We start from the raw sequence: 50,559 nt of genomic DNA on the forward strand, positions 1-50,559 counted from the left end.
CTGACATTCGTGCTGCCTCTCGCTTCAACGCGAACCAAGCGGCGAGAACACAGCGCACTCGAAGCTATCGATCACAGTGCAGCTAGACGCTGCGCCCATCGTAGTTCGCTTTCCAAGATGGGGCCTACGCTCAGCCGCTCCTTACGTAGCCGCCGCCGGAGTATAACCCCTCCCCTTCATGCCTTTCGCGCGAAAACGGGGAGGGGGGCGTTCTACTCTAGCGTTCCTGTGTATGCTCCCTCGGGGAGCATTATACAGGGACACTATTCTACTCTGACCAGAAAGTCAAGTTAAAGTGATAAAGCAATGCTCTATATAGAAAGTCTAAGGCGTCAATATAATCGCGAACAGAGCTTTAATAACCGAGAAATTGAGGTAAATGCATGACACGATTTGAGACCCCCCAGCGACATTCCGGTACTAGCCCGATGACGAAAGCACTCCTCATCATAATTTACACCCATAATTTATGTCACTAGTACTCAACTACTCGTATTAAAAAGATCATTTCATTAGATTATAAGACGGAAGAAAATGCTACTTGTCTACTTCTATTCGATTCTAAGAAAAAATAACATTCTGACGTTACCCTTGAGTAGTATCGGTGATCGAAAGGTTTCGTTTTCGCTCGACTCTGCGCGCTTGACTTTGCGCCGCGCGCGCTTGGAGTGTCAGTTGTTTCTTTATCGTGTCGTGCTGCGGTTTTCCTGCTGGCTCACGAAACTTGCATTTGAAACAAGCAGCGAGAATGCCACGTCCATGTGATGTCGTGGGATGCGCGAACGGTCTGCGGAACTTGGCCAAGGGCAGTTGCAGCGGCGAATCCAACATTACTCATCACTGTGTGCCAACGAGTGAACCTCTCCGTTCGAAGTGGTTAAGTGCCGTACCTCTGCCACAGCGCGCTGGCAAAGAGCCGAAAAATCACGTAGTGTGCTCGCTGCACTTTCGTCCAGAGCATTAGGAGTTCAACGGCGCCGACTTACTGAAGTCGAGTGGAGTGCCTTTCAAAGCAGGCGGCCGTCGTAGTAGTATTACGTAAAGCCCCTCCATCCGCGCGCCACCGCCGCTGGTCGGCGGTGGCGCGTGGATGTAGGGGCTTTAGTATTACGCAACGACGCCGGCAGCGTGAGCCCTCAACAGCAGGTCACGTTCATCAGTGCTTAAATCGCTGAACTCGAGCCCAGCATCGCGAGCTAATGTGTCGTTGTCAGGGCCATCCATTGCAACGAGCGTTGAAGTTGGCGTCATAAAATAAAGAACCAGCTTATCGTCGTGCGCTTTCCCTTCCGCTAGCCACCATAGTTTCGCTTTCGCGCTGCTGTCGGCTCTGTCTTGGCTCTTTCTGGCCGCGCGTTTGCGTTTTGTGCAGAAAAGCCGTAGCGCCGTCTGCGGGAGCCGTTTTACTTAAAGCCCACGCGCCACCGCCGCTTTCGGCGGAAACGTGTATGGAGAGCCACCATAGAGGGGCTTTACTCACCGACGGCGCAACGTCACTATGAGACCATGACGTCAATACTCCTCGCAGGGAGGGCGGGTGATTTGAACTGCGCTAGAGGTACGCGGACGCTTCAGAACGCATTTTCTCTTAAAATAAGTCTCTCCTTCTCACGAATCAAGCGTTTCGAGGTTTCTGGGATAGTATTTCAACAGTCCACGTTGACCTAATATTAACCTTTAGTGTCCCTTTAAAGGCCGATCCACACGACGGACCAAGTCTGCGCGCCGATGGGTCACGTGATGCGACGTCACGTCCCGCCGCGGTCCGGTCCGGCGCAGAGCATCCACACGGCGGACCGCCATAGCAGACGGCAGAGCAGACCAACCAGCTACACTCTCGGCCAGAATGTTATCATTGTTATCATTCCGGCTCCAGTCCCACATAGACGGGAACTGCTCAACGAGGGATACAAAATTTAAAAAAAAAAACCTCCTCGTCACTCCAAGAGGACACGGTGTTTAAAAAATATATCTGCTGCACGCACGTGTAGTGGGAACGGCGTACATGAAGCAACTGGCTTGACTGGCGTTTGCTGAGCCGAAAACTAGATTGGATGAGGCTGAAGACACTCTGTTGCCGGACAACATTCGTTGGCTACGCCAAAATCGCTGCGGTTTGCATGCGGTCCGCCGCCAAAACTGAAGCGGGCAAAGCCTCGGCGATTTGTTGGACCACGAGGGCCGCGGTCTTGCGCGGGCCTACGGCGGTACGCACCAACTGGTGACGTCCTATCACGTGATCCGCGGACCGCGGTCCAAAAGAGCAATTTGGTCCGTCGTGTGGATCGGCCTTAAACAGCATGTCAGCGAGGTGTTTACTGCCGAAGAAGGCAGCTGGTGCAGGAATGATTACGGCGAAAGATTGAGGGAATTCTGTCGAGCCCTGCCCCAAGTATGAGATAACGCCGTCGTACAGCACCTCTGCGAGCCAGCGACACTCGAAGAGCTTCGAGCAGTAGTAAAAAACATGGAGGCCTATTCTGCGCCCGGCCCAAACGGCATCCCAATCCAGTTTTACGTGCGATTTTTCGATTCTGTCAAAGAAGCTCTTTTGTCCATGGTTAATAAGTTCATATCCGATGGCATTCGGCCAGATTCTTTCCGCGATTGCCGGGTCGTCTTCTTCCCCAAGTAAGGGGGCCAGCCTTCCCAACCACGGTCGTGGCGGCCGATTACACTGTTAAACGCGGACTACGAGATAGTATCGTCAATGTTAGCGAATAGAATGAGTATTGCTCGGTTGCTCTTCCAGACATAATCAGCCAAACGCAGATATGTAGCGTACAAGACCGATCATTTTCATCTCTAGCATTGGCAAGGGATGTTTTTACCTTAGCTTCTAGGACACAAATTCGAGGCTGCTTCGTTTCGCTGGACCAAGCGAAATTCTTTCAACCGTGTTGAGTATCGGAACCTGTTTGGCGTGCTGAAAGCATTCGGTTTTCTGGCCGAATTTTTTAGGTAAGATCGCCCTCTGAAACTCGGGTTTTGCGCATCAACGGTTGCCTAAGCGATTCTTTCCCGGTCACACGCGGCCTCAGGCAAGGGTGTTCACTGAGCCCTCACCTGTTTGTTCTTTGTCTTGACCCTTTGTTGCGCCGCATTTCACTTTGCCTTGAGAGGCCAAGGAGAAATAAAGGTGTCTTCATATGCAGACGACGTGTCCCTCTTTTTAAGACACGAAGAAAGCTACTATGCCTTCTTACGGTTCTTTAACATTACTCTGAATTATCCGGAGCACTTCTGAATAAAGACAAAAGCAAGGCAATGGCCTTTGGTAGCTTTACATCCGCCCTTGACGAAGAAGTTGAGTGGGTAGCAGGGATCAAAGTCCAGGGAGTAGTTTTCCTCAGGTCTGGCGACGTGGCGCAGGAACCTGCGCAAGGCAGGAAAGAAGCTGTCAGGGGCATCAAAGTTCTCGTTGACGCTAGCCGAGCGCAGCTACACAAAATCCAGCTCAGCTTTTTACTACGTCTCATGCATAGCGCACTCACCACGCAAGGCTTCACAGAGTTCACTCTGTGGTTCTTTCCTCTGGGAGGACAAAACAGAATTAGTGGCACGTCTGCTCCTTCGGCTTCCAACGAGCCTGGGTGGACTTAGCATCCCGTGTATCAGGACAATGAGCTCCGTCCTCGCAGTGCGAGGTATTTACGACATCGTGAACAATCCTGAATATCCAGGCAGGAAACTTGTCGACTATTTCCTATAGGAACATCCAGGAAGCTCTTCTTATCAGGAATAAGAACAGGACCTACGGCGAAACAGCCACCGCCATTTTATAAATATGTATGCAGCAGCCTTCAATCCATTAGATAAACTTTACCAGATGTAGAGGTAGCTGACACACCTTCAACGGAGGCGTGCGAATTAGTAGCAATAGAACATTTGACACAGGAAGAGCTACAGTGTTGCAGGAGCGTCAGCTGGCGCAGGTTAACCGCACCGGCCGTGCCTGCCGAGTGCGCGACATCGGGTGGAGACGAGGTTGGCGCATTTTGCCTACGCGGAGCCGCACTGCAGCATGGGGAATATCTTCCAAAATAACCGCTGCCCTGAGTGCAGACAGAAAGAAGCGTTACAGCATGCCCTCTTTGATTGTACTGTTGCAAAAACGTTTTGGTTCTTACTATGGCGCATGTTCGATTCATGTACGCATTCATGTTCTGGGATCCATGTACGCATGGATCCCAGAACGCAACCGCGAAGGCTTTTCGAAGTTGTGTTGTGTGGTGTTGTGTGTTGTGTGGGAAGTTGTGTTGTATCGCCACACGTGTTGTGGCGACAGAGGTGCTGCGGCACTACAGGGGCGGCCAAAGAGAGCCATGTACCCATTACTACGCCGCTTACGCAAACACATGTACGAACAGGCTTGCGTGGACCTCATCAACCTAAATGCGGACCATGTTCCTGCGGAAATGGTCGACACGCTTCATCTTCGCAATGGGCGCATTACTGCGCCGCTGTTACCTTACTGACACTTTAATTCCCGGCAGGTGTTATTACCTTACTGACACTTTAATTCCCGGGAGGTAATAACACCTGCCAGACTGGTATGTAACCTGCTGTTTCATCATAATGTGCCCTAGCTGTTGATGTTATGTGACATTGTTATGTTTTTTCTGTAGATCAAATCAAGTGCAGATGTAGTTTTTTTATTAAGTTTGTTGAAATAAACTTCCCTTCGACGCCGGATTTTCTGCGACACGGGGCCCTTAACGCGATTGAATTCAGCTAACCTGGTGGCCCAACATGTGATCGCACGTCAAAGTTCGCGGTTGGTTTTAGTGTTCCCGCTCTGCAGGCAGGGCCACGGCGGGGCAGCTAAATAAGCGTTCAGCGAATAAAAACTACTGGCATAGCAACTGCATGGGAACCAAACGTGTCAACAAATCTCGATTCTCGCTCTGCGATCTCGACGCAAGAGGTTACGTGTTGGGCAGCCACTGAGCAAATATGGGCTTCACGAAGCGTCCGCTTGCGAACGCTCGCTACGTGACTAGGTGACTGTTTGGGCATGTTGGTAGGACATGAATGCAGCTGTTTGCACACAAGACGAGGACAAAGAAGAGGCTGAGACACCCGTTGTAAGTCTGCGCTCGTGTGTCTCAGCCTCTCTGTCCTCGTCCTGTGCCCAAAAAGCTGCATTCATGCGCTACGTGACGCAGTGTTCTCTCCTAAATTTTTCCTTCCTCCATGCTTGGAAGTACTGGGCTCGCAGCGTTAAAGAAAGGAAATGCGGGCAAGACGGATGACGCGATTATCGTTGTGGGACAAGATACGACCCAAAGGGTGTAAACGTTTTACAGCGATGCTGTTTATGCGGACCCTGTGCCGTCGTTGTCGAAGTTCGCTAAAACTATCATCATCAGCTATGGCTCGAGCGTCATCTTCTTACACAGCTGGCTTGTTGGCGCCCCTCGGCGCTACCGCGCGAAGGCGCTCGTGCCACTCCTCCCACGTTCGTAGTCTTCCACAGCTGGCTCCGTTGCCGCTCGTCATTCCAGCGTAGAATTTCACTCCTGTCGTCGTTAGGGGTGGCCGCGTTTATGGGGTATGAGCCATTGCTTAACGGGGTCTGAGCTATTCATTGTCTTACGCGACGGACAGATCTAATTTTGGAGAATAGCAAGCGGCAATGCCGGGCGGATGCTCCACCGAGCAAACTCGAGACATCGTATGCAAGCGACAACGGCGGACTGCGGGCATACCGTCACTGACGTCCTTCTCTCCGTCGCAGCCGAAAGTGTGTGTAACCTCATTAAGAAACACAAAGACGTCAGTCATCAAAACGATTACAGCGCCTGCATCTCTAGTGGTGGGCCTTGCACCAAACATATATGGAGCTTTCGAGTAGTACGTGCTTCCATGCCAGCTACAACTATGGGAAGACCACGAGTAGTGCGTACTCCTGAGGAAGAAGCTGCCGACCGCAAGAGCGACACTGAGATGAAAGAATGGTGAAACAAAATATTTACAATAGAGACTGCTTGCGAAGTTTGACTTGCATGGTGTAACACTCGGTGTTACCATGCTGTCCCCTTTAAGACCATCTGCAAGGACTGGAAGGGTCGGTGATTTCACGAGGATGACGTAGGCCCACGTCGGGGCGCGTGAGCGCCCAACTGCAGGCATAAATAAAGTTTCTCCAATCCAATCCAATTAAGAGTGTACGGCTCCACATAGCAGATTTAACATTTTCGTGTTTACGTTTATACCTGAAACACCCGTTGGGCAACTCAAGACCGTTCGGGCAGAACGAAGTACTGCAACGAGCAGTACTTCATATTATGGCGAAGGCGACGTTCTTAGACATACGTTGGGCGAAGGTGAGGCCGTGCTCCTTGGTGGAGCTTTAGGTGGATCAGTGAAGGCTTTCCGTGATGAATTGAGAGCCGGTATTTCGGATTGTTATAAAAGCCCAACTCGAGGAATAAAAGATCCCCAGGTGTCCTTAGCTATCGCCTAATAGGCGCGAAGGCGAAAGCCTATATGTACTGTGTTCCATACATAGCAGTCAACGCTGTGGAGGCTAGAGAGACTTTTTGCAGTGGCTTCGTTTGCATTTGGATATAGTTCGATGTTTTCTACCACAATTGTGGGCCACTGTTGTTTATATAGGCTGAGTATTGTATTGAGTCTTTCAAGAGTTTCGCGCTTACGAGGTCTCCGTCGTCTTCATCTTCTTGACGCTGGCGACTTGAGACTTCTCTTCAACAAGGGTGGGCTCCTATTCCAAGGCTCCACTGAGTCGTGCTGCATCGCTCGCGTGCTGCACTAGGGCCCTTTGGGCCGTGAGCTCGCTGCTGGTGAGCCGACTCTCCCATTGCTCCGCACTCGGGTGTTCGTGTTTGCGGAATGCTTTGTTGCGTTCGCACTCCCAGGTGATGTGGTAGAGTGTAGGTGTGGCACCGCACCAAGGGCAGGTGGTCCTGTATTGTGTCGGAAACATCTTATTGAGCACTTGTAAGTTGGGGAAGGAGTTTGTTTGTAGTCTGCGCCAGCTGGTCGCTTCCTCCTTTGTGAGGGCTCTGTGTGGTGGCGGATATCTAATTCTAGTTCCTCTATGTAAGTTCAGGGTCTCTGCGTATCCCCCCTCGCAAGCCTGTAGGTGGGTCTCCGGGGCATTCGACCGCCCTGCTCGGAACGATTCGCCTCGAGCTAGGCTGCCTGCCCTTTCGTTCCCCCCTATGCCTACGTGACCCGGGATCCAGATTAGGTTGTGCCTGGGCTTTTCCGTCTCGGCGGAGGTGGCTCCGCTGAGTATTCTGAGGGCAGTTTTGCTGATTCTGCCCCTCGTGTAGTTCCTGCACACCTCTTTTGAGTCCGTCAGTATGTTGAGAGATCGGCCTGTTCTATAACCTTCCGCCTCCGCCAGCGCTACGGCAATCTTCTCGGCCTCCGCTGTGCCAGCGACCTTTGCCGTGGCATACGTGATCGGGTTTCCTCGTCGCGGCCACGCGTTCTCTTCCGTGTGGATATTCGGCGGCATCCGTGTATACTGTATTGTCTAGCTGGGCTAGCGTTCTCTCAACGTATTCGGTCCTAGCTTTTCGCCTGTTTTCGTGTAGGTTGGGATCCATATTTTTTGGCAGTGGTCCCACATTAATGGTTTTCATGAGGTGGTCCGGTACGTCCGCGTATCTGTCTGTCAGTCCACTCGTATCCCGACCAAACCTCCTCAGGAGCGCTCGAACCGTAGGGGTGCCTCTGAGTCTCGCGGTTTGCGTACCCAGCAGAGCCTCGGCAAGCTCACTGAAGGTGTTGCTGATGCCCAGCTGAAGCAACTTCTCATTCGACGTGTTTCTGGGTAGACGCAGAGCTGTCTTGCGCGCCTTCCTGAGGATGGTGTCTGCTTGCTCTCTTTCTGCCTTGGTCGTCACGTGGTACGGCAGGCAGTACGTACGTGACTCGGCTGACAATTAGGCTGTTGACTAGTGTATTCTTCTTTCATTCCGTATCTCTTTTGGGAGACCCTATTGATCATGCGGCCCACCTGTTCCGCCGCCTTGCTCAGCAGGCAATTGGTGCGGCTGCACTTCCGGCTGCCTTGTAGCCACTTGCCCAGGATCCTAATCATGTTCTTCTGCGGGATGTTGTGTCTCTCGAGGGTCACCTCCAGTGTCGCTTGCGTTGGGTGCTTGCCGACCCTGAGGAGCTCCGACTTCTCCGTGGAGCATCGCAGTCCCCTTTCTCTGGTGTAGTTTTCCACGCAGGTCGCCGCTTCCTGCAGTTTCTCTTGCTTCTCTCCGAGCGATCCTTGGGTGACCCAGATCGTGACGTCGTCGGCGTATATCGCGTGCTGGATGCCTCGGATCTCCTTAAGTTTTCTTGCCAGGCCAATCATTGCCACGTTGAAGAGGACGGGCGATATGACGGATCCTTGGGGTGTGCCCATGCACGGCGTGGGGAAGACGTACGTTGCTTCTCAGTTCGCCCAGCCCCACCGTCGCCGTTCTGTTGCTCAGGAAGTCCCTGACGTAATCGTGCACTCTCTTCCCGCAGTTGGTGTTGTTGATGCCCCCCATGATGGACGCGTGGCTCACGTTGTCGATGGCCCCCTTCATGTCGAGGGCCATGACGACGTTTTCGCCCGTTTTCGGCATCGTCTCGAGCACTTCCTCCTTGAGTTGGAGCAGCACGTCTTGCGTTGAGAGGTTGGCTCTGAAACCGTATATGCTGTCCGGGTACCATCGCTCGTTTTCCAAGTGCGACTGGATTCTCTTCGCGATCACTTTCTCGTACAGCTTGCCCAGGCACGACGTTAGGGATATCGGTCTGAGATTTTCTATTTGGAGTTTCTTCCCTGGCTTCTGAATCATTACGACGACGGCGTGTTTCCACTCCGCCGGAACTCTTCCTTCTTGCCAGAGCTTGTTGAGGTAGGCCGTCAGTTGGTCGATGGCCTCGTCGCCGACATTTCTGATTAGCGAGTTCCGGATTTTGTCCGCCCCCGCCGCCGTGTTCTTGGTGGCCGATCTTATCGCCTCGACGTCCTCTTCTCTCATGATGGGTCGGTCCGTGGTAGGGTTTTCTTCGCCGCGGTATTCTTCCTTGTAGCTCTCGACCTGGTCTTTGCCGTAGCATTTGACCCGGACTTCCTCAAGGAGTTGTTCGTCCGTGCCTTCGTACTGGTGGACTAGCCTCTGTATCGAATTGCTGCCTTCGGATTTGTTTTTGCTCGGGTCCATGAGGGCCTTGAGGATCTGCCACGTTCTGGCCGTACTGAGGGTGCCGTTTAGCGAATTGCTAAATCGCTGCCACCCCTGTCTGGCCAGCTGCGTCGCGTACTCCTCCGTTTGCTTGGTGATGTCCGCAATTTTCTTTTTTAGCTTTCTGTTGAGTTTCTTTCTGTTCCACCTCTTGGTGAGCCCGCGTCTCGCCTCCCATAGCCTGAGGAGCCGCTTGTCCACCTCCGGCGTCTGTTCCGTCCTGTCTACTTCCTTCGTGTATAGGTCTTGGATTCGCCTGAGTTGTTGGCTCCACTCTTCCGCTGAAACGATGCTGCCTTCGAGCTGCTTGCAGTGCGCTCTAAAGGCGTCCCAGTCCGTCAGCCGAGCCGTGCCAATCTTCCTACGGACGTTGTCCGCCACCGTGCTGATCCTTATTATGTGATGGTCGCTCCCAAGGTTCTCGAGCAGGTTTTCCCACTCTGCTTGTTTGGCGCCCCTGATAAAGGTTAGATCGGGACTCGTGTCAGGACTGACGCTATTCCCCTGCCTGGTCGGTTGGTTCTCGTCGGTTAGCAGCTCGCACCTAGACGTTCTCTGCCGCCGTGCAGATGCAGCGCCCCTTTTTTCCTCGTTAGTATAGCCCCATCTCGGACTCTTGGCGTTAAAGTCGCCCGCAATGGTTAGAGTATTCTGCCCCGCTAACTTTTTCGCCTCCGCAAAGAGCCTAAGCGTCGTCTTAGGTCATTTTTCTTTTTCTTTTCGGGTTTTTTATTTGCAACACGTCGCGAGGAGCGTCACGTGCATGCTCGCGCGAGCGAACGCTGTTGGCGCCCAGCGAAGCATGGATGGAACGTTTCGTGGCTAGAGTTCTGTTGTTCAGTGAACTGTAGCTCATACATTCCGTTCAACCGACAGCGAGTTTTGTTCGTATAGTAGCAGGCGCCCTGCATCAGCACTATAGCTGCTTACGCAAGAACGTAAATATATGATCGCTGTCGAGTAAGAGAAAAGTAATATCTGTTCCAAACGATGGCGAGCAGTTCTGAAGAAGCTGAAGGTGCTTCACAGGAGGACCAAGCGAAACAGGTTTGCTATTTACTTGTACTTGCAACGATAAACGTGCTACGTGTTGTAAGTTGACTCTCCGGTTCTACTTTCAGGTGAAAGCCTGGCTTCGTAAGATGCTCAAAAAAGACCTAAATTTCAGTATGGACGAGAAAACGTTCATCGCTTTGCGCAAGCTAATGACTCTACAAGAAGCTGCAGAGGCGGACGCACGCGACCAAATCAAAGTTTTGGAAGCAAGGTCCAAGTTTTTCGTCGACAAAGGTAGCGCATTGTTTGAATGTTCTAGTTCACTAGTGCCAATAGTTGTAGAAGCCGTATTCTGGCTCAATTACTTTTTCGCGGACGTGTCTGGTCCGACGCTTCACTGACGAGCATCTCTACTGAAAGTGAGATATGGGAAGGTTCTGACTGGTGTGTTGTATAAGTTGCGTGCCGTCTTTTTCGTTGCGAAGATAGATTGTATTTTTTCCAAGTATTGCTCCAGGAGGGCACATGTAACCGGCAAACGGAGGCCCCAGGAGAGCACCTAAGATTTATTATAATAAAGGAGGCGGCGCAGTATCTCCAGGGCAAGAAAGGGGTGGCGGGGGAATCAAAGGTGGAAGCAGGGCGGCCCGTGGTAGGGGCCGCGGAGGCCGAAGCGTGCCCGGGGGTGTTGGCATAAAAAATTTGCCGATCTTATACACCCTTGGCACGCGCAGCACTCGGCGAACCCCAACCCGCGGACCAGTCCGGGTTCTAGCTTTGATGTCCCCGTTTCCGCTTTGGTGTCCTGGAGGCGCCGCCAATAATTCGGAATAATGACACGTTGTTACAACTAGTAAAAAACACGATTGAATAAGTATAATTACGTCCAGCCGCGAACTAGTGGCGCTAAGTTCAGCAGTACCGCGTCCCGCGACTTCTGCAACACCAGTCAGAAAGTTTGCCAGTGAGATCACTTCAGTGATTTGTATAAACACACCTGGCCCTAACACCTCCTTTTCATAGAAGGCAAACACTTACCTCCCCCCCCCCCCCACACACACACACATATATATATATATATATATATATATATATATATATATATATATATATATATATATATATATATATATATATATATATATATATATATATATATATATATATATATATATATATATATAAAGAAAAAACGAGCGAGACCCCCACCCCCTTTCTCCTGCACTGAAGGTATTGCTAAATGCCAGATGAGTGGGAAAAGACATAAGGACAAAATTTTGTAGAATCAACTGCGCTTGATATCAATCTAATCTGAAGAACAGCTAAGTAGATATTATATTTTGTGGTGTGTATATTTATAAGTGACATTGAATATTTCTAATGGCTAGATATAAGATTGAAAGCAAACCGAAACCTAGTAGCATATATGCTGTGACATTACGTGACAAAAGCAGTCAGTGGCCAACTGGCTGTAAGAAGAAGTAAGAAGTATGGGTGGTAGCCTAAATTTGAAAAATGTGAAGTGTTAGCACACTTCACATTATCGACAAGGAAACTGCATATTTATCTTCTAACCCATGACCGCATGCATTTACCGCAGGGTAAGGATGACCAACCCCTGCCCCTTTTTGTACTTTTGATGACTCACTTTAGCATATTTAAATGCTTTTTTGTTGCTATAATAGATCAGTCGATAGACAGTGCAACATGTCATTTTTCATGTGCCTTCACACTCTAAAATAGTTTACACCCTCTGGGGTGTATATCTGCCACACTACAATAATCGTCATCTGCCTTACTTGCGTTTCCTTTCTTGAAAACGCCGAGCCCACTACTTTCCTGTTGGCAATGCTATGTCATGCTCATAACACGCATGTCGTTCGTTACTGGGAAGTGCCGGGCTCGCAGCATTAAAGAAAGGAAATGAGGACAAGACAGATGATGTTTATTGTTGTGTGGCAAGACACGACTCAAAGGGTGTAAACTTTTCTTAGAGCGCAGCTGTGTTTGTGCCTTTAGCGCTGTTCCCACCTGAAAATGAATAAAGAACTAGCCAATTGGTTTCACATGAATTAATCCCACATAGCCATTTCTATCGCAATATATATATTGGGATAGTGTATACAGCCTCTTACTCAAATGAAGAGGTTTGGTAAACACACAGTGCAGTCCACAATGATGATAATCACACACACTGGCACTTCAAAGGAAAGACATACCACTGACCGCAATGTACAGATAAGGAAGAAGTTCATCTGTCTCTTCCTCTCTCTCTCTCTCTCTCTCTCTCTCTCTCTCTCTCTCTATATATATATATATATATATATATATATATATATATATATATATATATATATATATATATATATATATATATATATATATATATATAAGAAGCCAACAAACACTGACACCAAGGACAACATAGGGGAAATTACTTGTGCTTAATAAATGAAATAAAGAAATGATAAATTAATGGAAATTAAAGTGGATGAAAAAACAACTTGCCGCAGGTGGGAACCGAACCCACAACCTTCGCATTTCGCGTGCGATGCTCTACCAATTGAGCTACCGCGGCGCTGTTTCCCCATCCACTTTCTTGGGTATTTATGTGTCCTAGTAGAACCCTGGTAGTGTTAGCCAGCGCCACCACTCACAGACCTTGGCGGCGGACGTGGAACGTCTTTTTTGCCGCAGGCGTCACGAGAACGTGATCTTTTAGGGTGAAGGCAACTGGTCAATAAACCCACATATGCTACCTGAAGGCATCAATGTTGCCGGATTCGAGACCCTTGTTATGTAATGAACGAGAAGAAAGTTCGGGCCCCTCGGTTAACCCCCTTTCTTCTCGTTTATATGTCGTGGTGACAAAATAAGGTTCTGACGCAATCAAGCAAAGCAATTCCTATTGGTGAGCCAAGAAAATAAGGTTTCTTACAGAACAAACTATTGATACAGTAGATCCTTACTTTAACAAAGTCATCAGGACAGGAACTGTACTTTGTTATAAGGAGTGCTTTGTTAAAAGTGAAAAGGCTTTAAAAACCCAAAATAAGGTGGGACTTGCGTTTCAACAGCGCAGGGACGTAACAAATTTTATTGAAATAAACCACAGTCAATAGTGCCAACGTCACAATGGTGAAATTTTTCCAACATGCGTGAGCAGCTGCGTCATCTGTCTGTTATCATGACGTGATATTGTTAGTCCCAAAGACCTGCCACCATGTGGTGGAAGATCACAGCTCTTTGCCCCTCCAATTTCATACGAAGAAACACAAAAGCTCATAAAGTCTCCTGCATCGAGCAATCTTGTGCCGATTTCTCATTTCGCATTAAGCATTGCCCAGTGCTGCTCCACTTCAAATGATACTGTCTAAAATTGCATGCACTCCGATTGGTAATAAAGCAACATTTTGAATAACACAAATTTCGTTATATTGAGGGCCTACTATTTTATGGTAGAAAGAGCGAGCCTCAAGTTGGATTTAATTGGATTGTGGGATTCTGCAAAAGGGCACTCTGATTTATTATAATGGACGATGCTTGCACTACAGCTGAACGCTTAGAAGCTAGTCTCCGAGCTGGAAACATCGCACCAGAACAACTGCCCGAAGAAGCATGCAGCACCCTTAAGGAACTGGCACAAGCAGGGACACTTCTAGACTGTCATCATTTGGACACAGACAGGTGAGAAAGTTACGCTATTCCCTGTGGCAATGACACTGCAATGGATTATGGTAATTAGGGTTTTTTCCAGGTAAACCTTCAATAATGTACAATTGGTAGACTTAGACAGCCAGCCAACAAGGGGCAGTACTTTATTGATCTGAATGCACTGCTCTAAGGAAGTTGCAGCCATTTAAAGCTTGATCAAAAAAAGAAAAAGCAACGCGGATGTATAGCACACCTAATCAATAGTTACTATCACAAGTGAACACACAAGCTGTTCAACTTCTACACTGGAGATGCCTTATCTGAATGCCAATCCCTCACTTTTTATACCACAGATTTGAACAAAAGCTTCTAAGGCTTTGTCAAGAACGTGATGAACTGCAGGTCCAGCAGTCTGACCTGCAAGCCAGTGTGGAAAACATTGACCGTCTCACCCATGCGATGGAGCAGCACCTGTAAGTGCTAAAAACTTGCTTTAACTTAGGCAGTGGCTCGAACATCATTTCAATAAAGGTGTTACTTACTGTTGCTCATCCATGCTACAAAGGTCAGAGGTGGTTAACAAAAACCAAGACAAAGCAGCTGATAAGGAATGGAAACCGAGTGATTGGAAAACACTCGAGGAAAGATACAGGTCAAAACTGACCACGATGAAGGTAAGACACGCTTTATGTAATTGAAAATCATCCAGTCCCGATTATACGTGTTTTAAAGCTGCCTTTACCTGGACAAGTCACATCCGCACTGCAAAATCCTGCAATTGTACATGCTCAGTGACTTATTCATTGTTGACCCTTTCAGGAACATCAAGGCAGCAACAAAAAACTCACAGTGTTTTCCAACATCCTCGCCATCTCCAAGGTACACACTGTCTCTTGTTTCACTGTCAACTCTGTTGTTGGATTCTTGGCAGTGGATGTTTTCATTTGACACAAGTACAACTGGCCTAGATTTCAAAAATTTCAAGAAAGCTCTTTGAAGCATTCTTTGTAATACAAGCCATGCATTATTTAAAAGCGTATTAAAGGCAGACACTAACCCAAGCTGAAGTGGTGGATTAATGGCTCTGAAGTGTCAGGATGATTCACTTTTACTGAGGACAGAACTTCTGTAAGCACGAAGGTGACGCAAACGTTGGATAATACTTGCACCAGCACTGTGGAAACATGGGTCGAGCCTCCTTGTTCTTGATGATGTTTCTAATTGATGCATAGTGATCTACCACTGACAATTAGAGTTATTGTATATGTTCCCCAAAGGGAGCATCTAACAGTACTTATATTAATTATATATTTGAGATTTGGTTTATTTCACCACATCAGTACACTTGTACCACAACAGAATGTATGTACCATTTATGGTGGCAGGGTAAAAGCTGCATACTTGCAGCTTGACTAGCCCCACCAGCCCCTTGGCACAAAGCAGCAAACTGCGGTACATAAAAGTGAGTCGCATGCGAAATTTGGAATCACAATTTAAAACCATAACATATAAATACTCAAGATGTCATAATTATATCAGAAAGAAGCATTCAAAGGCACCATATTGAAAATTGAATTTTTAGACATTGCACGTAAATTGTAATCTGTTAGATTGAATTTATTTAGTACATTAGGTAGGCAATACTGTAGTAGCTGTGATCCATAGTTTGTATGCGGCCATGGAGTGTGCCAGTGAACAGTGTGTCTTCACAGAGGGATTTAGAGTTAAGTTTGCTAATGTACATGTGTGGTGGCTGTTATGGATAAGTTCTGATTTAAATGTCGTTAAGAGATATTATTCGTAGAAAGTCTCAATTTTTAAAATCTTAATCTTGCAAATGGTTCGGACTTATGCACATTTCATGGTATACCTGCAGTGCAATGTATGGTGTTCTTTTGTAATATTATTAAGTTATGTAATGATTTCTTGGTTCCCGTACCCCAAATTAGATGACAGTAGTGCAGATGTGCAATACATAGAGCATTATATATAATAAGTTTTTGCTGTTCTGGTAATATGCGATGAGATTTTCTTAGGATTCCTACTACTTTACAAAGTTTATTTCTTATGTAATTGGCGTGGTGCTCCCAGGACATGTATTCATGAAATACAACTCCCAATGTCTTTGCAAAGGAAGATAATTCTATTTTAACATTTCTTAAGTATAAAGAATTGAGCATAGGGCATGTTGTAGATTTGGCTCGGAAAAGAACAGCTTTTGTCTTGGAACAGTTTATTTGTAAAGAGTTTTTTACCGTCCAAGCGTACAGTCTCCTTAGTGTGTCATTTGCCAATGCTATGATATTATCAACATTAATTCCAGAAAAGAAGAAACTGGTGTCATCTGCATAAATAACATATTCTATTGAACTGTACTCTTACGATATCGTTTATAAAAGTGATAAACGTATACTGCCGTGCGGTATGCCATGTCTAATTTTTGCTAGTGCGGACAGTTCTTTATTTATCGATACACACTGGTGCAAATTGGTCAAGTAACTCTGAATTGAATTTACCACGACACGCGAATGCCATAGCATTTTAATTTTTGCAGTAATGTTACATGGTTTATAGTATCGAAAGCCTTGGAAAAATCTATGAAAACACCTAACGTTAATCTTTTCACTTCTATATTTTTTAATAATAATTACTTTTGATGAAGCAATGCACATTGGGTTGAGAGGCCAGGTCTGTAATCGAACTGCGATGGTGTTATAATCAGATGTTCATCAAAAAATCTCGACAGTCTAATAAAGATAATTTTTGTCTAGTCCCTTTGAGAACACTGGCAATATTGAAATCGGCCTTTAATTACCCAGATTATTTTTCTCTCGCCCCTTATATATTACAGTTACTTTGGCGGTGTTCATACATTGAGGAAAAGTACCCTTACTTAAAGCAAGATTGAATATGTGTGTTATATGCTGGCTAGGGAGGTCAATAACAAAAATAATGGGTTGTAGTTTTAAACCATTGATGTCCTCACTTTTAATTACTTTAAAGCATCTAAATACGTTAATTACTTTATTAATTACTTATGTTATGTTAATTACCTTATGTTAATTACCTTCATTTAATTTCATTACATTTCATTACATACAATGCTCATACAGATTTCATTTTATACAATGACTTGAGTGGTGTTATTTCCGGCTAACATAATCTAATTATTGCACAACAGCTCTTCTACAGGGGTTATAAATGCCGGAAATGCCGGACCAATTAGCGTAACAGTTTTTTTTTCTGCAGGAACTCGAGGTTGTTGAACTGAGGATAAACGAGGCTGAAAACGAGCTTCCCTCAAGTGAATTACCAGCGGTTAGTCCAAAGTCTTTCATTACGTTATTGTTTTACTGATTTGAGATGTCAGTCAACTTACCCTCATCCAACAATCCAGCTATGACAGCCTCCTGATTAGCTCATTTGGTAGAGTGACACCCTGGGAAAGGTGGTCCTGCACTGTGCTTGCTCTATTCTAATGTGCAATTATTTTCTTTTGGAAAAATTCAGTACAATATAACATACATATTGGAATCAATTCCAAAACCAAAACAACATCTTCCCTTCCTTTAGCGAGAACAAATTGCTATTTCTCCCTGTGCAAATCAGATGCACATTACAATCAAGGGTAGATTAGAATAGAGTAAATACAGTAATTTATTAAGTCGCACTTTCGTATTGAGGAACTCACATGTGCCTTTGTTGCTTTGCATTACCTTTGGATGAAGCCACATTTAGGTTTTGTGAAATTTGATCTACATTCTTCCTCATCTACATGCACTACAATTATACTCTGAAAATCATGGGTGCTTATTGATGCCATACATTCGTGTGTTACTGTTAAACTGTAATACGTAGAGAGTAACATTCTGTGAACATAAGTGAAACCTGCACTAAGAATTTCTAAGCAAAAATGTAATGTTCGAATGTTAGATCAGAGGCAGGAGTTAAAATTTAAAATGTTGCCACCTGAAGCTCAATGGTATGGGCACAACAGCACATCAAAATGACTTAAAATCGTATGCTAAATTATCAGTTCTATATCATTTCCTTTTCGTTTACTCCTCTATGTATTCATGCAAACCATAGTTTGACTTGCTGCTTCTGTTCCAGAAAACGAGGCCACAGCAGATTTGCAATATGTATCGTATCCTTCACAGATTAGGATGCAAGACTACCTTGCAGTTTTCAATCATTTGTTTGATCTGTTTTTGACCCAAAGCTAAACCGAAACTGATCGCATAAGTAACACTGGTCCGAAGTCTGTGGCCTCCATGCAACGAGGAGGCCTGAGATTTTTACAGCTTTCTCAAAAAACTTATTGTTCACGGTACTATTGTTGCAGCTATGTAGTGACGGCGTTAGCATACAGATTTGCGTAAGTCAAACTGACCTATAGCTGTAGAACATAGACGCGAATTTTAGGATGGCTTTATATATATATATATATATATATATATATATATATATATATATATATATATATATATATATATATATATATATATATATATATATATATATATATATATATATATAATGGCAAATACAATGATCATATATATACACACACACACATACATACATACAAACCTCGATATATCAAATAGCGTGGCGATCGCGAAGTAGTTCGATGTAGCTAGAATTCGATATATAAAATCACATAAAAACGCGGCAAAAGCTTCTACAAGTCAATCAATGAACGGCGATCGGGGATCGTTGTTCGGCTGCGCCGGCTTCATCAGGCAAGAGCGCGTGGTCGATTGCGCCGCACGCAATTGGTGTAGGCCGCGCCTATTTCGTCACGGTCTAGGCCAATCGCGCGCTCCGAACAACGATCCCCGATCGTGCCCCAATCGTTTCGCAGTAAATGCTGACTTGAAGCTTCATACAAAATATTTACTTGGCTGAAAGTACTGCAGCAGTGTAGCCTGCATTAGCATCAATTTGTGTTTCTTAAAGTGCGATAATTATGCGAGTAAATATGGTACTGGTTATAACATACCACTAGCAATACAGTCAGATACAGTTGAACGCGGATATACCGAACCACATATAGAACGAACAGCTGTAAAATCACCTTGAAAATCTTTGTATATACAGTCGAACCTCGATATATTAAACAGCGTGGTGATCGCAAAATAGTTCAATATAGCCAGAATTCTATATATAAAATCACGTAAAAAATGTCTAAACCATCTGAAAGCGATGGGCTGATGCCCCCTATTGTGCCGCAATAGTGGCATAGACGGGCCAAAACAGCTACAGCCCCAGTTGAACTCGGGAACGGGGCAACATCAGCGCTTGCGGGATCAACCATGGCAGCGACTTCGTTTGGCCGCTACTTCTGCTGCGATCTCCACGTCCGTCAATCGAAGCATTTTGAAACACTGTCAATAACAAAATATTAAGTGGCGTCTGCCAAGGCGTCCATGAGTGAGCCCAGTGATCGCGCACTGTCGCGCGTCATTGTGTATGCAAACCTCTCGCGAGGCGCACCAGGCGCACAGCGCGGCACCTAGGAGGAGTCAGTGCGGCAAATGCAATGCGTCGTTGATGTTGTTGAACTAGCCAAGCCGCCTCGTATGTACGCCGCTACGTTCAAATGGCACCCTCGGCGCGATCGATGCGTGCAGTGCGCAGGGAATGCCCATCGCGCACCGCTATCTTCGACGGTGTTGCGGGAAAGCTCATCGCCTGTCAACAGAGCGCACGTGGTCTAGGTTGGCGGGGATACGTATATGTCCATTTTACGTCTGACCCCGTTCGAAATAAAACATTTTAAATGCATGCGATTTTCCAGGTGATATAGAGAGTGTTCGATATTATAAAGGGACATTTTCCCTTATGAATTACTTCTCTCCACCTTGCAGGTGTCCGCAGAAGTATTACGCCAGTGTTCGATATACGCAATAATTCGATATATCGAGGTTTGAATATATATATATATATATATATATATATATATATATATATATATATATATATATATATATATATATATATATATATATATATATGAGATGTGCTCATAAAGTCATTGGCTTTGAAAGAAAGCAGTGGTAGTCATCTTGCTGAACTGACGTTTACATTTGTGCAGGATGAGGAGGCAATTAAGAACGCCCTTGATTCTTTGAAAAAGACACATGAGGAATTGGAGAAGGCCTTCACAAAGAAGTTAGAAAAAGTTAGAGCCGTAAGTAAAAATGTGGTTCTCTCATGTTATTCCTTCCTGTATCGCTGGCCGGAAAAAAAAACACTGTTGTCACGTAACCTTATTGTTTATAAGAACTATTTGGCATTGTCTGGTGCCTTTACTTACAAACCAATCGTTACATATAAAATTATTCATGAATAAGGGCCAAGAAAATTACTGCTATTGTTCTGTTTACTGCTATACATCACGTATGCGTAGGACCGCAGGACATATATGAAGAGCTTGTAAAATCTGACTGTATAATGTAGATATTGTGAGGATTTTTGTAAGTGTACTAAACTGCAGAAGTTTTGGTAACCTTTTACTGTTCCCTCTCCTCCTCAGTTTTTTATTTCTTATTTTCAGAACAACAATAGAGTTTGCAATGCTACAATGATATCTATTTCCAAAACTGATAAAATGCAGACATGCGTGAACAAAGATGAAACTGGAAATGAGTACTTACATGGAAAGCATGGAAGCAAAATATAATTTCACACTTGCATAAAACCATCGTAGTAAAACTACGCTTGCAAAAATCAATGCCACTGCACTGTAGTGTTGAAGCATAACCATGATCCCATAACAGTAAATCTGTGAAATGCTAAATACACAACACATGGAATGAGGATAGTGACAGTGCAGTGACATGTTTTGGGCAATAGGCCACTAATCTATGGCTGAGGCATTTGAGAAAAATGTCCTAGGATGATGAGCATTGAAGGATGAGCGTGCCACTCCAGTTTCTTGAGTTTGACAACTGCAGAGTTGTGCTACCAACTCCTGGCAGAGTGACAACCCTTTTCAAAGAGCTTGCAGAATAGGTAGTGAAGCAAAAGTGCATTCGTGCATGGCTTGAAGCCCGTCCACTCATTTCTGCATGTCGGTAAAGTTGAGGCACTGCTTTGAAACCCAACAGTAATACTAACAAACCGTTTGCTAAGAGACGTTATGCTAGTGTATACTGCTTATCTGCTGTCTATACAATAATTATATACAATTATTGTCCAGACCTGTACCAATGAACCAATCGTAGACCTGTACCAATCGTATAATTTCCTTATCAGTAGCAGCCTGCAAACCGCACCTATACAAACAAGATATGCACCTGGTGCATGGTTAGCCTTTGTGATGGAAGTCTCGGAGCGCCATGGGTGCTGCCTAATCTTGGAGGCCACGCGTTACTTCCGGAAAGTGGTAATGTTGGCAGTTTTTTTTTCCTTCAGTTTCACCATCAAAAATAGTTTTACTAGCTTCTTGTGACGCTTCTGCTCATATTTGAGCAAGAGACTCCTCTATATTAAGACTATCTTAAACTAGGCTTTTTATGCAGTCCAAAATTTCCTTGCATTTGGCTTTTAAACGTCAGCCTGTTTTGAGTGTAGTCATGGACTGATGCGATTCTTTCTCATGCACTTGACATTTGGTGTATCAACATATCAACAGAATACACGAAGTCAATACACGAGGTATATATATGCATGGCAAATAGTATGTACAGTATATTTGATTTAGCAGAGATATGAGCCTCTATAGATGCATACTGCAATCAATGTGTGAAGCAAACATATTTGAAAAATAAAATGTGCCTCATGCTTTCCTTGTAATTTTCCATACCTAAAGTGCAATAACTCCAATAGCTTTGGAAAGTAGGCAGTACATATAGTATTGGTATCAGGCACGTACCCAGGATTTTTTTTCGGGGGGGGGCCCACCGCCTCCATCATCATCATCATTATCATCATCATCATCACCCCACCACCACCATCATCATCATCAGCCTGTTTTATGTCCACTGCAGGACGAAGGCCTCTCCCTGCGATCTCCAATTACCCCTGTCCTGCGCCAACCGATTCCAACTAGCACCCGGGAATTTCCTAATTTCATCGCTCCACCTAGTGTTTTGTCGTCCTCGATTGCGTTTCCCTTCTCTTGGTACCCATTCTGTAACCCTAATAGTCCAACGGTTATCTAACCGGCGCATTACATGACCTGCCCACGGTTATCTAACCGGCGCATTACATGACCTGCCCAGCTACATTTTTTCCTCTTCATGTCAACTAGAATGTCGTCTATACCCGTTCGCTCTCTGATCCAAACCACTCTCTTTCCCTCTTACGTTATGCCTAGCAATCTTCGTTCAATCGCTCTCTGCGTGGTCCTTAACTTGCTCTCAAGTCTCTGCCCCATATGCACTGGCAAAATGCACTGGGAAATGCACTGGCAAATGCATTGGCATTGGACATATTGCAGTGACAAAATGCACTGATTGCACACCTTACTTTTCAATAATAATGGTAAGCTTCCAGTCAGGAGCTGGCAATGTCTGCCGTATGCAATCCAACCTATCTTTATTCTTCTGTGAATTTCCTTCTCATGATCAGGGTTCCCTGTGATTAATTGACCTAGGTAAACGTACTCCTTCCCAGTCTCTAGTGGCCGACTGGCGATCCTGATCTCTTGTTCCTTTGCCCGGCTAGTTATCATTATCTTCATCTTCTGCATAATAATATTCAACCCCACTCTTACACTCCCTCTGTTAAGGTCCCCAATCATTAGTTGTAACTCGTCTGCATTGTTGTTGAATAGAACAATGTCATCGGCAAACCGAAGGTTGCTGAGATATTTGCCGTCGATCTTTACTCCTAAGCCTTCCCAGTTTAATAGCTTGAATTCTTCTAAGCATGCAGAAAATAGCTTTGAAGAAATTGTGTCTCCCTGTCTGACCCCTTTCTCTATAGGTATCTCCCTGCTTTTCTTGTGTAGAATTAAGGTAGCTGTAGAACCTCTGCAGAAATTCTTACGCGAAGGATGAGTCAGTAAGACGAGAAACTATTTACAGATTACATTTACAACAACGGTTGCAGCGCTGACCGGTTATATTCACAGCGTGAGCCCAGTTCGTTCTTCCTCCTATTTTCTTGAGTGATGGCGCCTACGCGCCTCGTTCAAACAAACAAATACCTCACGCATGTAGCAATATTTTCCAAGCTTTTTACGTAAGCGTTCTGTACTCCTTGATTACGTAGTGCCTCTACGATTGCTGGTATCTCTACTGAATCAAATGCCTTTTCGTAATCTATATAAGCCACATAGAGAGGCTTATTGTACTCTGCAGATTTTGCGATAACCTGATTGATGGCATGGATGTGATCCACTGTAAAGTATATCTTCCTCAAACCAGCCTGTTCCCTTGGTTGACAAAATCCAGTGTTAACCTTATTCTGTTGGAGATTATTTTGGTAAATATTTTATATAATACTGGGAGCAAGCTAATGGTCCCATAATTGTTCAATTCTTTAACTTCTCGTTTTTTTGTGGATTAGTATAATGTCTGCATTCTTCCAGTTTTCTGGGACCCTTGCAGTGGATAGACACTTCGTATAAAGAGCCGCCAGTTTTCCAAGCATTATGTCTCCTCCATCTTTGATTAAATCGACTGTTATTCCACCTTATCCTCCCGCTCTTCATCGTTTCATGTCTTGCATGGCCCTTCTGACCTCATCGCTAGTTATAGGAGAGTTTCTGTATTCTGTTCATTACTGTTTCTAAGTGAACTATCGTGGCTCCTCTGGGTACTGTATACAGGTCAGCTTAGAATTTTTCCGCTGCTTTTACTATATCTTCGAGATTGCTGATGATATCCTTCTTATCTTTTAGTGCATACATCATGGTTTGTCCTATGCCAGGTTTCTTTTTTACTGATTTCAGGCTGCGTTCATTTTTTATGGCTTCTTCAGTCTTTCTCATGTTATAGTTTCGAATATCAGTTATTTTCGCCTTGTTGATCAGTTTTGACAGTTCCGCGAATTGCGGAACGCTGTGCGGCCGCCAATCCCATACAACCGCGTAGAGCGCAGGACTCTGCGATTCTAGACGTACTGCGCTCGCTGCGAAAGGTTAGAAAAACACCCACATAAGCACAGCAGAGAAGTAGCTACGTGAGGCGGTTCGACCGATAACTGTACAAGCGTCATCCAAAACAAGTAATTGTTCTCCACTTCCGGTGGCGTTTTCTAGTTCCTTTTTAAATAAAAAGATGTTGATCCATAAATATTCTCATAAACAACGGTTAACTTTTTTATTATTCGCTTTTGCTTGCAGTTTGGTTGTTGCCTTGGCTCTCTCCCTTAGTAGATCGCTTAATTTCTCAACTCCTTGCGATTTTTTGTTTCCAGTTGCCAATTTTGCACGAAAAGTGCTATACAGTTAGGGAAAAACAGACGAGGTAACGGGCGACAGTCATCTTGCTTATGCGTTTAAGGGTTATTGCAGGGTTTCATGATGGACGCTCTTTCACATTATTTTATTTCCCACCTTATCTAACCCACATCACGTGTATATGGTTGCGGGCGTCTGACAGCCTCGCGGCGAGCCGTAACTCAAAGAAATGATGAAGCAAAGGGAAAAGTTAAACGCAATTGGCGTTTTCTCCGGCCACAACTCGTTCCACGAGAGTACAGACCAGCTCAGTAGCAGCCGCATCCATTTCCTGGTCCCAGGATCAGCCTAAACAAAGAAGGTTGAACTAACAAAGGCAACAGCTATGCGCGTGACGGTTGAATAGATGGCGACCACTGAACGCATGTCGAGTTAATCGCACGGGTGCGAAATCTACGAGAAAACTGTCTTTCACATTACAAGAGATGCCGATAACTACCGCCATCTAAAAGGAGTGAAAAAGGCAGCATAATGCTGACCGATGAACAGCTGCGTAGTCTCAACATTGATCTGGCGGCGCTTTAGAAATGTGTGAGGAGTGGTGGCGTGGGTGGGGAGGGGGGGGGGGGGCGTATGCCACTTGATTTCGGGGGGGGGGGGGGGCCCGGGCCCCCCCGGGCCCCCCCCTGGGTACGTGCCTGATTGGTATTGTGACAACAGTATTGCCTGAGACCATGAGTGCATCCTGAGTGGGGAGCAAACATGTTAGCTCATTAAATGGGGCAGACATGTTTAACTGGCTTGACTGTTATACCAGGATACAGAGTGGTTTACAAGCAGAACCTCACTCAATGAGTAGTTGAAAAAAAAAGAAAAACAATATTTCTCAAGAAAACAAAGATATGATCCATAAGTATCCGTGAGGTTTTGCTGTACACACAGGGATTGAGTTTGCATTGTTTCATTGTAATTTCTGAGCCTTTACAATGCATCTATCCCTGCTATGTGATATCAATAATTCATTTGTCGCTTCTTTTATCATTTGTGCAGCCCCTGGTTGCGTCTTGCATGATAACTAGCTGGACAGAGTGATGGACTCACTGATTGTGCTCCTTTATGTGCCTGTAGAGGTCAAACTGGTAGTTGCCAACACCATCAAAAAGCTCATCCTCGGGGAACACATCGGTATACACGACTACTCCACTTTGACATAGAGGAAAGAAAAGACTGATGAGAACATGGGAGCCTTGCCAAGAGAACAGCATGGAATATCTTGCAGTACAAGCATACAAAGAAATAGAAGCAGCTGAAGTATAGAAAGGTTACCATGATGCTGCTTCCTAAGAAACCATGGTGTAGGAATTTTTTAACGAAGAATAACATACACGCAAAAAAAGGGTAATGCTTTGGTAACAAGGTTTAAAGATAACGACAGGCTTTAAATGTGTATCTCAAACTTGTTTTTTTTTCTGTTGGGAGCAATAGTAGTGACTTTCTAACTACTATTAGGTACTCATCGGATTTCCCAAGCAATGATAAATCTTTTAACAATTTTCTTTTTTTTGCACCAAACATGTGTCTGAGAATAATTTCAAATCTGATGCTGATTGCTGTGTGCATTGTGGTGTTCAAGTGCCTATCTGAGCCATTGTGACACTGTCAATATTCCCATGTGTAACATAATCACATTTTAGGTGTATGCACTGCTTGCACATTATGCTAAGGAAGGAGACACAGCTTGATTTTGTTTTCGTCTTTCTAATCCTTTAAGACCAAAAGTAGTTCCATTTTCTTTTTACTGCAGAACTCTTTAAAAAAATGTTGACAATATTCAAAATTTTTTCTACAAAATCTTAACCATTTTTGCATGGGTGCAGCTTAACAGCATTGTGTGAGGAAATGAAAATCATAAGTACCATTGCCAAGCTATAGCTTGTCCATGGCCACGGAATTGGTTAAACAAACAAACAAACAAACAAACAAACAAACCTTTCACAGGGATGTGGCTGTAATTCTATTTGCAGAATTTGTGTTTAGAAATTTCCCAGCTGCTGTTTAATTTCAGCAAGCCTAAAGTTGAAAAAAAGATGTTATGTAAAGCAGAGTCCTAATAAAGCAGTGTGATATGAAGAAGTCACTCATAATTGAGCACTTTCTTACCATTTTTCCACTGCAGAAAGAGTCAGAAGAAGAGGAAGCAGCAACATCAGAATAGTACAAGCATCTGCCTTTTACAGGATCACAGCTGGAGCTTGTCTTCTGCTCAGTACACCAGATTTGAGAACGCCATGGCGCACCTATTACGTGCGGCTGATGCCGGTTTCGTGAAAATCTGCAGATTGTTTTGCCTACAGCAATTGTAATATTTATTTCCTGAAATTGTTCTTTACGGAACCACGAGAGTGCTTGTAACGTGCCGTGCATCAAAATAGCCAAATTACAGTGGCATTGCATTCAGCGGCATATTGCATTCCAGTTTTCATAAAATATATACTATAAAAGAATCTTTATGCATAGTAAACATGTCAGTTTCTCGTCGTAGATTTGTATGTGTCAAGTATGTATCAATTATGCATGTGAAGCATATAATGTCTACACTTTTATGTGTGTACATGTATGTGTACATGTATGTGTACAGGCACAGTAGAATCTTGTTGATGCAATCATTTTTTCTATTATTTCTGGTCACCAACGTTTGTTATCAGAAACGTCAGGTGCAAGCCAATGTTGCACCTTGTTTTTCCTGCAGTGTTGTGCTAGCTCTATGCCATGCTGTAGCGCACATAACTGCAGCAGGAAGCCTGAAGATGGTTATGCAGTTTCTATGATACCACAAGGAAAGCGTGACAGCTTGTGCAGGACGCAGTGGCTGCACAACATTGGCCTTGTAACATTGTCGCGGCCGTTAGGCCACGGCAGGAACGAAACGTACGTACACGCCTGGGAACGAGACAGGTAAAACTCAGCCTTTATTGTCAACAGCAGGGTGGTTATATAGTAATCCAGGAGAGGGGGAATGGAAAGGGGAGACAGCGAGTTAGAAAGAAAACTTCACGCTTGCGCAGTGTGTAGCCTGCACTATGACACAGCGGCCGATACAACACTTCTTCCTCCTAAAATCGGTCAACAGGTCTCCTCGTCCTCGTAGAACGTCGTAAGACTTGAGCGGGTTCGCTTTGCACTACTGCTTCGGGTGACGGAAGTGCCGGGAAGGCGCGGTCAGCATGATGATCCCCAACTGCAGGCGGCAAGGCAGATGCTTCCAGGCTCACATCGAGCTGTGGCGAGGATTCCTCTGGCCTGAATGTAGCGCCGTCCGAGCACGCGTCTTCCGCAATGTCGGGTGACTGCGTTTCTGTAGGCCGACGACGCACCTGGTCCACGTGCCGCCGGACAATTGCTCCAGGTGTTTCTACTGTAACCATTCGGGTCCCAGCTGTAGATGTCACATGTCCTGGTATCCATTTGTCTCCTGCCCCATAGTTGCGAACGTGCACACGGCTCTCTAGTTGGGGCAGCCACTCCTGGTTATCAGACGGTGCGTCTCCACTACCCTTCGGAAAACACGTATCCAGGCGCGATCTAATCTGGTATCCGAGAAGCATCTGTGATGGCGACTTTCCGCTCTTCTGGGGTGTCCTTCTGTAATTGAGCAGTAGTCGCATTAGTTTGTGCTCCAGTTTTCCTTCCTTCAACTTCCGAAGACCATCTTTCACTGTTCGGACAGCTCTTTCGGCGGCCCCATTAGATTGCGGGTGGAAGGGGGCGGTCCTAACGTGCGATATGTTGTTGTTCTCGATAAATGTTGCAAATTCACGACTAGTGAATTGTGTTCCGTTATCGGAAACTATCGTTCTGGGCACGCCAAATCTGCTGAAAATGTCCCGCAAACAGTGGATTGTAGCTGTCGAGGTAGCTTGCTTCAAAGGAAGCGCTTCTATCCACTTGGTGTGCGAATCGATTAGCACAAGCACCATCTTGCCTTCTATCGGTCCGGCAAAATCCACATGGATGCGGGACCACTTCTCAAAAGTTTGTGGCCAGCTTGCTGGTGGAGCGGCTGGCGGCATGGGCAAATTGTCGATGCAATTCTTGCACTGAGCCGACATTTCCTCAATCTCTCGGTCTAGCCCTGGCCACCAGAACAATGAACGCGCAATCGATTTCATCGGCGAAGACCCTTGGTGGGTTTCATGCAGCAGCTGCAGCAATCGCTTTCGCGCACCGGCTGGTATAACCACTCGATGGCCCCAATAAATTAACCCATGTGCCAGGGACAACTCCAGTCGACGGTCAAAAAATACCGCCAGGCACGGCTCAAGGCCTTTCGAGCTTCTAGGCCAACCACGTAGCACGTAATGCTTGACGCGATCTAGTGTCGGGTCGACAGCTGTAAGGTCCTTCAGCTCTCGTGTCGTGACTGTGCCTTCCTCCAGGATTTCCAAAGAAAAAACGTACTCTTGCGGCTCTAGGGGCTCCATACTGGGACCGGGTGATTGCAGCGGAAGCCTGCTGAGGGCGTCCGAGTTCAGCAGTTGTCTTCCGGGAGTGTACTGAAGTTTGTAGCAATATCCTCCGAGATAGAGGGCCCAAGGCTGAATGCGGGCTGCAGCCATAGACGGTGTTGGGCGGTCGGCCCTTAGCAATCCGAGGAGAGGCTGGTGGTCTGTAACCAAGGTGAATTCACGGCCCAACAGATAGTCTCGGAATCTCGTGACCCCAAAAACGAGTGCCAGTGCCTCACGCTCCAGCTGCGAGTAATTCCGTTCGGCTTTCGTGAGAGTCCTTGAACGGAATCCTATCGGTCTGTGGACGCTGCCTACTGTGTGAAACAGTACTGCGCCAATGCCGTGTGGGGAAGCGTCGCACTCGAGTTTCAGCTCCTTTAACGGGTCAAAATGGGCAAGCACTTCGGCATTCTTGAGACACTGTTTGGCCTTGGCGAACGCAGTTTCCTGGGGCTGGTTCCACTGCCATCGCGCATTCTTTTCTAGTAACTGATACAACGGGGACAACACGCTTGACATGTTCGGCAAAAACCTTGAATAAAATGTTAGCATTCCGACAAACGAACGCAGCTCGCTCACGTTACGAGGGCTCGGTGCTTTCATGATAGCTTCCACGTTCTTTTCCGTCGGGTGAAGACCGATACAATCGATACGGTGTCCCAGATAAGTAACCGATGGCTGGCTGAAATTGCATTTGTCATATCGCAGCTTTACGACATGCTCTCGAAACCGATCCAACACTGTTTTCAGCCGAGCTCCGTTGTCTGCCGCCTTTTCAGACACAAGCACATCATCTAAGTATGCCTGAACGCCAGGCAGGCCCGCTAGAATGGTATCCATCTTCCTTTGAAATATAGCAGGAGCAGAGGAAATGCCGAACGGCAGCCTGTTGTAACAGAATAGGCCTTGGTGCGTATTAATGACGCACAGCTTGCGTGAAGCTTCGTCTAGTGGCACCTGGTTGTAGGCATCTTTCAAGTCGAGTGTACTAAAAACTTCACCACCGCTTAAAGACGCGAACATGTCTTCAATCACCGGAAGGGGATACTGCTCAAGTGCACAAGCATGATTCAAGGTGGCCTTAAAGTCCCCGCAAATCCGGACTGTGCCATCTTTTTTAAGCACTGGTACTATGGGGGTCGCCCAGTCCGAATATTTTATGGGCGATATTATGCCTAGCGACACTAGCCGATCCAGCTCTTTTGCCACCTTGTCGCGGAGCGCGTACGGAAGCGGTCGCGCCTTGCAAAACTTGTTTACCGCACCGTCCTTGAGCACCAAGCTGGCTGGGGGTCCCTTCATCAGGCCCAATTCCTCGGAGAAGACATCTTCGTAGTTACTGCGTAAGGCGTTGATGTGGTTGATGGCTTCTTCCGTCACCGGCACTTCTTTTTTACTGACTTGCAGTACCGGAACTCCAGCCCTATCCAGCAGGGTTAACAGGTCTCGACCGCACAGGCTTGGTCCGGTGCAATCTAGTACTATGAGCGTGCATTCAACTGACACACCTTGGTGCCCAACAGCTAGCCGAAGCTCGCCTAACACAGGCAGCCTTCCAGCGTAGCTTGAAAGTTTCAGATGTGAAGGCTTCAAACTTGGCCAGTGTTTGCAATGCTTATCGAAAACCTGTCGCGCTATGACGCATACTGGTGATCCTGTGTCTACTTCCATTGCCAGTTCTACGCCGCCCCAATTGAATGTGCGGCGAATTGGCGGCTCGAGGCACTTCGTTCGCGCCGACAGCAAAGTCCAGATATGAGCATTTTCATAGCAATCTTCTGATGTGGTTTCTTGCACTGTTAATGTTTGACCACGAGGCGCAGGTGCAGCAGCCTCGAGTTGCTTGTCGCTGCGATTGGGACACATTTTTGCGAGATGTCCACGTTGACCACAGTGGTAACAGCGAGCTTTGGCCCAGCTGCAGCTGTTAGCGTCATGTTTCAAGCTTCCACATCTACTGCATTGCCGACACGCTGCATTTTCGGCGCTTTCTCTCGGTGTTGGCCGGCGACGCGCTTGCACTTTCAATAGTGGCGTTACTTCTGAGGAAATCTTTAGCGCATCGTTTTCCGCGGCTTCAGCAGCTATTGCTGTCGCTTCGGCTTCTTCTAGCTTGAGCTCTTTTTTTGCCAAGAGTTCCGTACTGCACTTGAGCGTACCCCGCAGACAATCCTGTCTCGGATCATCCTGTCAAGGCAACTTCCGAAGTTGCAGTTGTCTCCGATGCGGCGGATCTCGACGAGGAAAGCCTGAATAGATTCTCCTTCCAGTTGGCAACGACTGAAGAATTTGTAGCTCTCCGAAATTTCGTTCCGTTTAGGGTCATAGTATTCATTCAAGGCTTTGATAACTTCGTCATAACTCAATGAGTTTGGCGCGCGGGGAGCCACCCTTCCGGCAAGGATTTGAATAGTCTGCGTGCTCAGTGCAGCCACAAGAAGTGCTCTCTTCTTACTTGACTCAACGATGCCATTTGCTTCGAAATATGCCTCGACTTTGATCAAGTACGGCTTCCACTTATCTGTGCTTTCGTCGAAGCTCGGGAGCATCTGCAAAGCCATGGAAATCGCTGGCACGGCTGTCTTCAGTGCCGGGGTGTCTGGCTCTGCCTTGACTGCGTGGGTGTCGTCTTGACTCGTCGCCACTGTAACATTGTCGCGGCCGTTAGGCCACGGCAGGAACGAAACGTACGTACACGCCTGGGAACGAGACAGGTAAAACTCAGCCTTTATTGTCAACAGCAGGGTGGTTATATAGTAATCCAGGAGAGGGGGAATGGAAAGGGGAGACAGCGAGTTAGAAAGAAAACTTCACGCCTGCGCAGTGTGTAGCCCGCACTATGACACAGCGGCCGATACAACAGGCCTAAAAACTGTTTCGCTAAAGAACAGTGTTGTTTGTGAGGTAAGGTGCTTTCCTTAGTGCTCGTATCAAAGCTGTCCCTGATGCTTAATTTTTTTTTATTCTTCTGGCCTGCTTATAAAAGCATTTTACTGCGACAATTTATATGTTGCATAAAAATGGAGGTACCCTCAGTATGCTGAATATTTTGCTGGGACACAGCCCCTCGCACGTCATCAACTGTTATTCAGTTAAAAATGCAGCACCACAAGTTCTGCTTTCCGCTGTAGACAATCATGTGCGAAGATAAGACATCTATATCACACTTTTGGTGATTGTTAGGATCCGTTGCCTGTTTTACTGAAAATCGGAATAGTGGCTTGTAGAGGAGCTTTCTTTCCAGCTTACTTCAATGTGTGCGTCAGCCACGTGGACACAATGAAAGCAGGCCCTGAAAAAATTAATGCCAAGTATACCTGTGGCATTGTGGGTGATGAGCGCCAGCTAGTCTACATTGCGTTTTTAATGTGTAAGTATTCTTTGCCGAGGGTAATGCTGAGTGTGAAAAGTGCCTTGTATCTGCACAAAAATTCATAATTTGCACGGTTAAAACACTTAATGGGTATTATAGTGTAAATGTAGATGACTGGTAGGTTTATAAGCGATACGGAACAACTTAACCCCCCCCCACCCCCCAAAAAATATAAAAAGGCATACCCATAGAGATACATAGGGCTCCTTAGAAAATGCATGGGTAAGCTTATAGTAGGGGTGGGCCAACTGAAATTTGTGGGTGGGTCAAGTTAAAATTTGGATGTGGTCCAACTTAAATTTGGGCTGGGTGACCTTAAAATTTGGGGTGGGCCAACTGAAATTTGGGGGTGGGCCAACTTCAAATTTGGAGGTGGGCTAACTTAAATTTAGGGCTAAGCCAAGTTGAAATCTGTGGGTGGGCCAACTTGAAATTTGGATGTGGTGCAAAATAAATTTGGGGGTAGGCCAACTGCAATTTGGGAGTGGGTTAACTGACATTCGGGGGTATGCTTAAATATGCCTGGACAACTCCAGTAGAGTTTCTGCCTTATTTTTCAGTTCTTGAATTTGCTTTGAATTGGGCTGTCATGCACGCATGAGTGGGTGATGATTATTATTTGGTTTTCTCACGGATTCAGGCAATGTACGCGCAGGGGGTGTTCACATGAATGCACACTCTTGCTAACACTGAAATAGCACAACCATCCCATTAGAGACAAGAGCAGAAAAGCTACTTTCACATTGAGAAGACAAACATATGGATGGATGATGCACTTGCGACATATCGTTATAGGCAAGCACACTGAATATAATGCCTGCGGTGCACATGCACGCACAGGCAAGAAAAAAGCACCAAACACACAGGGATGTGCCACAAGCAATACTAGATCAGATCCACAAAGTAAAGCATCTTATTATTTGGCAGAAAAAATGCCTGGAGTATAGAACTCGCCTCAAAGCTCATTTTACATCAGTATGCCCCATTCATACGGCTTTAAGAAGAAGCCAACCTCCTCATGAGCGTTACCTTCCGCATTCTCGGTGCTGCTATCACCTTTTTTCAAAATGTTCTACACCATTGGGACGCGCAAATGGGCCGAAATCGTGCACCTCCATTAAATACTGGGGTCCGTGCGCGGGAGCTAAGGAGAAAGTGCGTGCCGTGCGCAGCGCGCGCAGCCGGCGCCGAGGAGAATCGAGGAGGAAAGCGCCGCGGCGAGGAGAGTGGCGCTACTTTCAAATTATCAAGGGGTTAGTACAAAGAGAAACTCGCCCCGTCTAGCCTCCGCAGGCGAAATTCCTTCCCTGCATTCTCTCTCAAGGATTGCGTGACGTATGCGTCACGGGACTCGCCTTCATTTTTTTTCCCTCGCTTTTTCGCTGCTCGGCGCACTTCCGCTGAGTGCGTCGCGTGCGGGCTGTTGCGTTTAAAACCCCTTGATAATTTGAAAGTAGCGACACTCCTCCTCGCGGCGCTTTCCTTCTCGATTCTCCTCGGCCGCCGGCTGCGCACGTCACGGGGGCTCCCGCGGACGCGACGCAGCATTCTATGTAGGCGTGTTATACGTATTGGGCCAGTTGTGCGCCCCAGTGGAGCTCAAAATTTTGAGAAATGCTCATAATAGCATCGATAATGCTGAATGCAACGTTTATGAAGAGGTTGGTTTTTTTCTTAAAGCCGTATGAACGGGGTATACTGATGTAAAAGGAGCTTTGAGGCGACTTCTATGATCCAGATAACTTTTCTGCCACATGGTGAGATGTTTTACTTTGTGCGTCCGATCTAGTATTGATTGTGGCATATCCCTTTGTGTGGGGGGTATTAAGCGAAAGCCTTAGATCTCTGTTTCAAGGTAGCGTTGTGAGCTGCAGAAAATATCACGTGACCGAACGAAGGCCGGAAGCAAACTAAAGCATATGCGGCCGTGTATAAGAGATAAGAGTGGACATGGTGGTACGACAAGGAAAACAACGATGGTCTTACGCACGCTTTTCTTCATTGTGCAGTTCTTCAGTTCTTGGGCACCTACGCGGCAGTGCGGCTCGAGCGGCTACGGTTTTCCAGCGCCAAGGCCCGTCCATCGGCGACGCATCCACTGTACTGGAATGCGAGAGTGACTTCGCCTACCTTTCGCCCGACGTTCTACCGACAGCCAGGCAACACATGCGCACATTCGTGCACGTGCACAATGTTCACGACTGCGCAACTGCAACATCGTGAACAGCATTGGTGGCCAAGGATATAAAACCAGGCCCGGCTGCATCGCTTGTCAGTGGGCATGGTGGTACGACAAGGAAAACAACCATGGGCTTACGCACGCTTTTCTTCGTTGTGCAGGTTAGTAGGTTACCGGAATTACCTCCGGCTTCTTTTAAATCTGATGACCTGTTCCTTGTCGTGCTTCCATGCCCAAAAGCCTTGGTTGATCCTTTCTATTCTTTGCTCTTGTTGTTATGTGGTGACGTTGAGAGCAATCCCGGTACAGGTTCGCAAAAAGCGCAATCTTCGAATGCTGTGGAAGAAATTTTGAAAACGGCTAAGGATCTAGACGAGCGATCTATAATGGAAACCCAACAGAAATTTATGGCTACGTCGATATCAGGCCTAAAAGAAAAACAGGAATCAGTTTGTCAGGTGATATCAGATATAAAAGCCAGATTAGAAAAAGTTGAACAGCAAACTTTTGCAATTGAGCAAAAGCAGACTGATCTCGACGACGTGCGGGATTCCGTAGTCCGCGTCGAAAAGCACACGCGCACATCGACGCCGAAGACCGCGCTCACCGGAATAACTTGTTGTTCTACGATGTGCCCGACTCCGCTGATGAAATGTATTCCAAGTCGGAAGAAAAAATACTGAAAATTTTCGCCGATACTCTAAAAGTGGATATGAATCGGGCGATTTACCGCAGGGAAAGCACGGCCACTAATCGTAAAATTTGAGACGTACAAAAGTAAGGACTTAGTCCATTCCAAGCGCCAAGTTCTAAAGGATGAAAATATATATATATATATCCGTAGGCGAAGATTACTGCCCGGCAACAATACGCGGCCGCAAAAAGTTGATCGAAATTGGAAAAAACACAAACAAGTCATTCAAGTTGCATTACAATAAATTGATTATCGGTGGAAAAACGTATGTTTACAATGACGCTCATAATACTGTAACTGAAATAGAAGCTTTTGATAGCACACAGAACGACCTCAGCCCTCGTACTCTTCGCTCTGGACGCGAATTACCATTGAAAGAAATATAGGGGAACGAACGGGGAGGCGGTTCTCAGCTGTGTTCTTGCTCAGTGCTTTTCTAGAACATGCGTAGTCTTCTGCCTAAGAGGGACGAACTGTGTGCCATTATTGATGTCTGTGACGCTGACATTATTGCAATAACTGAAACCTGGCTGTCATCTAGGGTGGCCAACTCTGAGTTTTTTTTTTCAGAAATAAATAGGCTGTTTTTCGGAGCGATCCCACCAGGTAAATAGGCGGTTGTGTACTTCTTGCAATCGGTGACCGATTTGAGGGCTTTTGTGTGCCGGTTGTTTCAGATTTAGAAATCATCTGGTGCTGCCTTACAATAAAATTTAAAAAAGCTACTAATAGGGGTTTGTTACCGATCACCCTCAAGTCCTTTGTCCTTTTGCAATGACCTGTATGACAACTTGAACCAGATAACAATGCACTATCCTGGAGTGCCAATATATCTAATGGGCGACTTTATTTTCCAAACATCGTATGGTCCCACCTCAGTCCGTTTTCTGACCCCTCATCTACTTAATGTAATGAGTTCGTTACACTTTGTTCTGACTTCAGTTTCTCACAAATGGTCATGTCACCAACGCGAATAACTCGGCACTCAACCTCACTACTTGATCTGGTTCTCACATCTTCACCTGACAACTTCTCATCGATAACTCACTTACGTGGTCTCAGTGATCACGACATTTTGCATTTCACGCTTACATTCCCTCAGCAGTATCAATGCAAACAACTAAAGACAATCAGAAACTTCAAAAGAGTCAACTTATTTGTCATAAACTCAAGCCTATGTTCATTTCTTGACGATTTCTTACCGCAGTTTTTTGAACGATCATCTGAAAGAAATTGGTGTATGTTCAAGAATAAAATTTTAGAATTAATCCGTCCGCTTGTTCCACTCCAGCGTGCTTATTCTCATAAACAAACCCCCTGGTACAACAGGTTCCTTAATATGCTCTCAAATAGGAAGAGACACCTTTTTCTCAACGCTAAACGGACGAAAAAGCCTGCACATTGGCTTGCATATAAAAACGCTGCCTCTAACTACTCAATTACTGCTAAAAATACTAAGTACACATTTTTCAGCAAAACCCTGCCAGTATACTAAAAACCAATCAAAAGCACTTTTGGAGCATAGTAAAATGCAAACGTGAAAATAAGATTGCATTAACACAGTCTGGTAGTCAGGTTTCCACCTATCTTTGCGCAGACGTCTTGAACAGCGCGTTTGTGCAATCATTTTCGTCTCCCGCACCTAACAACGAACGTCCCGTCCTACAGGGCTGTAACTTTCTTCCTATGGACCCTATTATATTTTATGCAACAGGAATTTAAAAAATAATGGAAAATTTGAAAATTACTTCTTCCTGTGGTGTCGATGAAATCACCACCAAATTCTTAATTATCACAGTTGAATATTTGTCTATCATATTGCAATATATATTCTCGCAATCATATAACTCTGGCATGCTTCCGCTAGATTGGAAAGCAGAAAAAATCATTCCCATACACAAATCAGGTGACATTCATAATCCTTTTCATTATAGACCAATTTCTCTTACCTCAGTACCTTGTAAAATTATGGAACATGTAATTGACACGCATCTCATTACCTTGGATCCTTGACGACAATAATTTCTTTACTCCTCACCAGCATGGGTTTAGAAAAAACTTCTCTTGCGAAATACAGCTTCAAACCTTTACAAGCGATTTACACTCTAACCTTGACGCAGGCTTCACGATGGACTGCACATTTTTGGATATCGCTAAGGCATTTAACAAGGTGTGTCATGCTCTGCTCTTACACAAACTAAGCATTTTAAACATGGGCTCTACACTACTTAATTGGATCTGTAGCTTTCTTACATCGCGCGTTCAGTTTGTTTCTGCTAATGAATCTAATTCCTCTTTAGCCCCTGTCGGCTCAGGCGTCCCTCAAGGATCTGTCCTGGGCCCACTTTTGTCTCTTATATACATTAATGACTTACCTGCTAATATTTCATCAAAGATTTGTTTATTTGCAGATGATTGTATGATATAGCGCACATTTTCCAATGACTGTGATGTAACAGCTCTGCAAACTGACTTAAATAAAGTAACTGGTGCAGCACGTGGAAAATGCAACTTAACATTAAGAAGTGCAAAACTATGAGGGTTTCTCGTACTAGCTCTAGTTCTCCTAATTACTCTCACTAATATATCACTGGAATGTGTGACCTCGTATCGTTATTTGGGAGTGACCATAACTAACAATTTGTCTTGGAAATCGCATATAGATGTTATAGTATCCAAAGCTAACCGCACTTTAGGGTACCTGCGCCGAAAATTTTCTCATGCACCATCATCATTAAACCAATTACTGTATACCACTTACGTTTGCTCGCAACTTGAGTATGCTTCATCAATATGGGATCCCTGGCATTCAATACTAATACACACGCTGGAAGCTATACAAAACCGCTCAGCCCGTTTCATTTTAAATAACTTCAATCGGACAGCAAGCGTAACACACATGAAATGTTTATTAAACCTGCCTCTCTTATCCAACCGCCGTAAACACTCAAGCATTTCTCTTTTTCGCAAAATCTATTATCATAACACCTTTTTACACACTCTTTGGATCAGGCCAGCACCTTTCATTTCTTCTCGCCGTGATCATAATCAGAAAGTTAGCATATCGCATTTCAATACTATCATGGGCACAAATTCATTCTCACCAATGACTAGCAAAGACTGGAACAACTTATCCCGTTCATTAACAGGTATAATTAATCCACTTATGTTTAGTAACGCACTTGAAAACGAACTTTTGTAATATACTTACCATTTGTCTTGCCTATGTGTATGTACCTTTCTCTATTGCAGCGTTTTGATCAGCATCATGATCAAAAAGTTAACAATGCATTTTGTAAATCTATTGTACATAATATGTTTTTCGAACCTCTTTACCATTGTGTACATCACATTTGTATTTGTATCTTTTGTACCTCTGTTTGTAATCATCGGATGTCAACTCAAAATTTGGAATTATTATTGCTGTTATTTATTTTGTTTGAGTTACTTTTACCGATGTTTACTTTGTATTCTCTTAGCCCCTCTCCTCTATAATGTACTATGTACCTTGAGGGTAAAAGAAATAAAATGAGATTATTACTGATTAGCAAAGTTAAATATTGATTGGTTAGTGATTGGATTAAGATGAATGAAGGCATATTAAGGAGCATTTAGGTGTTTTAAGAAGAATTAAGGTGGATTAAAGTCGATGAAAGTGGATTAGGGTCACGGAGGAAGACATTTAGGAGGTGAAACTCCCGTCAGCGCGAGCGAGCGCGGGCGACCAGATAAGTTCACATTTGCATGCGCCGACGGGGCCGTATGCAGTGGCGGCGCCAGGCGGCGCGTAGAAGCCGCAGCGAAAAAAAAAAGGCGGTAACTGGTGACACGCGCGTGGTAGAAGCGAAATGCCATACCAAAACGCTGCTGCCACGCACGGAAGTGACGTCATAGTTATGATGACGTTGTTTAAACAAGTATGGCGTGTTCCGGTTTATAGTTTTGCGCGCGCTGCTGGAGCTGCTTTAGTGTTTCAGCTTGGCTAAAACACAATTTTACGGTTTCTTACTGTGTTGTGTGATAGAATGTTGTTCTAGTTAGTTGCGCTGGAAGAAACGGATGGTGTTCGAGCTTGCGATCTCGAGCCACACTTGGGCGCAACGCTGGAGCAGCTCGTTTCTTTATGCCTTGGAGCGCGTTTATGGTTGGTGGTGTGGTCTTGTGCAGCCCCTGTTACGTTTTTCAGTGCTGTTGCTCTTGTTTGTTGAATTTACTGATGTGAATGGAGCATATGTGGGCTCTCAGTTTGGCAGAACTTTTTGCTGTTATGGTAAAAACGTTTAAACTCGTTCCAAATGCTTGTTGCTGCAGTTGCCGCTTAGTGTTGTGCATCGATCGCGGAAAAAAAAAACAAATGTTTCATCCTTCGTAGGATTGCTGTTGCAGATATTGCTTCAGAAGATAAAGCATTTATCTAAACACGAGCACAGGGTGTAAATGATCGCACTCCGATGCATGTGATACATAATGACAATCACCACGAAAGCCTATCGCATTACTATTACTTCCACAGGTAATTTTCATGGCTGCTATGGAATGGCTGTCTCACTGCACCACAATCTATAGCAACTAATACACTGGGCATTTCAAATGGTTCATGAAAGCGGGTTGGGCCCTGGCCAGACTGAAGCAGCGGCACTTGAGACACACTTTTCAACGCCCAGCCTCGTGTGAGTCACTTGACACTCGTCACAGACACTTGCTTACATTGCCTTCAGGCGGGAACAGGCCTTTCTGTTAGATTCACGTTTCACGTCCAGGCTTTCGTTACTAGGCTTCTGCGTGCTTAAGGCGACGCGAAATGTTTGAATGCACTTTGCTCATCGACAAAAGGCGCCCTTACTTTGCACAGCGATTTGGAAATGTGTATGCACCCTACATCGACGTCAATGCCGACGCGCACCACTTCTGCGTTTTCGAGCTCGAGAGCAGTGTGTCGACGTGGTGTCCAAGGCCAAACAGGCATCCGACTTTGCCAGAAGGCGTACACACAACTTAAAGAATCGCTACATACGACACACCCTGCAATATGCATGATCCGTGTCGGCACCATATGCAGTCGGCGCTGTGCTACCACGACTCTTCGAAACCGACAGTCCAAATGAGGCGACATGTCGTGCTGTTTCGTGGATGCAGCACAGTGCGTTCGAAGCTTCTGTAGCTTCGTAACGGCAACGTTATTCGTACTCGCCGATATTACACAGTGATATGCAGTCGGCGCCGTGCTACCACGACTCTTCGAAACCGACAGTCCAAATGATGCGACATGTCGTGCTGTTTCGTGGATGCAGCACAGTTCGTTCGAAGCTTCTGTAGCTTCGTAACGGCAACGTTATTCGTACTCGCCGATATTACACAGTGATTCAATACTACAGTACACACCACACAGCCACAAGGAATCGCAACGGTCCTCCCATTGCGTGCACGCGTGTGTAGGCGCCGACAGTCATTTTCGATTTTGAAACGCAGCATAAAATAAATGCTTTATTTATTTAGGCGTAGTGTATTTAACAACAAAACGATAACGTTAGCATTTCATGTATTTTTTACTAAGTTTTCTTTTTGTGACGTCATCATGCGTGGCAACAGCGGACTCCACTTGGGGTCGTCTGCTGCCACGCGCGTGCACCCAGCGCCGGCCAAAAAAAAAAATGCAGCGCCCGGGCAGGCGGCTCCGGCGCGCTCTCCGGCCACTTCCGTGCAGGCGCGCGCGGCCGAACGGGAGCAACACGCTCGACCGGTTGTCCTGGCAACGAAATGGCCGTAATTTCTTTCCAGGCCGCCAGGCGCCGCCAGCTTGATAATGGCTCCGCGCGCTTGTGACCTTTTCTGATCGCCGCAAACAGCGGAGTTTCCACTCCTAAACGTTTCTTGCTGCGTGATTAGGGTGAATGAAGGTGCATTAAGGTGCATTGGGTATGAATATGGTGGATTAGGGTGGATTGAAGTGAATGAGGGTAGAATAAGGAGGACTAAGGTGCATAAAGAAGGATTAGGGTAGATGAAGGTTGATTAAGGTGCATTAAAGGGACCCTGAAACGATTTTGACGATTTTCTACAAACGTACTGAGTCGTTAGAGTGGGTCCTTCTGATCATTAATTGACACATCTAAGTGCTCCGCGTAAAGCGTGTAATTTATTATAAGATTTTAAAAATGCACATCGCTGCCGATCGCAGCACACTGCTCGGCGGAATTTCAGGCCGCCCCTAACCATAGGACGGAAATCGCCCATATGACGTCAGTGGGACGAGCTATGCGATTGGCTGACTAGGGCGCGTGATCGATAATTTTTCCAACTTTATGGTAAACAAATGATGTTTGCAATAGTTGGAATGTTAGTTAATTTGTTTTTATAAAAAGAAAGTAACATAAAGAGAATGCACAAGAACAATTTTTCAGTGCACTTAAGCACTTCCGCCACACAGGAAGTGTCGTCTGCTTGTGTTACAACGTGCTCTGTCTTTGACGAGAGCTCCACAGTCAGTGTCGGTCTGTCTTTTCGCGAGCGCTATGACTCGACTTTGTTGCGTTGTGGACTGCAAACGCAGCCGACTGGCAATATGTCAAGCTGCGACATCGTGTCCTTCTGCAAGCCAGTAGACGAGCGGACTGGCTGCAGCGCATTGGACAGCCACTATCCGATGGGCGCCAGGATTTGCGCAATTGCGGCCGTCACTTTACGCCGGAAGATTACTAACGCAGTAGCGTTTCGCGAGTCCGGTATTAGGGTAAACGCAAGCGCAAGGGGACAGGGCCTGGCCGTGTCCCCTTGCGCGTCGTTTCAGGGGATGAACAGAGGCGCAAATGTGAATGGTCTGCACGGTGCAGCCACCTGGTGGCATAGAGCTCAACCACACATAGTAGCAGTAACAAACTGTATTCTTCTTTGCTGCTTGTGTAAATTTTTCGCAGGAGTGTAATCGTTAACACGATGTTTTTGTAAATGTTTAAAATGTTTTACACTTGGTTAGAGCAATATTAGCTCTTTCTTCGGCAGGTTAAGCTCTGCACCAACGGGTGGCTGGACCGTGAAGACCGATCAGGCAGCTCGCGTACGTCTACGCTAAAGTTCCTTCATCAGCTTGAGTTTCTACCTTCACCGTTCCGTCGAAACGTTCTACTAGTGTGTGATTACCGGAATACCAGACACGTTCGGCGCTTCGACAGAATGCTCGCACCGCACGAGGCTTCGATAGCTCTCGCTTGGGGTTGTCGGCCAAGCCGCATGCGGAGACGTTTCGCGCGGGCGGAGGCGGGCTCCAAAACAACTGGAAGTGGACGATGTGACGTCGAATCGTGACGCAGAACCAGTGAAGGCGGAGCTTAGCCTCGATCGCTCGGCGAACGAGTAGAGGAGGGAAAGCATGGCTAGTGAGGAGGGTAACTTGTAATCGCTTGTAGCGCCATTAATACGTAAAAGTTGGACTAGGGTGGATTAAAGTCGACGAAGGTGGACTAAGGAGAATGAAGGAGGATTGGGGTGGATTAAGGTCGATGAAGGTAGATTAGGGTGAATTAAGATGGATTAAGGTACATTTAGGATGATTAAGGCCGATTAAGGTGCACGATGGATTAGTATTGATTAAGGTTTATTACAGTAGGCTTTGCAAACTTCATCCTCCTTCATCCACCTTAATCCTTCTTCATGCACCTTAATCCACCCTAATCGGGCTTAATCCTTTTTATCAACCCTAATTCACCCTAATCTATGTTAATCGTCTTTATACACCTTTATCCACCTTAATTCTGCTTAATACACCCTAATCCACTTTAACACACTCCAATCCACTTCCATCAACCCTAATCCATCCTAATCGGTCTTAATCCTTCTTTATCAACCCAAATTCACCTTAATACTTCAGCCACCTTAGTCCTCCCTAATCCTTGTTCATGCACCCTAATCCATCATAATCAGTCTTAATACTCTTTCATCAACCCTAATTCACCTTAATCTACCCTAATCCGCCTTAATACACTGTAATCGTCCTTAATCCTCCCTAATAGACCTTAATTCAATCACTAATGAATCATTAAGTAACTTGGCTAATCATTCTCTTATACAGGGGTGGACATGCTTTGGGTCGCGTCTGGCCTTCCTTGGGTCACGTGATGTTTTCTGTTTACAACGCGACTTTGAAACATAGAGATCTAAAGGGTTTGGTCTTAAAACTTAAAAGAAAAACCGCAATGTGGACTAGCAAGCACTCGTCACCTGCAATACCACGGGTATACTTGGCACTAATTTTTTCAGGGCTTGGATTCATTGTATCTGACTGGCGCACAGAGCAATGTAAGCTACAAATGATAGCTTTTCTACAAGCTGCTATTTCAATTTTCAGTAAAACAGGCAACGGATCCTAAAGACGCGAAAAGTGCGATCGAGAGGCTGTCTCTTCGCACATAACTGTTCACAGCGGAAAGCAGAATCTATAGCGCTGCGCTTCCGACTGAATAACAACAGTTGGCAACGTGCGAAGTGATGGAGCCGCCGCTGAATGTTATGCATACTGAGAACCGCATTTTTATGCAACGTACAAATTGCCGCAACAAAAGCGCTGGTGAGCAGGCCGGAAGAATGAAAAAAAAAAGCAGCATTACAGGATGCTTTGCTACGAGCAATAAGAAAGACGCCTCACCTCGCAAACAACGCTGTTCTTTGTCGGAACAAAGTTCTTTCGGCCAATGTTATGCAGCCACTGCTTCCTACGCAGGCCGTCACGCTTTCCTTGTGGTGTCATAAAAACGGCATAACAATGTTCCGGCTTCTTGCTACCCGCCGTTGTTACTCAGTGGCTATGGTGTTGGGCTGCTGAGCACGAGGTCGCGGGATCGAATCCCGGCCACGGCGGCCGCATTTCGATGGTAGCGAAAACACCCGTGTACTTACATTTAGGTGCGCGTTAAAGAACCCCAGGCGGTCCAAATTTCCGGAGCCCTCCACTACGGCGTGCCTCATAATCAGAAAATGGTTTTGGCACGTAAAACCCCATACTTTAATATTTTTAGGCTTCTTGCTGCAGTTATATGCGCAGCAGCACGGCACAGCGCTAGCACATAGAGCAGGAAACAGCGTACAACGAACGTTCGCTACGCCGAGCTCAAGCGCAGAGCCAGCCGAGCTGAGGAGAAAAATGGCGCGAACGAAAAAGAAAAACACAAGCAAAACGCAATACCCGCGCGTTTCCAAGGGCAACGGTAGGGAGAGCAATCGTCGTGCGGAAAAACGGGGGCAAAACTGGTCGCCGCGGGGGAAGGGGGAAGCGCAAGGGTTGAGGAGGAGGCGAGGAGGTCGCGCGGCGGCGGCAGAGTTCAAAGAGTGGCGGTACTTTCAAATTATCAAGGGACTTGCGTTTGGCTCGTTTCGCGCAGCACACGATTTTGTGCGTTGTACACGAGAACACATGCCTAGCGGTATGAGTGGTATAAGTCAGTGCTACGCGAATACTGAGGCAGATACAAGCGGTTCATAGAGCTTGATCGCGCGCTGGAACACGGTAGAAAATGGCATAGTTTCTGTGTCAGCGTGCGCGACTGCATGACGTGGGAACAAGTAGACGAAGCGGAAGTACATATCCCTTGCTGCGGTGCGAAGTAAAACAAATACACGCAGACATTCGATTTGTGTGCTTTATTATTTCTCTAAACCTTAATTCGTATATCGATGCCAGCGACGGAGCGGCGGTGGTCGCGGTGGCTGAGCGGCAGCGCGGCGCGCAGACGCAGCTTCGTTTCACCACGGCCGGATTTGACTCTCTCCTCCGCGCTGCCTCGACTCGAGGCGAGGGAGCGCAGAGGAGAGAGTCGGGGGAGGAAGTCGAGAGTCAAGGGAGTCGGCCGGACTCGAGTCGAGTCCGGCCGTGGTTTCACATGCTTCGTTCGGGCAGGAGCTGGTGGGGCGCACAGAGGAGCGATGAAATTTGTAAATGGCGCTACTTGCAGCTGGTGTACAACTTCCGCGGCTTTTTAAAGGGGCGGCGCACGGCAGCCAGCATGCGCGTCGCGTTTGAATTTTTAATGTAATAACTAAGCGTGTATAAGCGAATGGAACTCCCCGCCGTCTAACATCGCCGAGATATCAGATCCTTCAATATTTCACTCAGCTTTCCTGGACTATTTACAAAATGAAAAAGAATGACAACACGTACCTGCATGCCTTCATTTTATTTACAGTCTTTGTACACTATGTGTATGCAGTGTTCTTTCCAATGTATTTATTATCAGTGTTTTAATGGCTATTTAACAAAATGTTCTATACTCGTCTTCAATGCATTCGGTTGATATTTTTTTGAACTATGCTATTCTGGACACCTTCGTTCACATCAACTTGCTGTTTCTTTTTACTTGTTTTGTTAGTATTCTTGTCTTCTATCTGTATTGTTCATAAATGATATTTATGTCCTCACCTTAAATCCCCCCCCCCCCCCCCATATGTAATTTCCACTAGGGCCTTTATATAGGGTACTGAAATAAATATATAAAAATGCGCGGTTCAAATATCACGAAGCTTTTGCAGCTCAGAGATGCATTATTAAGACGGGTGACACTTCTGCGGAGGGCAGAGAATGCAAACTAGAAGAGTTGACTGTTGGGCTAGTTGGTCGTCCATATTTGAAGTAGTAGCTTAGCGCAAATAAAACCACAGACACAAGGAAGACAGACAAGGACAAGCGCTTGTCCTTGTCTGTCTTCCTTGTGTCTGTGGTTTTATTTGCGCTAAGCTACTACTTCAAATACAGAGAATGGAAAGATTCGTTATTTGCAGCACCGGAAAGTGCAGCAGATGTTTAGCCATGCGATTTAAAAATGAGGAAGATCGCATTTGAAGGCCGCGCTGAGCGAATTGGATTTTACTAAACGGCTTGGTGTTAGCTCAAGCGAACCTGGACCGTGAACGAAAACAACCCGAAACGCCGACTTTCAACTTTTGTCATTAGGTCGTGTGCCGCATATGTAGTGCTTGGGCGCAGAGAAAATCGCACACGCAAACAGACAAATACAACGCTGTGGCTGCGCGCAATAAACCGGGCAATAACATCACCACGTCGTTCAGTTCACTCTCCGCGCCCGCAGGTGCCAGCAACATGCCCTTTAAAAAGCTTTAGCTTAGTAAAACAAACTTTGGTACATATGTGGGCGCCTTCGCGAGCGTCAACATGCACTAAATATTTTAAATTAAATTACGGCGTTTTATGTGCCAAAACCACAATCTTATCATGAGGCGCGCCGTAGTGGGAGACTCAGGAAATTTTGACCACCTGAGGTTCTTTAACGTGCACCTAAATGTAAGCTGTACACGGTTTTTTTTTTTTTCGCATTTGGCCCCCGTCGAAACGCGGCCGCCGTGGCCGGGATCCTATCCCGTGACCTCGTGCTTAGCAGCCCAACACAGGTCCACTAGACGAGAGGAAAGACTTTATAACATACAGAAATAATCCATGCACCCATCAGACTGAGTTTAGCAGTAGGCTCTACTTCATTCTCCTTAACTTCAAATGTTTCTGGCGCTCCTTTTGAAGAGCCTGGTCCTTATTCAAAGATTTTGTGAAAAAAGTGTAGCCTATAGCTAAAACCACTAAATGGATCATTTTTACAGTGAGCTCTCTACGATGGAGCTAGCATCCCACTTGGTGAAGTGTTAAAGTGCTCAAGAACTGCATTAAAGTATGCACACTGAAAGCAAGAAGCTTCTCTATTGAAAAAAAAAATATCGTGAATGCATCCTCTAGCACTTTAATGAGCGTGGCTAACTCATCTCCAGGGTGCAACAGGCCGTTCGCAAACGACACACTCTGTTGCCTACTCCTTGTCAACACGTTTGATGTTTCGCGACGGGGGGCTTGATGCTTCTTAGCGCGTGTTGTAGGCGTTTGTCCCTAGGCGTGCCGTCATTGCGGAGTGGGGTCGAGTTTGTTTACGCTCGGACGCTGACTGCCGGCGCGGTAAAATAGGTGAAGCAGCGGACACTGACGCCCGATTTGGCGACCGCTGTGGCGGACAGGCTGTCTCACACCTGCGGCGCTCGTGCTAAGTCTGTCGTGGCGGATCATAGCTTTCTCGTGCCTTACGGCGATGTAACTTGTAAATAACATCACAGATGTTTCTGTGGGAGCCGTAGCAACCGCAGTAGAGCCCGGGCCACATATACTGAAAATTTAGAAGGCTGAGCGCCTTAGCAACCGCGGTTGAACGCAAGTGGCCGAAAGGCCGCCGGTGACTGACCCAGCGCCGCAGGCGCGAGAAAGTCTGTCCGATGTACCTTCAGAGGGTTTGCTCGATTTACAACACATGCTGTGGCGCTGCTTGGCGTTGGTCGGTGATGGTTCTCGAGGTGAACAGTGGTGGCAGCGAATGCTGCACAGTGAAGTGCTGGCAGACCAACTCAGGGCTGTCCAGAGGGCCCGTGTGATGGCAGAGGGGCTCGGCCTCTCTGTACCGACGTGGGAGCGGCCCGCATCAGTCCCAGATTGATCCCTCAGGACCTAAATAAATTTCTTCATACCATACCTTCAGAGGCAAAGTTCTGACTGGTGTTGCAGAAGTCGCGGGGCGCGCTAGTACTGAACTTAGGGTCACAAGTTGGCTGCTGGACGTAATTTTATTTGTGCAGTCGTGTTTTTTACTAATTGTAACAACGTGTCATTATTTCGCATTATTGGCGGCGCCTCCAGGAAACCAATGCGGCAACGGGGACACCGAAGCTAGAACCCGGACTGCTCCGTGAGTTGGGGCTCGCCGAGGGCTGCGCGTCCTGGGGTCGGCTGTCCGCTCTCGCGGACAGCCAATGTTTTATGCGAGTACTCCCTGGCACGATTCGGCATCCGCGGCCTCAACCCACGGGCCGCCCTGCTTCCAGCTTTGATCCCTCTGCTACCTCTTGAGTGCCCCGGAAATCCTGCGCCGCCGGCTTTATTATAACCTCAGGTGCACTCCTTACGAACTTTAGAACTACATCAGTTCGAAACCAGCAAAGCAGTGCATGCCGCTGATATGAAAAATGTAAAGGCCATGAAATGAACAAGGTGAGGACAAATATGTTAATGACACTTTGCCATTCAATATCCTTGTTTACATTCTTGTACATATGCAACGGCCAGTGAAAAATCTCAATGACGCTGTCATTTGTTCCAATGTATTAGGCAGGCGCAGCTGTCACCGATCGTGTATCGTGAGTAATTGCACCGAAATTATAGTCGCAACAGGGAGCACGTACAGAAAGCAGGAGTTCTGCAGAATATACGAGGGCGAGTCAAATTAAAGGGAACCAATGCGAATATAAGACAAACGGGGTACGTTATTTAAAGGTAGCCTCCATGAGCATTTAGTCGTTTCTCCCATTGACTAACGAGTCGCGTAATCCCCGTCTCATAAAGCTCCTTGGGTTGTTGCTTCAAAACGTCTGCAACTGAGTTTCACGTCATCGTCCGAGACGAATTTGGTTCCCTTGAGCTGTTTTTTCGGTTGCCCCAAAATGTGGAAGTCGCAAGGCGACAGATCTGAGCTGTATGACGGATGTTGCAGCGTTTCCCGCTTGAACTTTGCCAGTTTTATATTAATCACATCAGCGACGTGGGCACGGACATTGTCGTGGAGAAAGATGACCGCATTCGTCTATTTTCCACGTCGTTTGTTCTTGACTGCGAAACGCAGCCGATCCGCCGCTTCAAAATATCGGAAAAGATTGATAATATCTCTGGGTTTAGCAAATTTTATCAGTATAGACCCCTGACGATTGAAAAAAAAAATCAACAACACCATTACGGCAGAAATGACGGTCTGTGCTTTCTTTGGGGGTGGTGAATTCGAATGTTTCCACTGGAAACTTTGCCATTGTGTGTCAGACTCGTAGTAGTGGCACCATGGTTCGTCCCCGATCAGAATTGCAGACAAAAAGTCGTCACCCTCATTGTGATACCGGATCGGATGAGTAAGGCAGCGCCGAACTTCTCTGTCTTCTGGTGGTGGTTCAAAGCTTGGGCAATCTTGCGCACACAAGAGCCGATAACATAGATGTTCATGAATTATAGCGTGGACCCAACCGTGACTGATGTTCACACGCTCTGCAAGTTCATCGATGCTTATTCTCCGTTCTGGCCTTATCAGCTCATCAACCTTTGCAATTTTGTTAGGGGTGATTGCACGATGGCTTTGGTCCGGTCTGGGATCGTCTTTGCAACTTTCACGTCCTTCTTTGAACCATTTGTTCTAATGCTTCACAGTGGCCAATGAAATGCAATGTTCAATGTACACGGCATCCATACGGTCACTAATTTCTTTTTTGGAAAACACCTTCAGCTGTAGAAAACCTCCGGCACCACGCTGCTCAACTTCTGGAGCGTCCATTACGTCACGCAACCATGTTCAACCCAGTGTATGAGCGCATTAAATGAGCATTTATCCTCACACCTGCATGTCACTTTTGTAAATAAGAGATGCCTGTGTGCTACGCGCAGGCCTTGCAGATAATGAACAGAACCATAATTGCGCAGGGTGGGTAGGCTCACTTTTATTTGACTCGCCCTCGTACATTGGAAATACGCAGATACACTGGAATATACAAATGCGAAGATACAGCTTGATAAAGGGCAAAAAAGTGCCACTGGAAACAAAGTTCGCTGCACGTAGGCACAAAACCTCGCAACAAGATGTCTAAACATATGTATAAGTCTGCAATAAATCTACGTATCTAAGAAAAAGTCACGGTATATAATGGGCCAAACAAGGCAAATAAACATGTTGCGCAATCACAGATTCACAGAATCCTAGATCCCGCTCCCATTCCGTCCACTCCTCCCGATGTATCGCGCGCGACGGAAGGCGGCGCGCTTGCTCCTCACTTTTCTCCCTTGCGCACACAAGACTGAGCCACCATGCATCGTCGGCTCACCCATTCCTCCCCTCCCCCCCAACCGCTTTCACTCGCACATGCAGCATGCGGTGCGCGGTCACGATGTTATCGTCCTTGGACTTTATGCGGAACATGTGGGCGACGGCGACGGCAGGAATGCGCCTAGAGTGTCCATATAATTGCTATCGCAATAATATAATATGAGTATCCGGCAGCTGAAGCGTACCATGGCCCATTACTTTCCCCAAAAGAAGTAACAAAATAGAACTTTCACCATGCGACAATTCGCTGCGCCGCAACAACGTTTTTTTTTTCCTTTTGTGGGGCGGGGGCACCATAATGAAAAAAAAAACGCAAAGGAAAGTATGTTGGTCACAATCCAATGCCTACTTTGGGCAACTAATGTGGCTATTAAAGGAATATCGAAGAAAACACGAGACGCTAGGTCCACCAAGAACCATGCGCATACTGCTCGGTATCCTACACCGGCGAGACAAGATTTTCTTAAAAAAATAAATTATGGGGTTTTACGTGCCAAAACCACTTGCTGATTATGAGGCACGCCGTAGTGGAGGGCTCCGGAAATTTCGACCACCTGGGGTTCTTTGACGTGCGCCTAAATCTAAACACACGGGTGTTTTCGCATTTCGCCCCCATCGAAATGCGGCCGCCGTGGCTGGGATTCCATCCCGCGACCTCGCGCTCAGCAGTCCAACACCATAGCCACTGAGCAACCACG

At 46.1% G+C, this 50,559-nt stretch overlaps 1 protein-coding gene and 1 non-coding gene across 2 annotated transcripts; one reads left to right on the top strand and one right to left on the bottom strand.

Moving 5' to 3' along the window:
- Nucleotides 1-9,965: 9,965 nt before the first annotated feature.
- LOC139056365 (tropomyosin-2-like) lies at nt 9,966-26,729 on the top strand. Its single transcript, XM_070534545.1, has 9 exons — nt 9,966-10,259; nt 10,334-10,502; nt 13,763-13,895; nt 14,216-14,335; nt 14,428-14,536; nt 14,682-14,741; nt 17,112-17,180; nt 19,963-20,058; nt 26,396-26,729. The coding sequence occupies exons 1-9, from the start codon at nt 10,203-10,205 to the stop codon at nt 26,432-26,434; spliced, it is 852 nt and encodes a 283-aa protein (XP_070390646.1). The 5' UTR covers nt 9,966-10,202; the 3' UTR covers nt 26,435-26,729.
- TRNAS-CGA (transfer RNA serine (anticodon CGA)) lies at nt 12,714-12,786 on the bottom strand. Its single transcript has one exon. It is a non-coding gene; the product is annotated as a tRNA-Ser (tRNA).
- Nucleotides 26,730-50,559: the final 23,830 nt, after the last annotated feature.

This window comes from Dermacentor albipictus, chromosome 1, assembly GCF_038994185.2.
Source record: "Dermacentor albipictus isolate Rhodes 1998 colony chromosome 1, USDA_Dalb.pri_finalv2, whole genome shotgun sequence".
NCBI lineage: Eukaryota > Metazoa > Arthropoda > Arachnida > Ixodida > Ixodidae > Dermacentor > Dermacentor albipictus.

Excerpts from the sequence above, each read along its gene's own strand:
- LOC139056365 (XM_070534545.1), top strand. The coding sequence starts at position 10,203 with ATGGCGAGCAGTTCTGAAGAAGCTGAAGGTGCTTCACAGGAGGACCAA. Across the intron at positions 10,260-10,333 it reads AGGAGGACCAAGCGAAACAG|GTGAAAGCCTGGCTTCGTAA; the intron begins GTTTGCTATTTA and ends TTCTACTTTCAG. Across the intron at positions 14,537-14,681 it reads CAAAACTGACCACGATGAAG|GAACATCAAGGCAGCAACAA; the intron begins GTAAGACACGCT and ends TGACCCTTTCAG.